At 39.8% G+C, this 72,089-nt stretch overlaps 3 protein-coding genes across 6 annotated transcripts; 1 reads left to right on the forward strand and 2 right to left on the reverse strand.

Annotated features, from left to right (window-relative positions):
- The first annotated feature begins 6,456 nt into the window (after positions 1 to 6,456).
- Positions 6,457 to 23,690, forward strand: LOC131251783 (E3 ubiquitin-protein ligase RSL1-like). Its single transcript, XM_058252735.1, has 4 exons — positions 6,457 to 7,139; positions 10,919 to 10,993; positions 20,937 to 21,106; positions 23,535 to 23,690. Exons 1-4 carry the CDS (start codon positions 7,080 to 7,082, stop codon positions 23,623 to 23,625), a joined length of 396 nt encoding a protein of 131 aa, XP_058108718.1. The 5' UTR covers positions 6,457 to 7,079; the 3' UTR covers positions 23,626 to 23,690.
- Positions 23,691 to 25,656: 1,966 nt separating this feature from the next.
- Positions 25,657 to 34,351, reverse strand: LOC131251784 (E3 ubiquitin-protein ligase AIP2). Its single transcript, XM_058252736.1, has 5 exons — positions 34,131 to 34,351; positions 31,989 to 32,205; positions 29,509 to 29,771; positions 27,381 to 27,590; positions 25,657 to 26,089 (listed from the first exon to the last, which is right to left on the reverse strand). Exons 1-5 carry the CDS (start codon positions 34,281 to 34,283, stop codon positions 25,940 to 25,942), a joined length of 993 nt encoding a protein of 330 aa, XP_058108719.1. The 5' UTR covers positions 34,284 to 34,351; the 3' UTR covers positions 25,657 to 25,939.
- Positions 34,352 to 38,451: 4,100 nt separating this feature from the next.
- On the reverse strand, positions 38,452 to 48,385 carry LOC131251785 (uncharacterized). 4 transcript variants are annotated; one of them, XM_058252737.1, is made up of 8 exons: positions 48,223 to 48,385; positions 43,646 to 44,574; positions 43,455 to 43,553; positions 42,453 to 42,620; positions 42,184 to 42,249; positions 39,840 to 39,905; positions 39,673 to 39,741; positions 38,452 to 39,111 (listed from the first exon to the last, which is right to left on the reverse strand). In XM_058252737.1, the coding sequence occupies exons 2-8, from the start codon at positions 44,276 to 44,278 to the stop codon at positions 38,692 to 38,694; spliced, it is 1,521 nt and encodes a 506-aa protein (XP_058108720.1). In that variant the 5' UTR covers positions 44,279 to 44,574; positions 48,223 to 48,385; the 3' UTR covers positions 38,452 to 38,691. The 4 variants fall into 4 exon arrangements, with proteins under 4 accessions (XP_058108720.1, XP_058108722.1, XP_058108723.1 ...); XM_058252739.1 differs by lacking the exon at positions 48,223 to 48,385 and adding an exon at positions 46,087 to 46,151 and having other exon boundaries at positions 43,646 to 44,578; XM_058252740.1 differs by lacking the exon at positions 48,223 to 48,385 and adding an exon at positions 46,082 to 46,143 and having other exon boundaries at positions 43,646 to 44,578.
- Positions 48,386 to 72,089: the final 23,704 nt, after the last annotated feature.

Genomic DNA, 72,089 nt, shown 5'->3' on the forward strand with positions numbered 1-72,089 from the left:
TGCGCATTTAAACCTGATTAAACGCATTAATGAAAATCAGTTAAGTGACACTCGGGAACTCGGGAGTCGAGTGTATGCACGACCCCCGATTTCCAGGCGTTACATACGATGGGCTTAAAACAATTGAGCCAACCATCGAAAACATAAGAGAGTGTGAAGTACATATATGATCACTTTCATGATTAAATACATAAAATGAGATCGAAAAATGGTTGAATTTGCGGAAGTAAACGATGAAGATGAATGTCATGACACGTTGGAATTCAAACTACGAAATATCAGATTCAACGATAGCTTTTAAAGATGCATTCTCTCACTGTGCGAACTGTAATAGTGCATATCAGTGGTTGCCTTCTGATGATGATTGGACAAAAGTTGAAGTAGTTCACCCTTTTAGTTTTTTTACGACACAACAAAGATCTTTTGAAGAAGCAAGTATCTAATAATAAATATATTTCTGACAAAACTTTGGATAGTAAAAGATGTTTTATACAAAAGCTGTAGTGGATCAAACTTTTTACAAATAATGACTACAGACGGGTATATAGTTAAAGTTTGATAAGTATTGGTCTGAGTGCAGTTTGGTAATGGCTGTTGCAGTCGTTCTTAATCTTTGATATAAGATGTTCATGATTATATTCATTTTTTAAAAAGTTGTATGGTGAGAACTGAGAAGAGTGCCACTAAGGTTGATAAGATTCGTGATGCAATCGAAAGTCTATACAATTTCTATGTAGAAACTTTAGAGACCACAAAAGACAAAACCGCAGGTCAGACTCCTCAAGTAGGTTCTAGTTCTAGTATTGTTGCATAACGAAACAGGATCAACGATTTTTATATCTTTCATGGCACAAGTTGAGACCTAAACGTAGACAACCTAAACAAAACTTGACCACTATCTTAAGGAGGCACTTGTAAAGTACAAAGGCGAAGAATTTATTGTTTTAGATGGGTGAAAGTTATAAGCTCATAAATCATGGTACCATATGCACACATTGATTGCACGAGACATATTATTAATTTCAATTTCAACTGTGATATCAGAATCTGCTTTTAGCATGGGGAGTGAGGTCATGAACAAGTATTAAAACTCACTTATACTGGAATTAGTTGAAGCACTCATTTGTACACAGGATTGACTGCGTCTGATATGAAAAACAGGTAACTATGTTGATGATGAGTTCGTGGAAGATGGTAGTGAGAGTTAGGATGAGACAGTACCTACAACAATTGCATGAACTAGGATGATACGATGCCTTTGATTTCCTTTGCATTTTCTTATGACAATTTGAAAGTTATTATTTGTTAACTTGACTTGTAATATTTGATGGGTGGATGAATATTTTCGATACTATCGTTTCTCATATTCTATATTTTATTGTTTCTTTTTCATATTTTTCATCTTTTTATTTATAATTTTAAATGATTTAATGTTGCTTAAATCTTATATAATTGGTTGCTTGCGTTTGTTTATCTTCATTTCTTAATTATTTATGTTATCTCGGCCAAACTAAATAATCTTTCTTTCAAAATTCACACTTTTTTTTGTTAGCTTGTTAGTACACCCATTGTTAGTTCACACTTTCACTGTCAGCCACCCCCATAGGGTATCGATATCAAGACCTTAGTGTTGAAACAAGGTATCTTTCACTCAGTCTACCACTTAAGCTATGGATTGGGGTGTTTTCAAAATTCAAACTTATAGATATGTCATCGGAAGATGATCCATCAGTAGATATTTGGGATTATGGAGGCCAAATTTACTCCTATGATGGAAAGATAAAGTTGCAATGCAAGTTGTGTGAAAAATAACTTGTAAACAAAACAAATCGATTAAAATTACATTTGACTTGTCGGGGAGGAGACACTACCACATGTAGCAAAGCTCCTTCAGAAGTTCAAGATTTATTTCGAAACATTCTCGACTCAAATACAAAGGCTTTGACCCATTTCCCTACAATCAATACAACCAGTCATAAAAGATATATAAGTAGGGTTATTATAAATAAAGAATGGTTAAACAAAGGAAGAGCCCTCACGCTTAGTAGAGAAGAAGAAGATGGATTATTAAGGGAACAATAATAATGAGATTATAAACTAGGTGATAAATCAAAGCTTGGATTTGGCATATAGGACCAGACAACATCAACCTCACTCGAGAAAATATGATGCCGAAGTAGGCACGAGTACGAATATAAGATATAAGCCAAGCGATAAATCATCAAAGTTTCTTAAAAGTTTCACTGCATTCTATAGCCAGTTGAGAATCCTTTATAAATCATATTATAGAAAGATGTTGAAAAAACTTGTTAAATATATGAATGAAGACGATGGAAAGTCAACTCCATCATTTAATTAAAAAATGATAAATATTTTAGGAATCTCTAACTCGAACTCAGTACAGAGTTCTCCTACAGTTGAAGCCATAAAAAGAGAACCAAATGATAATCCTGACGACAAAGGTGGAAGATGGGTTATATGGACAAGGTTACTCAAGTTATACATTATAAAAGGCATTTATCATATATTAAATGAATGAATGGTTTATTAGTTTGTATATAGAACTCCATTTAAGATTCTAAACATGCTTTTGAGTTTTAACAATGTTTATTTATAACTTTGTTTATTTTGTTTTGTTATTTTTATTTTATTTTTTAAAAATATTTATTTATTTATTTCTTACACATGCACACGCACCCCACACACACACGCCGTGGGATTTCACCACTGGTGGGTACTCGAACCCTTGACCCGGTGTTGAAACTCCTGGGAGTCTACTACCTGGGTAAGAGTAAGGACCTGATTTTTAAATTTTATTTTATAAATTACTTTTGAGTCTTTATCAATATTTATTTTGGACAACTCAACTCAAGTATTAAAAAAAAAAAAAAAAGAAAGAAAAAGAAGAGAGAGAGAGAGAGAGAGAGAGAGAGAGAGAGAGAGAGATCGACTCAACTTAACTCAGTGTTGACTTGATTAGATTCGTCTGAGTTAGTCCAGGGCTACTCAAATCAGGTTAGGCATGCTAAGACACAGTATGAAGTTGGGCTAAGTTAGGTTAGGTATATTTCAAAACCGTATACGGTTAGGTAAACCATAACTTGGTCCTGCTCGACTGGATGTCTAGATAAGAATAGGGGTGCACACGGGTCGGTTTGGTCCAATTCTGGGGTGAAATCAGAACCAAACCGTTCCTAACGGTTCTAGAATATTCGGAAACGGAACTGGACCATTAACACCGTATAACCGAACCAGAACCGGACCGTTAAAACCGGTTCGGTTCCATAGTTTTGGGTTTTTTATAATTCAGCCCAATTGCATGTTTTATTGTATAATCTAGCTCATGTCCATTGGTTTTATGATCCATTTGATGAATGGTTTATATGCTGTATAAGGTATGCAAAAATACATTTATGAAAACAAATCAAATGGTGCATTGTAAATATGGGAACAATCAAAGAGTTTCTAGTTCGGTTTCAGGTTAGGTTTCAGGTTAGGTTCCACGGTTCAGATCCACGGTTAGGTTCTACGGATCAATTCACGGATGTGCACCCCTAGATATGGATGGTTGTTATCTATTCCGGTGCTTCTTACTATACTAATACCGTGCAATGAGAAAAGAAATAATTACACTTAATCAGGTGAATTGCATGTGCCCCGGCCCACAGCAAGTTCCTGTGGTCGGAAGCTATGTGGGCCCACAGCTTCAAGTGAAAAAATCCACTCCGTCCATTAGTTTCCCATCTCACGTGGAAAGGAACTCAAAAATCAGATAGATCCGAAACTCATGTGGCCCACGCGAAAATAAACAGTGAGAATGGAAACGTACACCATTGAAATCTTCCATGATATATATATGCCATTCAAACTGTTCAAAAGGTCATTACAACTGGGATAAACTGCATGCACAGATATCATCCTAATCCAAACCTTCTTTGGCCCCCACAAGGTTCCAACGGTGGTTGTTCAATCTCCACTGTTTCGTGTGGCGTGGTCCACTTGAGTTTTCGATCTATCTGATTTTTGGACTCCTATACTAATTGTAAGCTTGAGAAACTGATGGACGGAGTGAATTTCTTACGAGCATCTGTGTAGGCCCCACATAGCTTCCGAACACGGTAACTTCCTATGGGCGGGTGGCACAGGCAATTCCCGTCCCTCCATTTTCGTGATGGGACTCTTGTCATGTGAGTGGTGATTGGTAACCGTTTCCTTCTCTCAATATACGTGGCCACATCTTTTCACGGTATACCTTCATTTTCAATTCTGACAAGTAACGGCCACATCTAGGGGATCAATACCATTGAGTTTTTAGTCCTACTACTGAAACCTAAGATCCCATATATCAAGAACTTAATGGTACAAATTTAAATATCCTAACGGTCCATCTATATTCTGTAGAAAGGTTAATATTATCTAATGAAGAGAGTTTTCAAGTATTTGTGCATCCACTGTGGGTCACCATAATTTAACGGTCTGGATTATCTAAAATTGGTCTCCTATTCTCAAAATTCAAAATGAGTGTATACTGCAGAGAGTTGCGGGCGACATATCATAAAATATTCCTCCCTAGTGGTTTATCCCAGATCCTTATCCCCTATTTGAGAGGGAAGTTAGAACGGCAATCGAAAGGAGTTTGTTTTTCCTCTGTCGCGACTTAGCGCCAGCATATGTCGCGGCCTACCAGGTCCCACATAATGATAGAACAGATGATCGGAATCGTCCATATTCTGTAATACTTAACATAAGGTCTAATATATGAAATTTAATCTAAATGGATGATCTAGAACATCAGTATCTATTGACGAATTTATAACTAGTAAAGGAAAATTTTATATGGCTCACATTCAATCTAACATTCAAAAGGGTAGGATCATCAGGTAATAGCTTATCTATGATATAAAAGATTACGTGGACCGTACAAATCATTGGAATATTTCATCATGTGGGCCCCAGTGGCTGGCCACACACGTTTCGTAGCATAGGCAAAACGATCTCGCAAAACAAAATCCCCTCCTCCTCGACGCACGAAGGCTCCCCGTGCACCCAAAACTTTTCGCACCGTATTACGATGCGATTAGGGGCACTGGACACGTGGACACCTGAATCATAGATTTGGACCGTCCATATAAATTTAAAACTCTGGGATGTCAAAAAATTTGTAAATAATCCTAAAAATATAATTGTAGCCTTCAGATATTTGGATGTAGAAATAGACGGCTATAACAAGAACATGTTCATCTTAATATTTAATGACCCAGATCAGATGGATAGGATTGTCTAATAGGCGTGAATTTTTGAGATGTAAAACAAACATGATAGGCCCTACTTGTGGACGGACCCGATGTGTACATCATTCTGCCACGTGTAATGTAGAGAGGTAGCTCTACCATGTTCCGGTTCTTCCTGCTCCACCATATCAACTTTCAAAAAAATCCAATGACGTCTCTTGTACAGCTAGTTGGACGATAGTGTTCCTGTCCAACTGTGGGTAAATGTCGATGAATCAAGTACGTACAAGATCCAACCCATCCAAAAGGTTGGAATCACCATGAGTCTACTCACCATTCGGTCCAAATCATAGAAAAAATGTAAAACCGCTGATACAATCCAAAGTAAACTTCCAACCTGCCTGGTGAATGGATTGGCCTGATTTCCACAAAAGCCTATTTTGATGATGGGCCCAAGCTGATGTTCTAGCCCGCCTGGTGAATGGATTGGCCTGATTTCCACAAAAGCCAATTTTGATGATGGGCCCAAGCTGATGGACGGTTGGATGTCATGAACACATGAAACATAGGAAGTTACGCAGTAGTGGGACGATAAAACTTCGGTACAACTACAACCAGCTGCGTTTGTGACCTCTTTAAATACGGAAGCGGATTGGCTGGTGTACCTCACACCAGCTATATAGCTGCTGTATTGACGTCAGCAAGTTCTGTGGGTCCTATCATGAGGTATGTGTTATATCCAAACCGTCCATCCATTTGGTGAGCTCGTCTTAAGGCTGTAGACTAAAAGTAATACAGATCTAACTATCAAGTAGACCACACTAAAAAAAGAAGTGGGAGATTGAACGTCTACAATTGAAACCCTTTTTGGGGTCACAGAAGTTTTGGATCAATATGAATTTTTTTTTCCCTCTTCATTCTGGTCTTTGTGACCTTATGAACAGATTAGATGGAAAATAAACGTTATGGCGGGCCCTATGAATTTTTTAACGGTGAAAATCATCATCTCCCCTGCTATTTGTGGTGTGGTCCATATGATCTTTGGATATGATTCATTTTTTGTATCATACTCTAAAATGATCTCTAACAATAGATGAACGGTATAGATATAATAAATACATCACTGTGGGGACAATATAACTTTGATATCCTTTGAACCGTTCGGACAACTCGGAACTCGAGGGGCGTCAGTGCTCGCCTTCGCACGACACGTACCAACATCAGCTATATAGCTGGTGGGTGGTACATCAGCGAATCCGCTACCAATAAATACACTCCAAAACCCACATCTCCATTTCTCAAGAAAAAAACAATGGGAAACACAGTCCAAAAGCTCTCTTGTTTTGCATCCAAACCAGAAGAGATTTCAAGCTTCACATGTGAGATTTGCATGGATCTCATGGCCCCAAGCCAACGGTTCAAAAACAAGACATGCTCTCACCACTTATGTTGTGATTGCATTTCCAAGTACATTGACTCAAAGATCCATGACCACACATCCAATCTGCTCTGCCCCCACTTGGAGTGCAAAAAGAATCTGGACCCTATATCATGCCGTCCAATCATTCCTGCCCAGACGTTCGATCGATGGTGCGATGTACTCTGCGAGTCTGCAATCGCTGGGGCCTATAAGGCCTACTGCCCATACAAGACCTGCTCGGCGCTGGTGGTGAACGAATGTGGAACGTCGATGGTCACGAAATCCAAGTGTCCAGATTGCAAGAGGCTGTTTTGTTTTACGTGCATGGTGCCATGGCACGCTGGCTACAGGTGCGCTGAGGCTGGCGTGAAACGAGATCGAAATGACGTGCTCTTTGGGCTGCTGATGGAGAATAGAAGGTGGCAGAGATGTCCAAGGTGCAATACATGTGTGGAGCTGACCTCTGGCTGTCGGGCTATTACTTGCAGGTTTTTATCTTCTTGATTATGGATTTAAGGGTAATTAATTTTATGATTTTTTTTTAGTTGTACAAGTGGGGCCCATTATTTTGGTGATCTTGACCGTTGAATTGTGGAGTCACTGTGGATGGACGGTGTTGGACGAATATATGACAGATTAGAACATCCCGGCCTTTCAAGTCTTTATTAAGTGTTGACCAAGTCATTTGGTGAAATCTGATTGAGTTGGTTAATTGAGGCGAGTCAGGCCTATCTTGAATCAGATTGTTGCTGGGTTTTCTTTCCCAACCGTCTATTTGCAAAATAATAATCATAAAAAAAGATCCAGCCGTTCAATGGTTTAGATTTTTAATCAATGGACCCACTTGTATAAACTGGGACTGGAGTGGTCGGTGCTCTATGGGCCCTACCATTTGAATCCTCGGGACGGAAACGGATTGGCTAGTGACCCTGCCACTTGCCATTGGCTAGTGGTCGGTGCTCTGTGGGCCCCACCATGATGTATATGTTTCATCCATGCCGTCCATCCATTTTTTCAGATCATTTTACGGTAGTAGCCCAAAAAAGAGGTAGATCCACTTCCCAAGTGGAGTACACAGTGTTGATTGAATGCCTACCGTTACATACTTCTTGAGGGCCACAAAAGTTTTAGATCAAGCTAACATTTGTCTCCTTTTTTTTCTTTTTTCTTCGTCCAAGTGTTTGTGACCTAATCAATTGGTTGGATGTCAAATAAACATTACAGTAGGCCTCAGGAGGTTTTTAATGGTGGACATTCAATAGCTACTGTTTTCCCGTGGTGTGGTCCACCTTCCTGGGATAAAGCCCTAAAATGATTTGTAAAAATGAATGGACGGTATGAATGAAACACATACATTATGGTGGGGCCCACGGAGCATTGTTATATCCAAGCTGCGTCTAATTTTTTTATTTTTATTTTTATTTTTTTAAAGCTTATCAGTACACCCACTCTTACTTAGAACTAAGCAATCCTAACCCAATTCAGTGGATCCGACCCAATACGACGGCCTGGATCGGTGCAGATCGAGTAGGGCAGCCTAGATTCAAAAACTGTTCAGGTCGAGCTCAAATCCGATCCGATCTCGATTTGGACCGGGTCTAGCTAGCTCGAGTCTAGGGTTTTTGATTTTCGAAAGGGAGCTCTGGCATTATGATGGGTCATGAACCCCGTTGCTTCTCTCTCTCTCTCTCTGCTATGGAAGACCAAAAGATTGTTTTATGGCTGTGATTTTAAAGCTAGCTCTCCAGCCTTTAATTGAAAGTTTTCGTATTTCAAAGCCTTCCATTTTAAGCCGAGATCCAATACAAATGTTTTTAAAATAAGCTTTTAAGTAAAAAAAATCAACGCACTATGAGTTTCTAATGAAATCCAAACCGTCCATCATCGGTGCAACCTTTTTTTCTTCTCGAATCCCAAAAAACAGTCTGACCATGTAAAAGCATGCCTAAATCCTCAACAATCATATTCTGTCGCCCAAATGAATTCTGAAATGGTCTGATCTTTGAGTGTCCATTCATCCTACTTGGATTCATCTTCTCAATGGCTCAGATGGTGTATAAAAGATACGGTGGGCCCCACATATAATCATGAAGATTTACCATGTAGTGTAGCCCAGATGAGTTTTGGATAAGCCAGACTTTTGGCTGTCTAGGATAACATCAAGGACCACATGATGGACGGTTTAGATGTCACTATAACATCACAGTAGGGCCCACACTTTGATTTCTATGTTAAGCTTATGATAGAAACGTTTGCATGGATCCGGCTTTCTCATTTTTTTAAGAGGAAAGGATAAAAATCAAAATCAAAAGGTTCCATGTTAGGAGAAAGGTTAAAATACAGATCAGTTTCTGCTGCGTGACTCTTGGGATTCTTAGTTATGGTTTTTTCATTGAGTTGCGCTCTAGTGGTACCGCGGACTACCGTTGGCTGGACACGGATTGCGTCTAATCCGTCCGGGCAGGGATCTGTGGGGTCCACCGTGATGAAAGTATGTTATCCACACCGTTAATAATTTTTATAAAGTCATTTTAAGATATGATGCAAAAAAATTAATAGTTATCCAGCTCCATTGGACCACATCAAAGGAAGATGCAGTGATAATGAAACCCACCGTTGAAACCTTTCTAATGGCCACCGTGATGTTTTTTTACCATCCAACCTATTAATAAGGTCATGTAGACTGGATGAAGTGAAAACACAAATATCAGCTTGATCTGACACTTCTCTGGCTTCCAAGAAGCTTTTAATGGTGGATGTTCAATCCCCACTTTGTGGTCCACTTAAGCTCTAAAAATACTTCTATTTTTGGATTATACTTAAAATGACCATATAAAAATTATTAACGGTGTGGATAACATACTTACATCATAGTGGGCCCCACAGAGCCCTACCCGAACGGATTACCGTCCGTGCGGGGTAGGACGCAATTCGCGTCCCCGTTGGATACGGTGGTGTAAGTCATATATGGAGCCAACCTGATGCATTAATTATAATCCAAACCGTCCACATGTTTCGGCCCATGTTACGTAGAGGGGCATAAAATCATGATGATCAATGAAACATATATATATATATATATATATATATATATATATATATATATATATATATATAATTAAATTTGGACTAATCCGAATCATGTTCAATTCGATCTGACTCAATTTTCCTGACCGAGTCAGACTTGGATCGGATCCGGCAATACACATTTCGGATTAGTCTGAGTCAGGTGACCCGGACTTGGTCCCAGATCGGATCGAGTTCGGATCAAGCCATTGAGATTTCGAATCGAATTGAGTTGGACCCAATCCGATCCAATCCGGACCGATGCCCAGCTTTGGTCCATCAATTCATACTTCACTGTTAGCCACCCCCAGTAGAGAATCGATACCAAGACCTCAGTGTTAAAAATCTTTCGCTCAGTCTACCACTTGGGCTATAGATACGGTGTTCGGGACTGAGGGGGCTGAACGAATCAAGCATCCTAGCATCTATTTACTGATTTGCTTATCCCAGACGTCACACGTGTCTACATGGCATACCACTTCACATTACCACGTGTGCTGACATGGCACACGCGTGTAATATCTACGACGTCCATGACATGGGTCCGACCATGGAGAAGTTCATTCGCAAGAATCAGACCGATTCAGTCACGAGTTGGGCCGCGTTGCTAGAAACATGTGGATGGTTATAAATTTTCATCCAAGTTCTCATCAGCCGTACATTTTTGTTACAATTTGGCCCACACCTCTAATTAGTAGTTCGACTTGATTCTTGATGGACGGACCGGATCTCGTAAATCCACGCGTGTGAGCTTAGCAAAGGTCTTGTATCTAAACTTGGGTCCTGAATTGTCAAAGGTTTGAAACGGTCCAATTTACGATTTTTCCTCTTTGTTTTTGGGGTATCCTCCATCCACAATGAGTCCCATCGTATCAACGGTTCAGATCATTGAAACATGACCGTAGATTTAATGGCTAACAAGTGTCTTTAAACCGTCCATTCTTTCCTGCAAGGAATGCCTCATGAATCATTGACTCGGATCGGCCAGACACCTGGCATGGATTTTAACGCTGAGCCCGGCCGAGGAATTATATGATACTCGACCGTAGATATAAAAACTATACTCGCAGTTCATTTTCAACAAGTTGGGCCAATATTTCAGTGATCTAGACCGTTGGTATGTTGGGACCCACAATGAATGGTATGTATACGAAATCTTATGTTCCCTTTTTATGTTTTTTGTCGCATGTGATTGTTTCAGATGCAAGCTTGTTTTCTGCTACGACTGTGGAGGGAAGTACACTATCAGCCATGCATTTACTTGCAAATCTCCTCGGTGAGAACACTGTTTTCTGTACTCATCATCATACACGTGTCAACTTGTCTCTCACGCTCGAGATCCAGTCCGTTCATAGTAACGGGACCACTGACTGAAGCCTTATTTCGAAACTCAGTCTGGATTATGGATGAAGTCGAAAATTGTGGGGCCCACATTTTATTTTTATGAAATCCAACCCTTCCAACAGATGAATCTTATCACAATGATTAGATTGATAAAATTCTGGCAGATACAACCAAAAGGTGGGCCACACCATAGAAAATTTATACACAGCTAAAAACTTCGAAATTCCCATGCAACCCATTTGATGATTTTAACGGCCCGATTTTTTGCTCAATGATCATCGTTATGGGATAAATACGTTGAACGGTCTGGATGTTATACAGATACCATGTGGCCTTACAATTCTCAACTTTATCACTTTTTAAAGAAAGAAATACATGAGTAGTCTGTAATTTCGTCCGTTTGACCGCTGGAGGCATTATTTGGCAAAACCAGCATTTCGAAGGAATATTCCTGTAAAAATCTCCATCTTGAGCCGTCGATGGCAGGATGCAACATTCACCGGATGGATGGTTGTGGATTCCACGGTGGGTCATGTGTATTGGTGGGACCCACGTTCTAAATAAGTCCGGCCTCTTCCCCGGATCCACCTACCCGTGGGGCCCACTGGGATGTATGTGCCTTACATCCATGGATTCCATCCATTTTGAAAACTCATTTTAGAGTAGTATCCGTAAAATGAAGTAGATGCAAATCTTAGGTGGACTATCCCAAATGATACAGTAGTGATTGAATCTCTACCATTAAAAACTTTACGTAGGCCATTGGAGTGTTTATTTTCCATCCAACTTAGAGTTATGCATGGACGAGTCGTCTAAACTCATTCAAATATGACTAACTTGAACTGAGTGGGTGAGTCGATCCTATTTGAGTTGACTTCGATCAATTCGAGCTGAAACTGAGTTGTCATTTGCTCGCACCCGACCTGACATCTCTCCCTTTCTCTTACTCCACATCTCCTGAGCTCAACAGCCACCCACCACCACCAAGCCACCCTCCTCTTTCTCTCCGACACTATTGAGCTCGGCTTCTCATTTCGACTGAGTGGCTTCTCCACACCCATCCACCCATCACCGACTCTTGGCAGTCACTCAACTCTTCAAATCAACTAGTTAAGGTAATTTCGTATTAAGAAAGATTTATATTTCATGATTTTCATCTATTCTTATGAAATACATCGTGATAGGGTATTCTAATTTAGGGGTTTTGTGAAATTGGAGTCGAGTAGGGTTGAATGGACAAATTGGAATGGATTGGGTGCTTGCATTTGGTCTGGGTCAACTCTGGTGTGTTTGGATCAACTCGAATGCTTTTGGACTGGCCCAGTTTAAGTCATTTCTAAACCTTAAACCCTAAACCCAAACTCTATACCCTAAACCTATTACCTACACCCTAAACCTAAATCTTAAATTGCTAAATATAAACTCTCATTTCCTAACTTGTTATTGTTTAGCTTATTATTGTGCATTAAACCGTAGCCTAATGCAGTTTATTTTTGTAAGTTAGACAATTAGTAGTTTATTTTTGTGGATTATGAATTACGTTACTTATTGCTTAGCTTATTTTTATGCATTAGACAGTTAACCTAATGCGTTTTATTTTTATGAATTAGATAGTTAATAATTTATGTTTATGAATTATTGATTATATTGTTTATTACTTAGCTTAGTATTGTGCATTAGATAGTTAACCTAATGTGGTTTATTTTTGTGAATTAGACAATTAGTAACCCATTTGAAGATTTCTGTGTGAACAAACATAGATCTATTGTTTTTTTTTTTTTTTTTTTGTGGCATAAAAATTATTTAAATTGTCCTATTTTATATAGTTTAAGGTTAGATAAATAATATGCTTTCATATAATATATTTAAATGCTTATGCCTATTTTAGGCTCATCTTTCTATTTCTCTTTGGACATGTTTCTTCATTTTTATTTCTCATGTCAAATATCTTTACATTGCTTAGATGTTTGTCATGTAAATGAAATGGAAGATCAACTTATCTGGAGAGACATCAAGAGATGTTACCGAAATTTTAACATAGGCGTTTAAATGAGAATATGAAAGTATTATAATATATCAACCTTTAACGAGTGACTAATTTAAGATTTAATGTATACCTTTAATGCATTACAGTGTTACTCTAATTTAGTATCTTTTAATTAGATGACTAGTGATGAGATTCACGATACCCCCGACGGTTTGTCAGTCACTTCACCAATGATATTGGGTGAAGATGTGCACATTGAAATTAGTATCTCCTATAATTCAGTAAAAGAAAAGAAAAGAAAAAATCGGTAGTATGCGCAGATTTTGAATAACTTTAAAGATTTGCTGCATTCTACAGGCGATTGTGAATCCTGTACAAATCAGATCATCAAAAGCCTAGATTTCTTCTTTTGCCACCCAAGGCATAGAAAGAAAACCAAGTGATGCTTCTAGCAACAAACGTGGAGGAGGGGTTACTATTATGGATAATATTATTCAGGTTACATGCCATAAAGGCATTCATCATACAAAAACATTCTTCATACATAGGATATTGAATTAATGAATGGTTTATATGTAAAATTTTATTTAAGATTCTGGACATACTTTTGAGTGTTGTCAATATTTATTTAATTAATTTATTTTTTTCTGCTATAAATTACTTTTAACAATATTTATTTCAAACAACTCAACTCAAGTACACTACTAAATGGGATAATAAAAAGAAAAAAAAAAATTGAAAAACAAAGGTTTGACTCGACTTGGTCCTTGTGACCAGGTCGAACTTGGTTTGGTTTAGTCCAGGCTAAACCCGAACTCAGATCGGGTCAGTTATGTTGGACTCGATACCGAGTTGGGTTGAGTTCACGTCAGGTCTATTTTAAAAGTGGGTCGGGTCGGGTCAGGTCATGTAATGTCCTGGATTTTCATTGTTTTGGATTTTTGAAATTTTTTAAATTTTTTTAATTAACTTATAATATCACTTAATGACCATTAGCACTCAATATTAGTTTATGCAGGGGTGGTACCAGTAAAGAACCATATAAGTCCGATTAATCAGTCGTAGGAAGCCAACGAATCCGCCCGATCACTCGAACATTAGGTGTAGCCTTATGATTTACTCACATAGGACCTAAATCTAACCGACCCATCGCTAACTAATCAAGACAAGCATAACTAAATTAAAGATCTAACCGAAACTGAGTCAGATAAAGCCTAGATCTTAACTAATAGACCAAATCAACCACATTACTCTTTTAGCCTAAAACCGACGGTTTAGAGTAGTCATGACCAAATCTCCATTTTCACTAGTTATAAATAGGCCACACTATGAACATAGTTAATCCAAATCTTAATCAGTGCTCATGAAAAATCTCAATACCTAATTCATTCCAGAAATGCCCTGATTCTCTAAACAAGCTGTAGACCGCTGGTTGGTGGGCCACTAGTTCCAAAACTATATAATAATGTCCATCTTACTGGGCTTGACGCCTATCACGGGAGTTGGACCGGGGTAATGTCCAGAACCGCTCAACTTGAACCGAAGGACGAGTGTATGAGAAGTGCAAATACCCTAAAAGAAGAAGCTGAAACTTAAGTGAATTGAGCCATCTACTCTTATGCAAAGTTGAGAATTTCGGACCGTCGGTTTGCAACCAAACTTCACACATGGAGTAAGGATATTTTTCTGCTCATATCCGTATAGTTGTGGCCCCGATTAACCATCGGTGATTGTTGAATAGACTTCTAATCATATCTGTCGATCGACGCATCTGAATGGCGGACCGATCATATACGTACGTAGATCATCATTAGGGCCAACTATCCAATGGTGTATATCAACTCGTACACCCCATGGTGGGCCCTAGAGGCTAGAAAAACTCTCCCAGAGGGCTAGTATAGTGAAAACCCAACATTTGGGGCCATTTGCACCAAATAAGCATTATAAAAGGGGCTTCTTTTGGGCACCCCTCTCCCTATACGATTTTGCCATAGAGAAGGAAAGAGAGAAGAGAGAAAAAGGAGAAGAGAAAGAGGAGTAAGGAGGAGAAAGAGATGAAGAAGGAAAGAAAGGAGTGTGTGGTAGGAGGTGGGGCCCAAGGAAGCTTGGAACCTTAGAGTAATACCTTCCCTTTTCCCATATCCACAACTACAACCCACTTCCATTCGATTGGGGAGGTAAGCACCTATTTTTTTTGTAACCTTTTGTGTTGAGCTAGGATTTACATCTAACCCTAACATGCAAGTACATTGCTTTAGGATTCTGGCCGATCGACATTGAGTTCGGTGCTTCTAGGTCATTTTCCAAGCCTTCAACGATCTATAGGTGCGGGCTATTTTTCTTAGGTGGCCTAGCACCAATTTTAGTATGAGTTTAATGATTTTGATTGCTTGGATGCTATATTTGAAGAATCTAGAGAAACCCTAGGAATTGTATTGTTGTTGGAATTGTATGGAATTGTATGTTTAGCTCTCATATGATGTTGTTCTTGCCTCTCACATGATTTTGTGTATGGATGATTACATGTTCATGCCTTATTTGATTTTCTCATATGATGTACCCTATAACATGTATGATTCATTGATTTTTGTGCATTTTGGTTCTAAGGGAGGTAGGAAGTGTTTAACTTCCTCACCAACCCACACAATACACACGCATCTTGTTCATGATATTATTCGCTTTACTTGTTAGTAGAAATTTAGAATTGAATGTTAAGAAGTATGAGAACATGATGTTATTTATGCGAAATGATACATTGATAGTTGACATGTTATGAATCACCACCCAAAACCTTGGGTTGGTCAGGAATATGAGGAGAGCGAAAGTGGCCCCGTTCGTAGGACCGCCTTGAAGCTAAACCCATGGATGTAGGTGAGTGCGTGTGGGCGATAGTAGTTAGACTATATGGGTCGTTTACACCTGATACCGTTTCGTCACGTACTTGCCTGGACTCGTGCGGTTTAGTCTACTGTCTGACCAACCCTGTTTGTTAACCCTATTTGCTCACATATGTATGAAACCTGGAACACCCTACAACTGTTGTAGCCCATCAATACCTATATTGAAACTAGTCCACCGCCTTGTAAGCCAGGCATGGTGGAATGGGACACTGTATTCGAGCTGTCGGCCTACGCTGGAGTGTCGCACCTCCCCGTAATGACCGCGAGCGATCCCTTTCTTTCGGCACTCCCCATGTGCTTGAAGTCGGGGATGAGGAACCCGACGGAATCAATGACTGCGGGGTCTCGGCCTCACATGTTAGGGGGCCTTGGCCTCGCAACCAGCTCAGCGCATTAATACGTGGGGTATATCAGTTTCCCCAACCTGCTGGATGAATGGATTTAATTAAGGACTCGGCTAACATTATCATCGCATCGTACTAGCTAGGGTGGCGACTCGACAGTCGATGTCGCTCTGAGGGAGTGTTGGTCATATGCGATCGTTAGATGGAGTTGCTCGAGGGAGTGTTGTGGTGAGGGCATGTATCATATCATCCATCATGCATGTGCATTAATAAGATTAGTTAGGTATTTATGAATGATTGTCTTTCATTAAATTCATAATATAATTGATGTCTATTGCAACTTAAGACTAATAGTATCCACTGAGTTGATCACTCATTCCCACTCTGGGATGGTGTTTTAAAACACCAACCAGACCCTTTTCTAGATGCAGGTGAGATGGAGCTCGATGAGCCGAGCGAGGTAAGCAAGGATAGGGAAGAGGAGCTTCTCTGCTTCCAGACTTTCAATGGATCTGTTTAGTTGAGTTCAAGCTATCGCATAGTATGGACCAGGGCCCTAGTCGCTTTGGGTCGTGTATGGGTGGGACGAGTTCCCTATTTAGATGATTTTGGATTCATTCTCTAGATATTTTTATAATTAGTAGCAATTGATACTGCTTATGACGTACTTCTACTTCATGCCTTACTAAATCCTTCATTGTTTATGAGATCATCCAAATGTAATTAAAATATGAAGCCCATTAAGGCACCCATGACACCTGAAAATTTGGAAGCCGAGTTCTTATACGACCCTTGAAAACCCGAGGTGTTACAGGTTTAGTCCAGGCTAAACCCGGACTCAGATCGGGTCAAGTATGTTGGACTTGGTACCGAGTTGAGTTGAGTTCACGTCAGGTCTATTTTAAAAGTGCGTCGGGTCAGGTCAGGTCAACCCTAACTCTCCTGACTCGACTCAATGCCCAGGCGCTCTAGTATAACTATAAAGACCTATATGACAAGACCATACAAATACCAGCTTGATCCGAAACTTTTATGGCATGAGAAATTTTTAATGGAAAATTACCACAATTAGGCTAAAAATTGGGCGGGTTCAACCCAACCCGTGATCGACCCGACATTGGGTTGGGCTCGGGCAGGATATATCGGGTCTGATCTCAAGCTTGGGCTATATAAACACCAACCCGATAAAACTTGGGTTGGGCTCAAGTTGAGGTCTCGGGTTGTCCGACCCAACCCGAATCCGATGAATATATTAGTTACTTATAAATTATAATTGAGTGTGGATCGTTTGTGTCGAAGGCACACTAGTGATGTTGGGTCTCATTTGTCCACGTCATTTCCAAGTACTCAAGCTAACAAGATATGCCAAATTTCTCTCTCTCAAATAGATTGCATGCTATCCTACATGACTTTTAAAAGAGTAATTGTCCTATATTTTAGCTCGTTTTTTTAAAGAAAAAAAATGAAGATCTTTATGATAAATAATCACATATATAATTAATAAAATCATAGATATAAAAAATAAGTCCTATATTAAAATATAATAAACTAATGTAATAACGAAAATATTAGCATGTATACACCCGACCAACCCAATTAACCCGACCGAGCCCGCTTGGGTTGGGCTTGGGTTGAAAATTCCCAACCCGAGATTGGGTTGGATTGGGTGAAGGTTGAGGTATAGGAACCTTGGGTTGGGTTAGGGGGTTAGGGTTGAGCACCAACCCGACCCAACCCGCCGGATTTTCAGCCCTAACCACTATTTCTTACCCTTTCCTGTATTATGCTCCACCTGAGATTTGGATTAGCTTCATTTTTGAGTCATACTATAAAATGAGTTTTCAGAATGGATGGACGGCATGAATATAAGACATATACATCAAAGTAGGTCCCACGGTCTTGGTGTTCGGTCCCACTGTTTTCTTCAGTGTGGATAACTTGAGTTTTGGATGTCTTATTTTTCGGCTCAAATCCTAAAATGATTTGAAAAAACTGATGGACGGACTCCATTTCACACAGAGATCTAAGTAGGCCCCACGATGCTTTGGGTTACACGGGATTTATATAACAGGGGTTTACACGAAGCTCGCATCCTCCACTCGAAGGAGGTCCTCCACCCGAAGGAGTCGTCATTTAATACCAGTGTCAAAGGTCTGAGAGTCATATACAAGAATGTAACAATTGTACACGCGACACATGTAATTCAATCTAGACCATCCAAATTGTGGGTCCCACAATACATAGATCCTAAGCATAAAAATATGTCGTATTTAAGGTGTCAGACATACGATTAATGGATGTTTGTTTGTTGAATACTGACCGTTGATTTTTTATTTTATTTTATTTTCATTTTTTTCCATTTTATGTTCATTTGTCCACCGTTCGGCTAACTTGGAAATAGTGTTGGGCTTCAAGTGGGACACACGGCCACACGTGTTTTGGATGGCCTGGATTTTGATTGCGTGTGCGTACATATGTATATGCCGGGAGTGCCAGAGTCGTATACTACTCGAATTCAACTTTTTTAAATTGCGGGCATTCAATCACCGCTCTTTCTTGTGGTGTGGTCCATCTGAGATTTGTATCAGTTGCGTTTTTTGGCCCATCGACTAAAATGGGTTGATAAAACTAATGTACGGCGTGGATATATAAGAAATAGATCAAGGTGGGCCCCACGGTCTCGCTCTCACGAAATCCGTGTTTCCTCATCCTCGACGAATCCCCTTTCCGATGACGTGGATTTCTTGGACAGGCTTTCGCAGGAAGTTCCTGCGCAAGGATGCTGGATGGGGCACACTGAAATGTATGTGAGAAATCCATGCCGTCCATTCATTTTTCAAGCTTATTTTAGAACGTTCAACCAAAAATGAGGTTGATACAAAACTCAAATGGGTCACACAAGGGAAAATTGGGAAAAGAAATTCCCACCGTTGAAACCTTCCCGAGCTCCATCTTGATGTTTATATGCTACCCAAACCTTTTAATAGGGTCATTCCCATTAAGTGAAAATACCGAAAAGATAGCCTGATACAAACCTTTTATGGTCATAAGAATGCTTCAACGGTCCTCACTAAATGCCCACTGCTTCTCTCCTATGTCCCACTTAAATATTGGATACAATTCATTTTTGGTCGTACGTCCTAAAATGAGCTCAAAAAAACGGATGTACGGTTTGGATTTCTCAAAAACATCTCGGTGGACCCCACCCAGAATCCTTGCGCACGAACTTCCTGCGTTTGGCAAGGAAATCAGCGTTCCCTTTCCTAATTCAAGTACAACTCATCCTCAAACATCTGGACCGGACTCCTCGACAGCACCTGCTCCATGGGGGCCATCATATTTTTACATGTAAATCCAGTCCGTTCATCAGTTGAGAGCCATTATTTCAACCGTACATGCAAAAGGTCAGACCAATCCAAAGTTCTTTGGCGACACCAATGAGAAAACAATGTAATACCGCCCTTCGTAAGGCGTAGCCAGCCTGATATATGGATCAGGCAGCTTTTTTACATTTTCCTTTCATCACGATAAGTTACATCTGATTAATGGTTTTGATGAAAGATACACACCATACCAGCCCCACATATAAACCTAAGGCTGACACCTACGGTGTGGCCCACCTGGGTTATGGAACTCTCTTAAAACATTACCCAACTGCTCCGATTGATGATAAAACCTGATAGACGGAGTGGATTTCACCCAAGTTCTCCAATTGATGATAAAAACTGATAAACGGAGTGGAACTCTCTTATGTGTTTTTTTAGCTTCACGAAACAGGTATTGCGGAGGCATGCTCACCTGCGCACCTACGCACATGCGCAACTTTTCACACGTGTCATAGGCATCTAATCCCAACGGTCCATGTGATGCGGAATCCCATGAAACCACAAGGAACAAATTTTCACCCTGATATAAACAAATTTTCACCCTGATATAAAATTCTGGTGGGCCATAACAAAGAGAAATGAAATTCAATGGATGAAAATGTTTTTATTTTTCATGGCCCACCAAAATTTTGGATCAAAGTAAAAATTGGACCCAAAAGGGTTTCATAGGTGATGTTTCACGTGGACCGTTCAGATTTTGGAGTCACATCTCAAAAAAGTTGCGTGCACTGTGCGTAGCTGAGGATTCGGCTATATATATCTGTAGAGAGAGAGAGACTCTTTTTAGAAGACGTCCAGTCCAATATCAGAAGAGCCACTCATGGGAAACTCATGGCAAAAGCTCTCGTCTTGTAACATAAGAAGAAAAGATAAAGAAGATGAGATATACAGCTTCACATGCGAGATTTGCATGGAAATCAAGGGTCCATGCCAAAGGTTCAAAAATAAGAGCTGTTCCCACCCCTTGTGCTTGGACTGCATGTCTAAGTACATTGATACAAAGGTCCATGATCACACTTCCAATGTCTTCTGCCCCCACTTGGCTTGTGACCATTATTTGGACCCTCTATGGTGTCGGCCCATTGTCTCCGGTCGAACATTCGATCAATGGTGCGACTTGCTCTGTGAGGCAATGATCGACGGGCAACGTAAGGCCTACTGCCCTAATAAGGACTGCTTGGAGGTGGTGGTGAACGAATGTGGCGGCAATGTCAAGAAAACGATGTGCCCTAATTGCAAGAAGTGGTTCTGTTTTCAGTGCAAGGTGCCATGGCACAGCGGGTACCGGTGCGATGATGAGACAGGCGTGATGAGAGATCGAAACGATGTTTTGTTTGGGAAGCTTGTGGAGAAGAAGCGATGGCAAAAGTGCCCACAGTGTAACCAATGTGTTGAGTTGGTTTCTGGCTGTGCTATCATGACTTGCAGGTTTGCTGTTATTGTTGTTGTTGTTGTTGCTACTGTTGTTATTGTTATGGTTGTTAATTAGGTTGAATTTTCTATCGACTAGTATATAGTTTGAGTCATAAAGATTCATGCCTTAAAAATCAAGACAATTTATGACTAGTAGATAGGTTGAGTCTTAAAAATTCATGGCTTAAAAATCAAGACAATTTATGACTTAGGTGGGCCGCGGCACACAAAATTTCAACTGTATCAGAAACTTTGGTGGGTGGGCACCACTAAGTTGTTTTAGGTGTTTAAGGCACAATTTTACATAGTTTCAGATGATATGACCTACTTCCGAATATGTTATAACTTAGAGGGGAACCATCAAATGCATGGTGTGGATATCTGACATAGATCATGACTGGTGGGCCCACATAGCTCGAACTCATGGAAAATTCTCATGAATACACACGTGTCAACAAATAATAGATTGATGAAGGAACACATCCAATCCTCATAAACACAAGGAACTAAACTCGCTTTCTTTTTAGTAAAAAACTCCCAGTTATGACCTTATGTTAATTAAATTTCAAGACTTCTGTAACTCCATCTCTACAAGGCAGAGAACCATCACTCTTTGATAACTCAAAGAATCGATTGATTATTTAATTGACTTTATATTAATCGTTAAATTTATATTATTTAAAGTATTTAAAATTGTTAAAAGGTAGATACATTAATTAGAATACCTAAAACAACACGCAATTGACATTATCGTATGGGGGAAGCATGCCTTGGCTTTGGTTGATAAGGTTGGGTTGGGTAAGTCAGGCCAGGTGATATCGAGTCGGCCGGCTGACCTGATGAGACTTATCATGACCCAACTGAGTCATGTCAGTCAGCAAGTTTTCATTATACTTAGACATGATTTTGAAGTCGAGTCATGAGTTTTAGAACGATGACAATACTGTTAGGGACAAGGCACACATGATGCATGCACTTGAAAAGAGTAGGAGACAGAGAAAGGAGAGAGATAAAAGGAATGGTCCAAACTAAACCTAGGTGCATAGCATGGGAAGAGAAATAAAGAGAAGAGTACACCTAGGTGTTTTATGCCTGATCTGACCGCACTAGATTAGTAACTCAATCGAATGATGTCATGTGACAACAAGATTTTGATAGGAGATAAACGAATGATCTTTATGATCTTTTAAGTTGCTCCGATGATTGAATTTAATCGGAATTTAAAAATCGTGAGTAAACTAAACTTAGGTGGGGGACAGAGAAAGAGAATGAGGAGCACACCTAGGTGTTTATGTCTAATCTGATCGTGCTAGATTAGCAACTTTATCAAATAATGCCACGTGGTAATGAGATCTCAATAAGAGATGAATGGTCTTTTTGACTACTCTGATGGTCTAATTTAATCAAAATTTAAAAAGTCAGGAGTAGTCCAAAAAAGATAGGTCTAGTTTGCTATTATCATGGGATGCATGTCACGTGGTAAAGTCAACCATTTATAATATTGGCCCCATGACTGAGAATGAGTATCGACCAAAATATGGCTAACCACAATTTCAACTAATGCGGCATGACATTTCACAAAAGAAATCTTTTAAAGCATCACTTACACATCAATAAACGATCGAAATTAAAGCAAACACCAAAAATGGTTTCAATTGTAATAACTCATCCCAACCTTTTCAATTTCATAGCTTACCATAGGTTTAAATCTAATTCTTTGGGGTGTACCTTACACTATCAACAAATACAACAAATATGTGAAGTGAATGTCACATAGAGATGCAACAGAGCCACATGCAAAGATAGAGGTAGTTAGTAACCACCTCTCATTCCATTTTTCATTTCGAATCAAAATCCATCCAACTAATTATAGGGGTAAAATTGGCCAAATAATTTGTGTGCTGAGTTTGCACATCCAGGACCAATGGTTAGTTTATCCAAGCCGTTAATTTGATGGTCCAAAAATATTATGAATGTATCATGCTCCGAAAATCTCTCAAACAAGAAGATCCTACCATGATTTTTTTTTTCTACTCCACTGATTATGGACTGATGGTGCATTTTTTCTTAACCATGGATTCACATGCCAAAAATGCAAATACTATTAATAGACTAAATGAAGAGATTTTTTGGGCATGGTTCATCACTTGATGGGTGGCATCAGATCAATGGCTTGACTAAACTAACAATGGCCCCCACATTTACAGATTAATTTAGAACTTGGAAAGTTTATGTTTGGTACAAATATGAAACTGGGCACTTACTAATGTTGTTGTTGCTGCTGCTATTATACTTTCTGTTGTTGGGTCCATTGATGGTGGGCCATCCAGATGAACGGTCTGAACTTGATGGCTAACTAACAACATCTAGATTTAATACTTCTCAATTAGTTATGGTCCTTTTTAACCCCTTCTTTTCTAACGTGGGAAGTTGATTGTTTCAGATGCAAGACCTTTTTTTGCTATATGTGCGGATCAAGATTCACTCTTTTACATGCTTTCACATGCAAGAAAATAAGGTTTTGGTGTTTCTGAAATAGGAATTACAATTCTAGAAATACTCTTGTGAAAATTTTAAATTTTATTTATTTGATACCACAATGGGTGTACTCGAATGCATGATTTTCTATATTTTTGATGAAAAATTTTATATTTATAAGACAATTTCCTTATACTATGGATGAATGAATGTTTGAAATCTTCTATTTTCTTTTTCATCCAAGCATTTGGGATTTGATGTTTGCAAGAGACTCCTGTGTTAGTTTACCACCATTTTGAGAGGCGGCAGCAACTCTTTAAACCGTACATGTGGCATGATTGCACAGATATCGAAGCTGCCTGAAGGGCTGAACCTACTGTGGATTGATCCTAAACCAAAAATTACAATTAGAAGATAATGTTAGCCATTTGATTTCTACTTTGTAATTTTGGCCACTGACTATACTTTTAATCATGCAATTGATAGCCATCAATTGGATGGTTAGGATTTATTGGTCAGTGTGATTTTTTAGAGATGTTCCATCCAAAATGTGACCCCACAATTTGGATGGTCTGGATAGCTGTACATCATTGCCATCGTGGCCCTTGATACATGCAGTTATCAAATAGTCCAATCTTGCCCTTGAGAAAGTAGAGTTGTAATATTTCTATCTAACCCTTCGCAACCCCAAAAACCAGGCACATCAGATCATCAGGTGGGGTCCACGATAGAAAGCAATTGACAACCGTCCAAAAATCTCCAGATACTTGTGGCCCACCTGAAGGCTGAACCAGTCTTATTTTTGAGGCTTTGCCAGCACAACTGGTTTGCGTCACTGAATTTTTGTGCATCTTCATTGAGGATGGTGCATAAACCAAGCGCTGAGATTCGTTGATTCTTTCCAATCCTACCTGCATCGTGCGTTGCAGATCATTGCAATTTTATCACGAGTTTTCTTACCAATCACAACAATCCATCATTCAAGATGGGCCATCCTTCATGCTAGCAATTCAATGCTAGTATTTTTTTTTTGGACGCCCTTGTTGAGTGATCCAGACCGTTGGTCTGATGGACCGCACTGGCCATAATATTCCAATGGTGGCTCGGATCGACAGGATTCTTTTCCACGTGGCCCATCTACGGCACATTCTTACCAGATGAACAGCTTGGATCACCTCCTTGTTCAGCGCAAGGCGCGAGCAGCAAATGAGGAATCATGCTAACAAAATTCATAGAACAATCTGAACCGTCCAAGGGAACGATTTTGATATTTATTCATCAGGCCTGCTTTCTTTCCAGACATTATCGCCCATTCTCAACCATCTATTTGCAAGCGACTCATGGATTAGGATCTTCCGATCTGTTTGATGTTTGGGTCATTCCTTGTCCACAGAAGGGATGATCAGATAAACGGTATTGATCACTGAACCATGGGCCACACGAGTACAACATCCAATGCATCAGGACCGTTAACTCGTGTTTCTTAACGGAAAACCATCTCCATCAACATGAACATCAGTCGAATTAAAAAAGAATGTGTTTTCATGGAGTTAAAAATTAGGATTCTCCCAGTGTGGGATCATCTACAGTAAGGGTTACGATGTCCTATTTGGACACCGAGACTCGCTTATTTAACGGTTAGGATTCTCCCAATTTGGGTTATTTTTTATACAGAGGCCATAAATGCAAATATTAGAATAAGACAAAATGAAGAATTTTTTTCCTGGGAATGGTAGATAAACCGAGCACTGCTCATCATCGATCATTGCAAATTTAAATTCGCAGCGATCCATCACTCAAGATGGCATCAGGGATTTTTGTCAAGTGATCCAGACTGTTGGTCTGATGGACCCCACCGGGCCAGAAAATTTCAACAGTGGCTCGCAGATACATCTTTATAAAAGATAAAAGAGTACAACAATCCACATTCAACTAACGAAGGATACTTACTGAAGATATAGAATCCTCTAATCTGGGGGATTTTTGGCCTGATCTGAAAAAATGGAAGATGACAGCTTGGATCACTACCTATTGAGGTGAACAAGCAGAAAATGAGGAATCATGCTAGCAAAATTCAAAGAACAATCTGAATCCGAAGGGAACAATTGTGATTTTATTCATCAGGCCTGCTTTCTTTCCAAACCCATTATGGCCCATTCTCAACCATCTATTTGCAAGCTAGTGATTCAAGGATTAGGATCTTCCTGTTTGATATTTAGGTCAGTCCTCATCCACAGCAGGGAGATTCAGATAAACCATGGGCCCACACTAGTGAAGCATCAAACGCATCAGGACCCATTAAACTAGTGTTTCTTAACAAATATTCATAGCCATCAACATGAACATCATTGCCAATAACAAATGATGTTTTTAAACATACATGTATTCTCCACCACGGACAGCATTCGCAGCGCCCTTCCTTTCTTCTTCTGCCTCCTTCTCCCGCTCTTTCCAGCTCTCATATGCATGATCGTCCGTCTGCAGCTCATGCCTGCAGATTGGGCATGAGTTGTGCTCATCCTGCCATACATATTTAGAAGACTTCCAGTCAACCTCCCAAGTGCAGTTAAGATCATACAAGGTCAGAAAATGAGCAATGTTCTAAAATATCAGGCTCGGAACTTGGCTGAGTTGACTCAGTTTGGGCAGGCTCAACTGCCTGCAGACCCATGTGGTCAAAATGGTCCATGATCAGTACAGTCCAGGTGGGACTCACAGTGGAGCAGCCACATTATAAAAGTCCCATGGATTGTACGATCTGCAATACATCATCCACAACCAACAGGTAGATGGAAGAAAAAGGTCAGGAAGGTCTGCGAACTAGGAAATGATACAACTATAACAGGTGGGATCATCCAAACATTGGGATTTAAGGAAGTGCTGCGGCCACAGCAGATCCCACCCGATGAACTGTTTGGATCATGAGCCATTTCCTCCCATGTATCGGAACACCGGAGAAGGAAATCGGCAGGCTGCATTCGGATTCAATTGGAAAATCATATCCAATGTTTGGCCTTCTTTCCAGACAACTGACTTTTCACCATAGCCATTACTATCATCTAAGCCTTGTCCTGGCTATCATTATTATACTTGTTTTCTGAAATATATTTATGGATCATTTATTGAAGGGTTAGGATGGGCATGCTTTATCCACAATGGGGCTTACCTACAATGTAGATCACATGGACCCCAGGCTATGCACCCTACAATTCCTCACAATGTTTTTTTGACTTGGTGACTTGGACCGACTCGTTCAGTCCTGAGTCGAGTCAAGACTTGGCCAAGTCACCTTCATTTCACAATCCCCACTTGTGGTGCCAAACCAGATGGAACTCAACCAAGTCTGAGTCGACACAGACAAGTTGCATCCAACTCAGATGAGTCGTTAATTCCTTGCTCACCTCACCACTCAATCTCTTTTATACCGGAATATAAACAGCATCAAGGCAATGAGGAGACGTCAGCTATGTTTTTGGCTCTGTTTGGATGCAAAAGTGGATTTAATTGCATACATGCAGTTTTAACCAAATAGAAACAGCTAAAACTAGTTATGCTTCCCAGTATTTATAATGTTGAAGAAGCCCTCAGACACTAGTTAGGTTTGTTTCAAGTCCAACTTGAAAGTAACACAACTGCAATTTGGAGCCCAGACACTCAAAATGGATGTAACAAAGGAAATGGTATTTTGGTTATTTCCAGTTTATTGGACCAGCAATTGCAATTCATTCCCATACTGCATCCAAACATACCCTTGTGATTCGCCAAAATTCTATGAGAATGTAAATGCTCAGGCAGTGGAAGTAAGGATTACCAGCCATGGCTTGAGGCAGTCAGGGTGAAATAGATGCTTGCAAGGCAGCTCCTGCATCTTATCATTGATAACCAAGTTCTCCCTGCACACAGCACACTGAGTCTCAATTCCCAGCCTCTCCAAGATTTCATCCGTAACGGTGATGACTGGAAGCTTTGCGACCACTTCTTTGGAGGCTGGGGGTGGTCTCTGTGGTCCGGCTCCTATTTCCTGGATATTGGAAAGACCAATGGATTGGTATAAACCTCAACAAAACATGGTAAAAAATCACCAAGTTAAAACAAAAAACCAACTTACAACTAAGATGAACTGAATCAAGATGTGTATTGGTGGATTTTGTAACCCCACAGACATGCATAAGGCAACCCAGCTACACACCACCCTATATACCAATATGGCACACTGGCACAAGATCACATAGATGCCCTGGCCAAAGAATCAGGTTTGTCCACTGATCATATGGGATACAATTTTACAAACCACTGGACAACTAGAAAAACTTGGCCAAGTTCCTTTTAGCTCCATTCTAAAAAAGTTTCTTCTTAGCCATCCAATTGTTATAAAAAGTGTGGCCCATGACCTGATTACTGGGCAAAGTCATCCACATGGTGGGACCCGCCTGATTGACCACTTGGATCTTACGTCATGTGCCACATCCCCACATGTGGCAGCATGTAGATAGGTTGCCTACTTGCTCTGCTCGTACATGGGTTCAGACACAGACCTTAGACAAACCCAGAAGAACCAACATGCAGACACGTCTGCACTGTTATTCACCTATGAAACTTGGACACAGGTGCATTTAGGAGTTGGGTAGTACAGGATCATGGAAAACCTGTACACCAACAGATCTCATAGAGATATATATTGCAAGTTTTGACATGTAAACCTTACTTTACAAATGCCTAAGATAAACAGAAAAAAATGTACTTGCATCATTGGAAGATCACTAGAACCATGTAAATAGTATCAAGTGCTGCTAAAATACAAAGAGTAAAGGATAATTAGGGTGTGTTACACTGTTTTTGTATGCTCAATTGAACTGAATTTCAACTCCTTGAACTCATTTAATAGAAAGTCAAAAAGGAAAAAGAAAGAAAATGTGGAGGTGAGACCATTTTAAATCACATGTATGACCAAATCCCTAACTGCAATTCCACACATTTCAAGTTGGACTTGGGATGGTGCCAATAGCAAGGTTGCGGCCAGTTTCTCATTATGAATGCAGTGGAGCTTGCCTCACTTTGGCGATTCAATCTTTATTGATTTGATTTTCTGAAGGCCAATTCAATTGAGCACCCAAACATTGCCTTTCATTTTCAAGTTGGACTTGGGATGGTGCCAATAGCAAGTTTGGGGCCAGTTTCTCATTATGAATGCATTGGAGCTTGCCTCACTTTGGCTATTCAATCTTTATTGATTTGATTTTCTGCAGGCCAATTCAATTGAGCACCCAAAAATAGCCTTTCATGCCCCCTCCCTCCCCCCCTCCACACACACACACACACACACACAAGGTGTTGAAATTTATAGTTCATGGAAGTAATAGATAAAGAGACATGTATCTAGATTTCTATAGATGCATTACAATAAGGAGTCTTGCATACAAGGGTCTAAAATGTCCTGGGAACTTCTTTTCAAAGCCTCACTATTAAATATTGTGCATGTACAAACCAATTTACATATCCAAGAGCTCGAGTGCCAACCATGGTTAAAAAGTCTGTGACTCAGATCGACTCATTCGATCCTGAATTAGGACTTATCCAAGACGAGGCTAAATGTGGCCTGGCTCACCCAAATTGTGGGCTACTCCAGAGGGTGACTCCTGGTATTGAACTGGCTTGGGTCCTAGTGAGTCAAAGTCAACTCAGACAAGTTGTGGGTGACTCAAAGAGTGACTCGTGGTATTGAACCAGATCAGGTCTATTGAGTCCAAGTCAACTGATGAGAGTCTCATCAGACACTTCCGAGTCATAAAACCAAGGTGCCAAGAAACATAGAAGGTTTGCATTTTCGATGTCGAGAAAGACAATTTATTAGATCATAGATATTATGTAACTCTCGAAAGCAAAGAAGTTATAGCATGAAATAGAAGAGTGGAAGGTCCCAAGGACATGATTAAAGTTACCTGCAATGAAGCTTCAATCACACTCTCAATATCCTGTAATCCATTGATCTCTTGCATGGTATTCATCAACTCTTCTAGTGCATGGATCCCTCTAGTGCTCTCAGATGTGCTACTATTCTCCCCCTGATCTTGTGAAGACTCAGAGGCAATGTCCCTCTCTTGTGTAGCAGCAAAAGTTGTTAGAAAATTCTGTGCCACAAGCCATGCAGGTGGTGGGGGCTCGGGCCCCACTGTCAGATGCCCTTCAAAAAGAAATCTTGAACCTGGAAAGAGAACAAAAAGGTCCCATAACTTATTTAATTGATATTTTGAAATTCAAATTAGACTATAAAATCATATGAGGGATGGACAGCATCAAGTCATAATTTTACACTTTTTGTTGTTTTTTTTTTTTAAAAAAAAAAAATATGAAAATAAAGGATACATGGAAACCTAAGATTTGATCAATCAAACCATATTCATTTGTTCTCCATTGACTTCTAGTCAAATTTGATCACAAACCATATAGAGCATATAAACAGAGAGAGAGAGAGAGAGAGAGAGAGAGAGAGAGAGAGAGAGAGAGGAACCCATCCTAATTTTTGGGCTGACATCCTAACATGAGCCAACACAACAAATGAAAAAAGTGGATGTCACACAACAATCAGGGTTAAAGATCACAATTTTGTGCACATGAAGTTGAGAATCAAAGCTTAATTGCATGGTAAGTTGAAGAGTGTGGCTATCTTGTCTAGAAAATACAAATCCCAGAAAATGTCCTAAATGAAACGGTACACTGAGATCAGCAGTGCCGGTGATTGTTGCACATTGGATGTTTGCAGATAAAGTCTATCATGTTTCTTGAGAACCATTAACTAATCGTTATTTTCTTCTTCTTTTTTTCCCCATAGTTTTCCATGACATTTGCCAAATTGTGCGCATCTCAAAGATGCAAATCGTAAACATTCATTCTGACATCTTATGAATTAACATAAACATCAAAACCCATAAAATATAGCAAAAGATAGGCTGTTGCTTGGTTTCTAAATAACTGAAATTTCTATCTTTTTGCTTTTCTCAATAAGTTTCAAAATACATAGAAACATATCTAGATGGTAGACACAGAGAAATGCAGTCAACATGAAAATCATAAATCAAGGTTCTATCTTATTTGTCCAAATAAGTCTCTTAGATGACCTTATCCAAAAAAATAAAGGTCCAGCAATTTCATCAGGTGGGTGGTGGGCCAGGCATTTACGAAGAAAGTGGTCAGCATGAAGCTTGTCAGAGGTCCACATTCAAGAAACATGCACAACCTGCCTGATTAGCAGAAAGCTGTAATCTTTGGACCAGGTCACCTTCACAGCAAAAACTTAATTAACGGCCCAGATGTCCCACACACATGAAAGGGCGACAGATGTTGCTGCATGTAGGGGTGACTGCTGACCTAGCAAACCTCTTAAACAGGAGAGCCATCAAAGGTTACTCATAAAAGTAGCCATCCTAATCCTACTCTCACCACGAGCCATTGATGGTCTATCATATTCAACAGAATCATATCAACATCTCCATCTAAAACATGAAAACAGTATTCTTTAGATGATAGGTCGTGCTTACCATAATGACAGAGGTTCAAAATCACTTTAGGTAGCAATATTGATAGGCCAAAGAACAGATATGTATCAGTGCACATCAGCCGTATCGGTGACTGTTATCAGCTGAATTTGTGTGAATGGTTTAAGCTAAAAAATCTTTGAAAAATCAGATAAATCAGAAATAATGGCAATGCCGATCTTTATGTTGATTTCATAATGTTTTCAGCATTTTTTAAGCATGTAATGGTCCAGTTTGTAGGATGGCCCATCACAAAGAGTGTTTGTGAAAGTGATAGAGAGTTGAAAGTATAAGCATGTAAAGGTCCAGTTTGTAGGATGGCCCATCACAAAGAGTGTCTGTGAAAGTGATACAGAGTTAAAAGTATAAGCATGTAATGGTCCAGTTTATAGGATGGCCCATCAAAAAGAGTGTCTGTGAAAGTGATAGAGAATTAAAAGTACAACTATGAACTTGTAATTGTGTGTGGGTGTGCGCACACAATTAAGCAAGCAAGCAAGCATGCATGCATGCACTCACTAGTCCCACAAGTATTGATGTTGCATATCAGCCTGTATGCACGGTATTGGCCACCCACCCACAAAAACACACGTCCTAGTCCCACACGTATTGATGTCGCATATCAGCCTCTATGCTCCATGTTGGCCAATACAACGTGATTTTTTGTCATGGCCAATTCACATATAAATTCCATATCAGTAGGTATCGATAAGCAATACATAGTCCTACCGATATATATTTAAAAAAAAAAAAAAAAGACATGAAAGGCTGTCAACCGCTATTTTGAACCACGATCAGAAAAACCAATAGCATTCGATCAGCTAGAGTAATCAATGATTCCAAGCTACCGCAACCCAAACCAGAAAACAATAGGCAGTTCAAAATACCTGCACGCATATTATTCTGAGGAACCTCGGGCTTATTCTCCTCCTCATGCAAATGCTCACGAGCTCTAGCAATGCATGTTTTCAAATGTGCCTTCTCTGAAGGTTCAGTAACCAAGCATTCTGCTTCTTCAAAGAGCCGTAAACCCGCCAACCAAAAGCCAGGTGCAGTATATCTTGTCTGTAAAACAGTTGCGACTCGACAAACCACGGAATATATCTGCAACAGGAAATACATGGTTGATGAAACTCCCACATGCTATGGGACAATGATGATGAAGAATTTGTCATCATTGAGAGAGAGAGAGAGAGAGAGAGAGAGAGAGAGAGAGAGAGAGTTTACAAAGCTCACCAATATTGTAGAAAAAGTGCTGCTAATGCATTGGAAATGTGATTCTCAAAAATAAAGAAGGAAAAGCAAATCACTCATCCTGAAGTGCTTCTCCACTCCGCCTCCACAAGATAGAACCTCTAGGGATTGGAGGCATAAGAGGGTGGAAATGTTGAAATGCAATTTATGGAAACTCCGTGTAAAAGTGTTTCTTAGTTCTCTATGGAGGGCCTTGGTTTTTAGAGATCCGAGTGGGTGAAAAGAATTACTGAATCCTCTTTCTAACAATGACTTGGGAGCCATTTCACAAAGAAGATTCAAAGGCGTCTGAAATCCTCAAAATCCTTTTCTCCTTCACAAGGTAAAGTCTTTAGGAGGATGGGTTTCCTGGAGTTTCTATAAAAGTAAGGGACAAGGGAGGAAGAAAGAGGGAACTAGAAAGGGAGGGTGAGAATTTGATAATCCAAAGGTGTCTTTTCTTAGAGGCAAAGGATCTCATTTATAGAGTTGAGAGAGGATCTGTGGTAAATTTAGGGCACTTTGAGTGTAACGGTGCATAGAGACATGTGACACAACCCCATATGATCTTTGGTGCATAGGGACACATGGCACACATGACACGATAGGACCTAAGGATGGTTGGTTGGAAATTTTGAGAATTCTTGAGGGTAAGGATGGATAGGGGAATACATGACATTTTCCTATAAAACTTAGAAATGGAAGAACAAGACACCACCTGTAAACATGTTATAGGAAAATATTGAAATCCAACGTACCTATTTGTAAAGTGATTGCATGTATAAACCCTTTACAACTAAGGATTTTACAGGCATCCAAATGACCCCTAATTGCAATGAAATTTATTATTATCATTTCATCATTTAACGATATGTGTAGGAACTATCAATGACAATGAGAAATGATGATTAAAGGGGCTATTGTCTTTCTTTTAAGTGAGAACTGGTGCTACCATACAAGAGATTATTTCTCTCCGATGAAAAATCTATGTTATTCTTTAATGAAAATGAGAATTTTATTAATCTTTTTTCTTATTTATTAATTAAAATGAGAATTTTTATTCTTAAATGATGACTAAAGAGAGTAATGTGGAGGAACCCCAAATTGTGGCCTGCAGCCCTCTCCATCAGGTCGTGCCCATCTTCTTGATGATTGGAACCATTCATGGGTTGGCCCTGCCAAGTCAAGTGATGGACCACAACCAAATGAGCCTACCAGTCCAATCAGTTGGTTGCCCGCAAATGGACTACAACCATCCCCTATGTGTAGACAACACCCACCCCTAGTGATCAAAGCCATTCATCAGGTTGAACCTACCAAAGACGGGCCACCACTGCAGCGATCCCTCGGTGAGCTGCAAACCGTGAGCTGGACTATCTCCAGCATAAACAGTGCCTGCCCTTATCCATAGGAACCGTCCTCATGTCAGAACAAACGGCCAAACCATCCGATCAACCATATCACAATCCTCATTCAACATGAAAGAAAACCCATCAACGGGAACGGCGAATATTTTCCGATGAGCACGACTACGTAATTGTATCCTGTCAACCAACGCGCCCCATGCATAGCATGCACATAGCAATATTGGCACCGGAAATTCAATCTAAAAACACAAAAAATGCAATAAAAGAATGCAAATTTATGAAAGAAACTATATAGAAATATCCCTTAAAAAAACCCCAATTTCATCTGACATAAGAATTAGAAATTCGAAATGAGAGAGAGAGAGAGAGAGAGAGAGAGAGAGAGAGAGAGAGAGAGAGAGAGAGAGAGAGAGAGAGAGAGAGAGAGACCGATTTGCGAAGAGAAGGAGAGGAAGAAGGGTAGTGTTCGAGGAGAAGAGCTCGGATTGAAGAGACGGATTCTTCGAACATGTTCTTCTTTCCCAGCATTTTCTGCAGATCTTGCAATCTCTTCTCCACCTCTAATTTCTCTTCAGATCCCATCTTTTCTCGAAATCTCTCTTTTCGTTTTCTTTTCTTCTTCAAATCTCAATACAACGCAAATGGATTGGAATGATTTTTCTCTGTTTTTAAAACGTTTCATTTCTTGCCGGAGGGGAAAGCTAACGTGCGCCGGGGAGGGTCTACGCGGATTTTTATGAGAACAGCGATACGTACCGACTGGGGTTAGTTTCACAAACCTAGAGCCATCTGAGTGGAACTTTCATGTGATCTACACTGTCCATCCGGTAAGGTAACTAATTATAACCGTTAAATTTAAACATTAAGCTCTATTTAGGCTAATACATAGGAAAATATTTTGGACGGAACGCTCACCATTATTTTTTGCATGGCCCAATGTTGTATTCATTTCCCATCTAATCCATTCATCTGATGTGAATCATCAAGATGAAAGAATAATCCAAAAATAACAGTATTCCAAGAATCAGGTGGGCTATAAAAAGTAGTTTTAGCAGTTTCAAGTATAATTTTTTTGGATAGCCCACCTGATCTTTTAATAAACCTGATTTTTTGCATGATAGTAAATAAGTTGTTTTTACCCTTGATGGACGGATAGATTTTATTCATATTGATTCCTTTCTCTGGAATTAGAGAATACATTTTCATTGATATCTAGCGCGAGGTACGCAAGCGTTTTTCTTCTGTATACCGACCTTCGTTTTTCTAGAAAGATTTTGATGCTCGACTACGATGGATGATATGCAGGCACTTAAAAATTGTATAAAGTGGCAAATAACTCAGAAAAATTAAACTGTCAATATTATTTTTCCTTGCTTATATTATCATGAACTAAAAATTGCAGTTAAATTGTTATCTGAATATTGGATTGTTGGACATTTATTGGACAGTTAAAACTGAAAAATCCAACGGTCCTATTTTAACAAACAGGTGTCCATGAATCAGAGGTTAGGATTTTTTAAATTGTCTGATTTTGGGACTGTGACTTAAATGAGAATAGTCCGAATTTTTAGTCGGTTTAATTTTAGTAAATACATGCCACATGTATAGTTCTGATTTGTCTGAGTACAATAAAAGCAAAACCAACAGTTGTTTGCACGAGGATGATACGAGAATTTCGTGCAGCTAACTAGCTACGCTTGGGATGCGGCTTCGGTGGATCCCTGACTGCGGCCACAAACCAGGCCATGGGAGGGAAACGGATTGGCTACTCCCCCTGCCACCAGCTCGGTGGCTGGTGGTCGGTTTTTTGTGGGCCCACCATGATGTATGTGTTTCATCAATTCCGTTCATCCATTTTTACAGAACATTTTAGGGCTTGATCCAAAATATGAGATGGATATAAGTCTCAGGTGGACCACACCACTGGAAAACAATAGTGATTAGATATCCAACATTAAAATCCTCCTAAGGCCAACCGTACTATTTATTTGACATCCAATCTATTGATTAGGTCATACAGACCCAGGTGAAGGTTAAAAACAAAGATCATCATGATCCAAAAGTTTTTAATGGTTGACATTCATTCAACACTATTTCCTGTAATGTGGTCGACTTGAGATTGGGATATACCTCATTTTTTGTCTCAAATCATAAAACGATCTAAAACAATAGATGGACAGCATGGATGAAACACATACATCATGGTGGGGCCCACAGAGCACCGACCACCAGCCATTGGATGGTGGCAGGGGGAGTAGCAATCTGTTTCCCATGGGAGGGGCACACGGGGCATGCGAGGCTATTTGTGGCCACACGCGGCCACACGAAGCCATGGGTAGCCACATGCATTGCCATGCGTGGCCACGCGATGCCATCCAACTTGTTAATTAGGCCAAAAAAAAATACAACCTAGATGAAGAACCACACAAATATCAGCTTGATCCAAAACTTCCTTTGCCTATAAAAAGTTTATAGTGTTCAATCACCACGGTAGTTCACCTGAGATTTGGATTTGCTGCATTTTTTGTTCGTGTCCTTAGAATGAGCTGATAAAACAGATGAATGGCGTGGATACGAGATAAATATGATAAAGGTAGGCCCCACAGTTAAGTATCAACGGACCACATCGGCCATGAACTTTTGAATGGTGGCCATTTAATCCCTACCGTGTGGTCACTTGAGATTTGGATCTGCTTCATTTATAGGACAATTACCGTAATTAGCTAGAAAAACGGATGGACGTAGTGCATATTCAACACATAAATAAGGTGGGCCCCACACATCGCCTCGCCCACCAAACCGTTACCCCGGCCTCACCTAATCCGCTCCCCATCGCGTGGGCCCCACCTAAACGCAGATTGGGTGAGGCTGGTGCCTGACCTTGATGCATGTGTTATATATCCACGCTGTCCATCTGCTTTGCCAGCTCATTTTAGTATACAGAATCCCAAGTAGACCCCACCACATGAAGCAGTGTTGATTGAATGGCCATTGTTACAAGTTTTGGATCAACCTGATATTTGTGTTTTCCTTTCATCCGGGTCTATGTGACCTTATCAACAGGTCGGATGGAAAATAAGCATTACCTTGGGCCTTAGGAAGTTTTTAATGGTGGGCATTCAATCAGACACACCTTCAGGTCAGCACGTGTGCTGCGCGTGCAAGTACTTGCCGAGACCGCGCGCGTGGAGTTCCCAGACCTATGATTATTAATGGGAGAGGATTAGCTGTTACCCGGGTAAGGCCTTAGTGGGTGTTACCCTGACCGTGTAGGGCCACATTGATAATATTTTTGTCTATCCATGCCGTCCATACGTTTTTCCAGATGATATTAGGACGTGAATCCAAAACTTAAGCATATAAATATCTTATGAGGACCACACCACTGGAAATAGCGGTGAATGACCAAAAATAATATTCCTAACCGTTCACAAGGTCATTCCCACTGGAATTAACTGAAAACACGAAAATAATAGCCTGGTCCAAAAAATTCTATTGGCCCCACAGAAGTTTCAACGGTGGACGTCCAATCCCACTATTTACTATCATATGGCCCACTTGCCTCATCTCTCAGGCAAAATGGATGGATTTCTCACATACACCAAGATTAGAGGTGGGCATCGGACTGCTCGATCCGGCTAACTCAACTCAGTCTGACTCGCTTAGATCCGACTCAATCCGAACTGAACGGGCGAGTCAGTCCGAACCGAGTAAGCTTAGTCCAATCCGAACTCAAACTGAGTTGAGTTCGAATTACCTAGTAACTCGACCTGAAACTCCATCTGGTTAGACCCGACTCGATCCGAAATCCAACTCTCGAACCCCACCTGCCGCACCCTACTCCGATCACAAAATCTCTCTCTCCCTCCCTCGTCCTCCCCATCTTCGAAGCTTGGCCTCTTTCTCTCCCTCCCACGTCTCTCAATCTGACACGGTGCCAACTCAGCTCGACTAGGTACTTCTAACTGGATCGGACTCGGTCCAAATCAGTTTAGGCCAGACCGGAATCGGATCAAGTCAAGCATGTTGGACTTGGTGTCGAGTCGGATCGAGTTCGGGTCAGGCGTATTTCAAAACCAGATCAGGTCAAGTCGTCCCTAACGCGGTCCGACTCGACTCCCAGCTCTAATCAGGATGGCCGCACCGAGCTTCCAGGGCCGCAGGGTTGGCAATCCGCGTCCGAGATTCTTGTGCCTTCATAGTGGGTCCGGCCTGATAAACAATCTCGGTTCTCACACGAGTCCCCACCCTCGCACGTGCACACATACATCCCTCACATCTATACAACAGCCTCTGAACTCCCGAACTTTCAGTACTCAAAATCCATCTCAGATGTATGCCTTGAGGGCTGTTGACCGTCCATTTTTCTCACACATGCTTAACCCATCCAACTTACACGTGTGGCACACATGACAATCAATCGGCCAGGGTCTCTTTACCGTGGGGCCCACCTGATAAATGGTTAAGATCTGCCACGTGCATGACAAAAGAGCACAAGATCAACACAACAGCTACTGGAATTCCAACGTACACAAAATCAACCCAAATCAAATCATTTATTTCTCATGCAAATACACATACACGCCTACAGTTTTGAGTCTGCGTATGTACGTACATGTCTATGCAACGTATATATACACCGACGACCTGCCAATTCTCAAAAATCCAATTCACCACCACCCAACTCAAATCTCAAAAAGAAAAATGGAGATCAGTCCATCCATTGCCATGGGCCACAAATCACATAAAATCAAGCCAACCAAATTACTTATTTACTTCTCTTATAATAATACACACGTACATCTACATATACATGTCCAAACCAGTATATGTACGTATGTACGCATGTATACTTCAACGTATATACAATGCTATCAGTACTATGATTTCAACTGAAACTCACCCAACTCAAATCTCAAAGAATTTAAACAAAAAACAAAAAAAACAAAAAAACAAAAAGCGGAAAAAGATGTGGAAATCAGTTAAAAACTTATGGGTTTGATGGCTTGGATTCTCTTACGTCGGACACGGACTTCGGCAGTTCTTCCTGTTTAACAACAGACCCGTTACAGCTGTTGATCGAGGCTGCATCCTCCCTTGCTGTGTTCTCATTGGTGGATGACAGTGGCTGGGACGCAGCACTGGGTGGGCCACCATTTGTCGAAACTGGGATGTGGGTTGTGGTGAGATTCTTCCTATCGGCATTCGAAGACGCTTTTCCGCCGGAGATGGCAGCCGCAAGAGCGATCGGCATGAGGCAGAGGCCTTTGGTTTGGAGATACTGCATGGCGGTTGTCACATTGGATTCCATCAGTTTCACTATTTCCTGCTCGAAGGCAATGTTGTCTGGCGAATCGGATAGATCGGCTCCTTGCCCGACTGATGCTGATAAGATCAGACCGCTGGAGCCCTGTAAAATACAAATCAACACAAGAATCTGAGGACTGTTGATCTGGTGGGCCAACTTATGGATTGGCTACTAAATTGTAGTGAGCTTTACTGGTTGATGTGGATAGCTGCTCTGACCATTCCTTTTCTGGGAAAATTATCAGATGGATGGCTACTGACCATCCAATTTCCTTTCTTCTTGGGCTATGGCCCACCTATGTGGTGGCCTATTACAATAACCATTGGGATCACCAGACCAGTTTGACACATTTACCATAGGGAGATTGAATGGAACTTTAGATAAAAACTACGCAACGGGTGCTCCAACGGGACTATGCTAAACTTGGATCGAAGATTCGGTGACTCAGACCAACTCGTTTGATCCTGAGTCAAGTTGGGAATCGACCGAGTCAGGCATATTTTCATTGCTAACTTGGGATTGGAATTGACCGAGTGACAAGCCATCAATCAATGATCCTAACAACAATAATCATGGCCCAAAAATAGACGGTTGAGAAAATATGTACAATATAGAATACATATAATCCTAGCAGAGAATGGAAATGGATGGAGATTCTATTACCTCGGATTGAACATCTGTGATGAGGGGAACGACAGCTCCTGCAGCACCGAGTCTGCTCATGCTTAGAACCTGCAATTCAGATATCAAAGATCCAATCATGCATTGAGAGTGGAAAGCTTGAAGCAGTGTTTGTGATGAGTTCCAAACTGATAGTCTGTTATGCTGACCTTGACTTGAAGCTGAAGGAATTTGACATATTCAATGATCTCATCAAGCATTGATGCCTTGTCCGTCTGCCGTTTAACAAAAAAAAAAAAGGTGGAATATTTAGAGGGTGTTTGAATGTTACTGCATTCACATTGAACTCAAACGCGATTGGCTGAGATGGCCTAGCAAATTCAGCTGCCAGCTGAATTTTGCCCTCTTGAGAGAATTGCGGGTTTGACAGGCTTCTGCAATGAGCAGGCTTCAAATGGAGCTTCCTTGCTTTCCCAAATGGAAAACTATTTTGTAAAGCTGAAGCTGGTGTACTGGCAAATAGCAGTGGCTATGGGTTGGGTTTGGGCCTGGCTAGGCTAGCCACAGCCCCAACCCAACACTTAAGACATAAGGCCATGGACCTCGCACAACAGGCCCAAGACCAAGCGCGAATAATTGGTTGGGCCTGAGCCTGGACCCAATGAAACCTGGCCTAGCCTGGTGCAAAAATTGATAAAATCCATATTTCCAACTTGACTGTTCATAATCCATCTGTTGATCAAGTGGGCCACATATGCACAAAGAAATAAACATTTTAGAGGAATGAAACCAACAATCTAAATTAAAGACCAACAATTGGAATGGCAAATTTGTAGGGATATAACACCGTAGGGCTGAAAGTCGGGTGGGTTCAACACAACCTACCCATGACCAACCTGACATTGGGTTGGGCTCAGGCAGAATGTTTCAGGTTCGGTGTCAGGCTTGGGCTATACAAACACCAACCCGATAAAACTTGGGTCGGGCTCAGGTTGCCCAACCCAACCCAAACCCAAACCCGATCGATATATAAGTTACTTATAAATTATAACTGAGTGCGGAACGTCTGTGTTGAAGGCACAGGAAATTCCAATGCTATAGGGTCTCATTGGTCCATGTCATTTCCGATGACTCAAGCTAACAAGATACGCTGGATTTCTCTCTCCCAAATAGATTGTGTGCTACGCAACATGACTTTTAAAGGAGTTGTCCTATATTTTAGCTTGCTTGTTTAGAAAAAATGAAGTTCTTTACGATAAACAACTACATATATAATAAATAAAATCATAGGTACAAAAAATATAGGTAATAAAAAAGAAAAAAAGAAGAAAAAAAAGAAAAAATAATAAATAATAAAATATCATCTTAGGTACAAAAAATAAGATGTGTATTGAAATATAATAGACTAATGTAATAACGAAAATATTAGCATGTATCCACCCGACCAAGCCCGCTTGGGTTGGGCTTGGGTTGAGAATTCTGAACCCAAGGTTGGGTTGGGTTGGCGTTGAGGTATAGGAACCTTGGGTTAGGCTAGGGTTGAGCACCAACCTGCTTGACTTTCAGCCCTAATAACAGGTCCATATAAAGTCGGGCTGGGCTGGTCCGGGCTAAAATGACTTGAGCCCAACCCTGACTCAAAAATTGATTGGGCCATGCATTCAAGGCCCCAACCCAGCCCACAGGCCTAGCAAGTAGGGTCCAAGCCTGGCCCAAAGCCAGGTTGGACTCATTGGGTCAGGCGGGCTACCCAGCCCATTGGGGTCACATCCACTGTGATGGTAGCACAAATGCCCTTCCATACGATGGGTGGGGATTTGGATGTGCTTCCAGATTTTGGGCTCCAAAGTTTGTTTGGCCTACAACAGAATCTCAAATCCCACTGGGCCCTGTTTCCTTGCTCCTGAAGTTTTTGATTTGGGAACCCATTAAAAAAATATCCCACAATGTATGTTCATTATATCCTTCATGACTCATTTCAGGAATAAACAATTCATGGGGTGGTTGGAGTATCACATGAGGAACTATAACGGATCTGGGCATTTAGAGTGACAAAGGTGTGGCCGGGGCACAACTTGTGCTTCTTATCAGCTGGCATTGGGTGTATTTGGAGCTAGAAATATTATGTGATGAACGAACGGGAAAACCCTCTTCAGATTTGCCTAAGATCTTTCAAATTCATTTATTTCTCTCAGGGGTGGCTTTGTTTGGGTTTGGCGTATTTCATGTAACAAGCCTGTATGATCCTAGAATATGGTTGTCCAATCCTTCAGGCCAGAATGTAGCATTTAAAATCTGTAAATCCAGAGTGGGGCTGTTGGAGATAACTCTCGTAATTCCTCCTGATTAAACTGATAATTCGAAAATCAATTCACTTATGCATCTGAACAAAGCCTAAATGCAACAGCTGAAGTACCATAGACACCCAGTATCAAGGCAGATTGCGGTCTCAAGCACCAAACTCCGAAAAGGAAAATCCTCAACATTTCATGAGGAAATTAACGGTAAAAAATACTTATTCTTCACAATAAAATGAGTGATGTGGGACGGTACCTTATTAGAATTCGGGACAAGTTCTTGCAAATTCTTCATCCTTTCTGCAATTTTCTCCCTCCGAAGCTGCGTGTTTATATCACACATTTCAAAAATAAAAATTCCCAATTTTCAAAAAGAAATAATAATAATAAAATCAGAAACTACATCAGCAACGTAGAATTAAGCTAAATTCCATCAATGGACAGCAACATTCACAAGAAGGGAGCACTGTACAATCAGTCCAGTGACTATTCCTCTCTTGAATGGAAATGAAATTGTCTACTAACCCGTTCGGCAATACTGTGTGGATCAGTGGCTTGACCCCTGCGCGCTCTCACGCGTGGCTTTACCGCTCCGTTACAACTGCCCCCAGCAACTTGCCCAGGTTGTAATTGAGAAGCGCAGGATTGGTTTGTATAATGCTGGGTGGAATTTGCTTCAGAGGATTGTGACAACTGGATATTCAAGAGGGCAGAAAACACTTATAACAAGTAACCATAAAAGGGATCAAAGATCATTTCACTAGGCCCACATGCACATGCCAAACTAGTAAGTGTGAGGGGGCATCCGAGCCGTGCATCAGGTAGGGCCATCTGTGTAGATCACCTGGCCGGAAATTCAGTCTGGCCAACTCATCAGGCACATTTACGTTGAATGTGGACCGCTTGCCAACTTTTTAAACTGTTAACTGTTTTTTAACATGTGCAGCCCAGGGTGATGAGTTTGGCACGCCCTGATTCCTGGGGCAGGGCATCTGAACAGTGAGATCAACCCAGAAGCATGTGCCATGTTGGTACATTTGGCTGGATGTAGAGGTGCACTTGGGCTTAGCAAAGCTCAATAACACGTAAAAGGATAGCACGAGCCTTGATAAGCTGACACGCATGTGTGATAAAGCTCTTGCACACGCCACACATCGACATTATGGCAAGGTAGGTACAAGATCCAACCAATCGATTGGAACTGCACCACTATATTGATGCCTAGCCCAAGAATCACAAGATCCACTGGTCAGGTGGGCCACAGTTTGCAAAACAAGTGTAAAGCTGTAACAAACTTGACTGAAGTTTTCTGACCCATCCATCTGTTTCCAATGTTGGGGCTCACATGCTCAGAGGACAAGATTTCCGACACATACAAGGTCGGACCAACCTGATGGATGGATTGGATCTTGCACCTATGTGCCATGCTGGCATATGCGTGGTGTGTACATGAACTTTATTGCACATGAACACATGTTTGTGTGCTTAGCAAAGCTGGGGATTGAATAACTGAAATATACATGGCACCTGCTGATGCGGCTGCAATCCAGTAGCAGCTCTTGTCAATGTCATAGGCATCCCAGACCCAAAAGATGGGAAACGAGGGCTGTGTAGCTCATCTTGCTCCTACAATGTTATAGAAGAACAAAATGTCAGATGGATTCCTGACCTAACTCTGAGAACGCAGCTTAAAGAACAGGCCACATGAGATTTTATACATTTGATGTGGGCAATTTGTCCAGCTGTGGGAGTTTTTCATCCCCAAAGAATCTTCTTCCCAATATATCAGCGCCGCCTTTCACAAACTCTCCTTGCAGGCCAAAACCTTGTAGTTTGCCTTGCTCCATAACTGGAGGCAGAGAAGAAACACCTGAGAATGATGGAAGCCATAGTGATGGAGCAGAACTTCCAACTACAGGACGGAGTTGGGGTGAACTCTGAGGGAGTGGGACTGAGGATCGAGATTTTGGGCTGGTATCGATCACTCCATGCAACAAGATCTTGCTTTCTTGGGACCCATTATCAAGACGGGGCGATAGCATAGATAAACGGTCCAGATCCAGCGGTTGGGCTTCTTCACGGAATAACCCCTTGTTGAGGCCGTAGTTTGAATTCCCACCAATCAGAATAGAAGTATCATCCTGCGGCATGTGCCCAATGACAGAGCCTGAGGAAGTAATATCCAATGGTGATGATGAGTTCTTTTCATCACCTTCATATATTCCCATCGGATCGGCAAGCAAACCATTTGTTTCAGTTGAAGTGCTGCCAACCCAAGACGGCTGGCCCGTTCCATTCACATCATCTGGCCATGAGGAAGACGAAAGTATGTGATCGAGAAAATCCTCCATAATGGAAAGGAAGATGTTGTCCCAGGAACTTCAATTTCACGCAGATTCTTCAAATGGAGCACGGCAGGATTGCTTCGAGAATATCATCATAACCCAATTTAGAAATTAGTCGAACAAATACGAATCATCAGCTTAATCATTTCATGGTGCATCATGCTGCAAGGATTGTTTCTTGTGTCCGAGATTCTAAAGAATAACGAAAAACAATGTTGATTGATTGATATGTAGATCGCTGAAGAAGTCCGGGAAGCAGAAATCTGTAATTAGCAGTTGCCTCTCTTCATCTCTCTTGGCTCCTAACTAAAAAAAATAAAATTGAATGATTTTAGCTTCTCATTATAACCCGATTAGCTACAGATTGAAAAATGGATGTTTCACAAGATAACCTTAACTATAAGGTAGTACTCCAATGTAGCACCAAATAGTGGTCTGCAGGACTTTCGACCCAAGAAGGTTCTATTTGTGTTTAAGCAATGGAACCAACATTAATTGGGATTCCATTTCCTGCTAACCTTTTCTGCCCCAAATCATGAGTGGGATATGTACTGGAAATACAGGTGCATCTCGAGCAGGTTGTATCGGGTTGATGATGACCACAAGATGACCCAACCCGCAACCCGAACCGAATTCCTCTATACTTGACCCTAAACCGACCCGACCCTACCCAACCTGGCACAGACCTAACCTGGCCTGAATTTGCTCTAGCCGAACCTTACTTGATTCCAAATTGGGTTAGTTTTCCAACCTGAGGACCTTCACAACCCAAACCAAACTTGAGTTGGGTCGACCAGGTTAGGATTGACCTGAGCCCAAGTTGCATTCCTAACTGGAAGGTTCTGAACATATTTCACTTGCATGCACAAGCAAATAGTGTTGACCTTTGGGAACCCTGAGGAACCAATAACAGAGAGGGATGCAAGACCCCCACTTTTGCTAGGCAATCCACAATCTAATAAAATAATAGATATCTCTCATTTAATATATATATATATATATAAAGGAAAGAAAGAAGGTAAAACAATAGAGTTTGCATTATGCGAGATCAGTTTAAAAACAAGTTGCATCACCCAAACCATGACAATTTAAAATAGTTAAGACTAAGGGCCTGTTCGGGTCCACTTAAAAATGAGGTAGTATCATTTTAGTCAGCAGTAATTATGTATTAGTGACTTTTGTGGATTAAAAATAATCTTGATAACCAAACATTCATGTAAACTATAATCTCTAATGCAAAATTGCTGTTAACTAAAATGAGGAGAACTCATTTTTAAGTGGCACCCAAACAGGACCTAAAGGAATTCTACAATCATGCAACTAGGAAAATGCTGTCAGATGACTCCACAATGGATACTACTATTCCTGTACAGCAGTTATCCTAAATTCCATGAGATGGAGCATTCTCCTCTTGCATCTATCTAGCGAGCAGAGATTCCTTCTCCATATGGAGCCCCAAGAGTGGTTCCTTTGGGCTGGAAATCAATGGTCCACTTGCAACATGAAATACAGTGGGAACAGGGGGGATATCCAGTGGGTGGAAATATTATTTCCACCAGCCAGTGGTCTCCATCTGGCTGGCAGAAATAATATCACTGCCATCCAGGGATCTCAATCATTAGTTGGAGCGGGTCCCTGATTGGCAGAAATCTACCATTCAGGGGATTTGTATAAACCCATTAGCCCGTAACAGTAATTAGATTTTTTAAATCTGAAATTACAGAAATTGCCAGAGGTTTTGAGAGAGGATTTCTCTGTCCTTGAGTTTGTGAGGGTTCTTTGGGTGGAAATTGCCCCAAATCCCCTTACCTTACCGGAATTTCCTTCTTCTCTCTTCTCTTGGATTGTGCTTGGGTTTTGAAGAGTTTTCGCTGATTCGAAGAGATCGGAATCACATCAAACTTCTAATGATTTAGTGGATAAATCAGCAAATTTTGGAGAGACAGCTCTGCTAATAACATGGCTGCATCTGCAAGGTTGGTTTCTCACTCAAAACTTTTCTTGTAATGTTTTTATTTATGCTGCAATGGGCTGCTTAATTGAATTGCATTTCAATGATTCAGAAAGTGGAAGTGAAGAAAGTGTGGCTAACACCACTCAATTCTTAATGAGCAACTAGACCCAAAATTCACAACATGGTCATTTCTAGTCCAACTTGAAATGCATGGAATTGAAATGGGTGGATTGGTCCACTCAACGAACTGACATGGTGCCACCTTGATTTTCCTTCTTTTTTCCATGTTCAATTGGATTATTACAAATAAGATCAAATGGGCATCCAATTGCAGTCATTACAAAGTTAATTTCGCCCGTTAAAAAATGAAAAGAGCCGATAGATCAGATCAAATCAGATTGTATAAAACAGACAAATCCGAATCAGCATAACAAAGTTCGCCAAAAAAACCAACAACGAAAATCATCTATCACAGTAGTGCATTGTTATGGTGGACCCCACAGAAGCCCTATCACCAATGTACATGTAACAACGAAACATATCAATGGGCACCATCCATTCCATCCAGTGGGGCTTATCATGGATGGGTCACTATACCACAATCACACCAATCAAACAAACCTGGCCATCACTTTCTGCATTTCTATCCTGCAATATTGGCACAATTTTATTTTTTTTATCCTCGCTTTGAAGGACACTGATTTGATGATTACAATCATCTGTGGTTTTTGAAAAGTTCACAATCCACAGCAGGGGCACTCGGTGGCTAGTCCTTAATTCCACTTCTGCGGGCTCTACCATTTCATCTCCCCACAGAAACAGCAATAGTAAGATGTTAAGCAAAAAAAAAAAAAGTGACGAAAATAGGCCTTTGAGAAGCCATGAACTGAAACTAATAACCAAAAACGCTAAATCTCCATAACCATACCCAAATTCCAGTAAGGATCCACCAAATGATGCTCAAAAACCCCTCTAAAACCGCAATTCAACAATGTAACCATAGAATCTACCATTTCAATTAGAAAAGCCACTTCTATCTACAAAAGAAGTACAATTAACTGAATGTTCTTAAAATACATAAATAAAAAGATTTTTTTTTTTTTTAAAAAAAAAAAGCCCCTCAAAAAATCTATGACCAGGAATTATTCTATACATCAAGAAGCAATGGAAGAAATGCAAGGGAATTAATTAAAAAAATGCCATTATAAAATCACTAACAAATCCTCTAAAACCCAAAAATTCGAATTAAAATCACAAAAACCCACATAAAAAAACTCATCCACCATCAAATTAAACCATCACTTCTTTCTCTCTTACTCATGCAAATACTTTCAGTTACACTGGAAAGAAAAAGGGAAAGAAAAAGAAATCCGGACAAGCAATTTAAGAAAAAAAAATCCAAGAAATTGCAAAAAATTCAAAACACATTATCTAAAAGCCTAATACCAAAAACAAAAACCCCACAAAAAAGTATCAAATTTTGATCATCAATTTTTTTTTAAAAAAAAAAACAGCTAAAATCTTTTCCTTTTTTGGAAGGTAAGATGGATAATTTTATAACCAACAAAAATAAGAAAAAACCAAATTCTCACTTCCTCAACCCCATTCATCCCAACTCTCAAATCCAGCAAAAAATATTATAAAAACAAAAAAACCATTAAAATATATTCCCCATTAACAAAATTATCAGATTAAAGCAACAGATAATTCAAAAAAAATAAAAAATCACGTCAGCCCTCTCTAAAAGAACAAAAGAAATAAACCACTGAGTAACAGCTAAAAATTGAAAAAAAAAAAAAAGAATAAAAGAAAAAGGAAGTCCAAAAATCATTACTTCAATTCCTCATGTACATGCTCTCAAATTACAAAAAAGAAAAAAGAAAAAAGAACAGTAATTCTCCAAGCGATACAGAAACAACCCAAGTCAAAGAACTGCAAATTCAAACACTTGAACTCATCCAATTCAAATATTTCTCAATTTCAATGAGAGAGAGACTTACAAAGAGAAAGCCAAAGAGGGTAAGCTTCTGAGCATAGAAAAACTGAAGAATGAAATCCCAAACAAACACTTCATCACTTCATCCTTTTTCTTTTCTTTTCTTTTCTTTTTTTTATCTCTCCCGACGAAACTGATCAGTTATTTTTTCATTACCCCGCATGTCTACCTGAAACTGTATTCCACTTGGGCTGAAAGGGTCCATGACCCACCTTTGTCATCAGAGCCGTTCGTTGTATCCGAGATGCTGTGAGTTATATCCACACGTCAAGATTGAGCAGATTACGCAATCTGTAGACCTTTCAGTTCCAGCCGTTCGTTTGATGGTCATGACAGGGCCCACCCAATTGGGCTTTTTCTCTTTGGGCCAATCACAGATTAGTCTCATGGAATGAATGATTGTGATGAAACGGGCTTGGGCTGAGACTACAAGCATATGGGCTGATATTGGCCCAATAACTAGGTACTGTCGGGCCTGGCCATGTATGGTATGATTTTCTTAGCTCTGGTCAAGCCCAGGACATGCTTTTAGATTGCATGCCCAGCCAGAAATCAACGGCTGAGACATAGCGATTGGAATGGCCCACTTAGATTGGGCTACTTCATATGCCAGGCCTTGAATTCAGCAACAGCCATGGCCCATTATTGCAATAAACAAGCACTACCTATGTTTGACCAATCATGGTACAAAACGGTCCCGTTTGTAATCTCAGCCGTTGATGGCAGCAGATCTAGTGTTTGGGCCCATTCCTTGCATGCATAGAATCTGGACCAAGGGACAGTAATGGACTGGGCCATGGTTGGCCCTAATCCCCTAAGTTGTGACTCTGGTCAAATCAACGGATAAGATTTAAATGATCAAAGGCTTGAAAAACTAATTAAAAAATTGGGCTATTTTATCTACAGTAAATCCCATCATATAAACGGTTCAGATCATTGAAACATGACCCAAATCCAATGAGTGCTACTTTTATATAATGAAGGCCCACTGGGCCATTTATCATTGGCTCAGGCCTATATTTCATACACCAGCCCAGGCCAGAGCCCTCGGGCCGATTTTAGTGGGCCAAGACCTCGCCCTGTAGTTTTGGGCGGGCCGGGCTACATGGCCCATTACTAGCCCAGACTCTCACACATCCCGCGGACTACAATTTTTGGTCGTCCTGCGAGTTACATTGTCACCTTTTCCTCCCCTATTTCCGGCAAATGATATCGTGACACGTGGCAGAATCTGGTTCGTCCTTTCGGTCAGGTCTCGGTACTTCTTCCGGTCCGATGGACTGTTGCGATACTAAATCGCTTTTAAATTGTCGTCACGCGTCAAAAAGGTTCTTCCCTTTCCCATCAGCGTCAATGTCGAACATGCCCTCGATTTTCATGCCTATGTTGACCAACATAGCCTTGTCATTGGTGGGTATTATCGTCATTTCTGATGGGTGGTTTTGGTTTATCCGGATAATCCGGAGAGGTTTTGGTGATTAGCATTGAAGTGTGATTATTGCCGATAATGACGAAAATGCCCTCGAGAAGTGGGGGGTGTTGATTTGCTTCAATGACGAAAATAACCTCCCTAAAAGTGAAACTTGCTTTGCCATGTGGCTTGTTAAGTGGGCGTATTCTCGTAATTTGGCAGAGAGGTTTTTGGTCAGCTGGGCCTGATTACGCGGGGGTGGTTGTTTTGTTGATTTGCGGAACGGTAGACGCAGGAGAATCGGAATATCGTAGACCCGTATCTCTCTCGTCCACGTGGCAGGTACGGGGCATCAATCTGGACCGTCCATCTGGTGGAACTATCATGGACGGCATACGTTTAAAAACAAAATTGTTTACAATCATAGCCGTCACACATTTTTGCACTTTTCCGAATAGACATCTACACTCAGACTATTTTTGTTGGACGCGTATTGGGTACTACACTCGAGCTCATAACAGGCTGGTGCTCTGAGGGGCCCACAATGATCTATGGGTTTATCCATGCTGTCCATCCTTTTTTTCATGTCATTTTAAAATATAAGGCCAAAAATGAGATGGATCCAAGGTTTAAGTGGACCACACAGTGGGGATTAACCGCTTACCATTAAAAACTTATTAGAAGCCGTAGAAATTTTTAATCAAGCTGATATTTTTTCTGCCTTCATCCAATGTTGGATGGCAAATAAATATCACCGTGACATATGAAGGTTTCAGCAGTGGGCATCATTATTACTGTTGCTTCCTGTGGTGTGGTCTACTTGAGCATTGGACATGCCTATATTTTGGGCTTACTACCTAAAATGATAAGGAAAAATGTATTAACGGTGTGGATATATCCATACATCACGTTGGTCCCATCAAGTCACAGTGTGTTCCATGAGCTCGCGAGCTCTGAGGAAAAGTGTCCACATCTATTTTTGTTCTCTGCCCTGGGAGATCAGTGTTTTTTTTTTTTTTTTCATTTCCGTAGAAATAGGACGGATAGATGGTCCGATTAGGGGTGCAGGTTAGGTTGGTTTAGGTTGCACCCAAGCACAAGACGAATTGACGTAACGGATAACCCAGGAGTTAACTTATACTCGATCGAACATATCAATTTTAATGATTTGATTAAAAAATGATGATAACGTATCGACAATAAAAAAACTTCTCATGTTTCTAGCAGCACCAAACAACTTACACAAAGTTATCGAATCTTAAAATTATGGACCCAATTAAAGCTCAACATTATATATTGAGTTCTCAACTCTAACATAATTTGGGGTTGGGTTAGGTAGTTCTATTTGGATTAGGTGACCAATAAACTAACATATAAATTTAAATATTAACCATCAATGCAATTTTCCCATTGTGGCCAGCATAGCATACAGTCCGCAATATGGACTGTCATGTTTTTGAGACTACTCATCATCTGTCCTTAGTTTGGTTCCAATAATAAATCTTATCATTTATGCACAAGCAATTCATGAAATATAGTTTACTATACAAGTTATATTTATATATTTATATCGTGTATCTTAGTCATAATTCATATTTATATCATGTATGTTAGCCATAATTCTAAGTTCAAACCAATTCAATTAAAAATTAAGATTACGCCCAACTCAATTTCACTCATATTATAATTTCACTCATATTATTGCAGAGTGAGGCTTGGCTCACTCACCCTAACCAATTTACTAGACGGTCCAAGAAATCTAAGTCAGCCAATTGATTTATTAAATGGACCAAGAATTCAAATGCTAGCCCGAGTGACAATCCATGGACCACAAGCTTCTCGATTGAGACTGACAGTGGCCAAGTCATTGAACTGGACAGCCCATTAGGTTCACCGAACTTTTATGGGCCACCAAGAAAAAATCACACCAGCTAGAGAAACTTTTAAATGTGATAAGTGATTAACATAAGGGGACGGTTTTGATCCGTCGCATTAGAGGATAACAGCTTCACAAATTAATCAACGATTACAAAAAAGAGAGGCTCATAATTTAAGGGATAACATCTTCAAATCGATATGATTTTCCCAAGGTAGCCCATGAAAAGTGGGCCAACCTAATATACTATACAGATAGACAATTTGATCAACCGCATGTCTAAAAGGGAAGCATCAGCATATTCCAAGCTTTTCTTTTATTTAACCAGGCAATACAAGGCACGTGTCACAAGGGATAGAGAGATAAAAGGAGGGAAGAAATTTCAAGAGGATAGAAAAGAACCTAGAGATAGGTCGAGGGAGACTAGAGTCCTCTACAACGGGAGCGGATTAGGTGAAACCTCGGCCTTACACAAGACGGTGCGGCTCTTACCATGGGCCCGCCTTACGTATGTATTCTATATCTACAGTGTCAATCTATTTTTGCAGATTATTTTATGGTATTATTCCAAAATTGAAGCAGATCCATTCATTAGGTGGACCATACCATAAGAAATAATGGTGATTGACCATTAATGGGCCACAAATGTTTTGGATCAAGCTGATATTTGATTTTCCTTTATCCAGGCTTATTTTTCCTTATCAACAAATTGTATAGAGAATAAGCACCATGAAAACATTAAGGTGTGTCCTAAGAAGTTTTTAATGATAGGGTGTTCGAACACCACTGTTTCTTAGACTGTCGTTCACTTTAGATTTGTATCTTTTTCATTTTTGGAATAATACCTTAAAATAATCTGAAAATGGATGGAAGGAATGGATACAAAATGTATAATCAAGGTGGGCCCCACAGTAAGGGCTGCACCGTATTACCTGAGGCCGGGGTCTCATCTAATCCACTCCCCTTAGGACATGTACGCAATGCATAAAACACTCAAGTCCGTTGGGCCTACTACGTTTTAAGTGTAAAATCTATTACACTCATCAAAATTTATACTTTATATTAGGTCTCGAGGTATAAAAATAAAAATAAAAATAAGAGCTAGATCTAAAATACAGATGGGCCACAGCATATGGAACAGTGTGAATGAGATGTTGGCAATAAATTTGTGTGGGCCACCATGTTAATGAGGTTTAACTCACTGGGATACAAATATCAGCTTGTTAAAAGCTCATGTTGGGGAGCAATTTTACATTGTTCCCATGGTTGTGATCCATATGGGTAGTCTATTAGGCTAATATTTTGTATGTATGGTTCAAACAACGATTTTCATCAAATGGATGAAGTGGATTTTACACGTATGATATGTGCATTTTAGGCATGGAGAAGAGGAAAAGTTATGGGCCACCCATGTTAAAGAAAAAGAAAAGGAAAAAGAAGCGGGTTTGAATCTAAACCATTAAGTATATTTGCAATTGAAATTTTAACTGCCCATTATTAAGCATGCACATTTTCAAACTCTTAAATGCCATATGATTTGATTTAAATTATCTTTTCATGTCCCTTAAACACAAAGTAATTCGCCCTTAAAATTGCACAAGAGAGTGAAAGGATTTAAGTAACATGGTATGGACACCCCACCTTGAGCCAATAAGCTAATTGTAGTGGACTATTTTGATGGCTAATCAAACCCCAATCTGACCCCTAATCCAAATTCTAAACCCTAGTCCTAACCTTAACCCTAGACTCTTAAGCCCTAAGAATCTTGAAACCCAACTCATTGAGTCAACTCATTGGGTCATGCCAAGCCAACTTGCTGTGCTGAACCCGATCAATTCACCTAGTTAAACCAAATCCTCAACCAACTTCAAAACCAATACCAAGCCCAAACCCATATGCCCACCAGAGTTCCAAAGCAACTCTAGTAAATGAACCACAGATAAGTCAGAGCTCCCACACGCTTATGGGAGACTACCTGCCAAAGCAGGAGGCGGGTTGTGGCCTGGGCGGTGAGTTACCCATCGCCCATTACGTGGCACACCTCTTGGCTTGGCAGGAGGCCTCCAACACATGCGAAAACTCTCTTCTTTGTCTAGTAAGTATATGGGGGTCATGAAAAGTCCTCTGTATGCCTTATTGAGCTCAAAATTATCATTTTACCAGCCAATCCAACCGTCTAGATCACGTCATATGGCAATCTGTAATCCCGGCCATCAAACCGCATTCTAACATTGAACTTTCAAGAATTACCAAAAAATCAAACCTGTGGGCTATAAAGAGATCCCCTCCCCTTTTCATTTCTATCATCCAATGATCTTAGAAAACCCAAATTATCTAGTGAAGCCAATCATCCATACACCAAGGAAAGTAAAAGTATAAGAAAGAGAGTCTAACCCAAGTCTGATCTAGTCTAGCTAGAGTCTCAGCCTCTCGAGCCATCCAAGCTCCAATTTAAGCCACTTGATCTAAGCCTTGCGACATAAACGTCCATCAAACTGTCCAAATTTTAAGCACCTTCGTCTAATCCCCAGCATTAGCATCATGCAACACATATTCCCTTCTTAACCCCCTACTCATCTCATCTATTAGTATTGCATCGCGTATCATTTCGTACATAATCGACTTAAGTATATGCTCTGTGATTTGCTGATATAATCGGATCCTGCCTATTAAAAAATATTGTTGACTAGTTTATGCTTCGGTAAGTAGAGAAGTCAAGACGGATTTATCTAGCCTAAACCAATGCTTGTCATAATTGTTGCATTTGATACAATACTACACACACTATTGTATCTACATTATACAAGCATTAATCTCAACCCTAAAAAATTAGTCAGATCATGCAAAGTATAGACTATACGTTTAGGTGCTTAATACATCCCCTCTTTGTAACCATGGACCCTTACCCCAAATCTTTAATCGTATATCAAGGAGTCACGTTGGGACTGAAAATCTGCGTATCCTCTCTCCTAGCATCTCTACATGGTCTAGCTGACTATGAATATGGAATAATTGGCTAGTGGCAACTACTTTCAAATATAATACCCTTATGCATATAATGCAATTGCGCAAAGCCCTTGAGAAAGATAACCCATAGAAAAAGTGTGATCTGCCCGCGATCTAGCATTCACACATGGACCACTCACTAAGTGGGACACATAAGAATGGTCCACCATGCATAAATTCAACTGTAAGTTCCTCTTTGGCCCATCAGCTCAAGACATCTCCTGTGGTCCACTGCATTCACTGACTTATCCATGCAGAAAATTTATATGAACATTGCTAAAATGAGAACGTCTAACAAAAATAAAAAAGATGGTGGTTGGATCTTTTTCCGAATATTCCACAGTGAAACTGTTTAAGTTCTCAAAATGGGGATTTGTTAGGTAGCATTTCAACTGTCATCAATGCAGATATACCTAATGTTCTGCAATTTGCAATAGTCATAAACCTATCTCTACAGTGTTAGATATGATAACTGACCAACTATATTCCATGACACTTGCAACTTAGCGCCGCACTGTCTTTCCCTACAACATTCCACTTGTGTAGAACAACCGTACCATCTAAATGCTGGGCCCTACCATGGAGATCACCCTTCTAAAAAATCAGAATGATCAACTCACTAGGTGGGCCACACCTGCTAAGCTTAATAAGACCTTTGGTTGTCCATTGGTTCCAATGGTGTGGCCCATCTGACCGAATGAATTATATGGACCATATAAATTGATTAATGAGCTAAAATAAATTTGGGTTTTTAATTTTAACAAGTGAGGTTCATGATTTGGTAATCTAGACCATTGATCCGTTGCATCACATATGTTGATGCAAAATCTGGTTAGTCCCTTTCTAGACCTATTTACCTGCACAAGGAACGAACAGAGAAGACCTTGGTTAGAGTATGAGACCCTCCGAAGCATAAGTCAAGAAAAAGATCTAGGTCTAGTTGAGTATTGAAGGTTTAGGGCTAAAGATAGTGTGTATTAAAGGTGAATGTAGATTCCGGATTAGTAGGAGGATCTTCCAAGATTTTTGGTGAAGATCTCGAGGGTCTGAGTGTGTCGTAGATGTCCTCTGAAATTCTTATAAAAGACCTTGAACGGACTTCTCTTGAGCGAGATCTGATTATCTAAGATCATTGGAGACATGCAATGGAAGGCCAAGGTGGCCTTGGCCGACCTGACCTGCGAGCGGCGTGCCGTTTCAAGCTATGCCGACTTGGGCCACATCGACTTGGGCTGTGATGACCTAGGTTTTACCGATCTAGATTATGCCGACTTGTTTCCTTAGTTGAGCAGCGGGACGGGATGTCCCTGACAAACTCTAGGGATCTTGGAATCAACGGAGGTAATGTTCTTTCAGGAGTTTGGGCAGGTTAGTAGGTATTCCGATTTGGAGACGAGATACCGGGCTCGATCTTACTTCTTACTCGGATTTTGAGTATACGATCGAACCTGCCGTCGTGTCTGACCTGGGGGAATGCAAGCTTCCGACCTGACCTTTCATCATTGGTTGGCCTATTTTTCCTACAACACTATCTTCCATGGCCATACCTTAGAAAGCACCAGATTGGAAGATCACAACCACCAATAATATAAATCCTTTCAATTAAATGTGAATTGGTGCTGTATTTTTCTTGTTAACCATTAATATGGGTAATCTTGAGTTTTTAGTTCTAACAAATGGGGCTCATGGTTTATTAATCTAGATCATCAATCCATTGCATTTCATCTGGGTCGTGCCCAAAAAGTAAGAGATTTAAAAATCATAATAGTAGGACTTTCTTAGTTGAACGTGGATTGTCGTGGTATTTCTCTTCCTAACCATTCATTCGCAGGCAATAAATTGAAAATCTACGATTATACGGTTGAAAAGATTTTTGAGAAATGTCGATGGTCTGGATCACAAAACTATGGCTGCATTTGTCATAATTAAGATGGTAATTACAGCTATCAACAGCTATCAAAACCAACATGAACTGAAAAGGCAAAGGTCTGAGTATCATGTAATTCTTCTCCAGAGTATTGGGTTCTCTTAGTAATTAGCTCATGACATGATTGAAACAAAGGGCAATGATCACATGCGTTGGAGCTGTGTGGGGCCCATGTATGAGTGTCATCCAACCTGTCCATTAGATACTTTTTCCTTTGTAGGCCTAGGTCCCAAAATATAGCCTGATCCATTAATCACATCAGCCAAGGTAAAGAGAGAAAATTGGGGAGGACGACGACAACCGTTGCAACTCCTAGATAGAATGTGGGGTCCACCGTGCTGTTCATATGTCATCAAAGCCATTCATCACCTGATCCAATAGATCAAAGGAAAAAACAGAAAATCAAACCACTTCAAAACTCATGTGGGCCACAACAAGTGAATGTATAGGTTTTAGGCATGACTGTATGATTCTCCCCCTGGTGTGTCCCACCTAAGCAGTGGATTCTGATGATTTTTTGTATTTATCATAAACATGAGAAGATTCACCAGATTCACGGTTTGGATTACAAATTCTCCTCATGGGTGGGCCCCAAAATCTCCAATGTATATGATCATTGCCCTAAAACTGAAGTTAGGGATGGGAAAGTCCCACTTTCATTTTTCAAACAAGGATGCTGTGATGGACAATGGAAGCCATCAAATCACATCCGTCCATCACAATGGCCAAAAGGGTCATTTTCAAGCCAACCATTTTCAGTGGGGTGGTTTTTGACTTGTGAGTACGTACATAAGATATTTTAATATGTGTTTGGACATGTCAGGAATTCAATAATTGAAGATCATGAAGACAAAACAACATGTTGTAATCATAGAAAAAGTGAAGAGAGTGAGGTGAGAAGTCATTAATCTTCTATGAATGAATTAGCATGAATACTTTTTGCTAATTTAGCACGTGTGAGAAATCTGAGCCATGCATTAGGTCCACTCATCAGACAGGGCGCGTGTATGTAGATTGTCTTGTCTATATCATCCATGGGTTTCGTCCAAAGTGGGCGGCTAGATTGTTCACACCATCTCGACCGTCGGATCCACCTCATACACGGGCTGGATTTCCAAACATGCATGCAAAGCTGGCACGTGTGCCACATCTACAGTTGAACTTCGAACAAGGATTGTGTGGTGAGTAATTGAGTAAACTCTGTGGGCCCCTGTGATGTATGTGTCATCATCCGTACCGTCAATCTGTTTTTTTTTTTTTCAGATCATTTTATGGCATGAGCCCAAAATTGAAGCATATTCAAAGTTTAAGTGGACCACACCACAGAAAACAGTGGGGATAGTGATATCCACCGTTGAAATGTTTCGAGGCAACCGTAAGCATTTAATTTCCACTGTTTCTTGTGGTGTGGTCCACTTGAGTTTTGGATATGCTTTAATTTTTGATACACATCATAAAATGATCAGGAAAAACCAATGGACGGCATGGATGAAATATATAAATTACAGTGGGCCCCATAGAGTTTCCTCTTGGCTCCTGGAAGTTCTATTAGGAGAGCACTAGCATATTTCCCCAATTGAGGCATGGAGTTAGTTTGTGTGGGACAAATGGTTATGAAGCCATTGTTTAGATGGCCCACATCATAAATAGATCAGCACCCCAAAACTTCCAAATTGGAAGATCCTAACCGTCCAATCTTTACCTCTTTTTTTCTATTACTTGTGGATCGTTGGTTTTTTTCTTTTTAACCATCCATTTGGGTGTATAATAATTGAAAGGTTATTGTTACCATTCACAGAAGTTATTTGGTCATGATCCTGTCCATCCATCATATGAGCCAAGCTCAATGATCCTTAAAACCAAATCATGAGGCCCACCAAGAGAAAAAAAGAAAGATAGAAAAGCACCACCATGGGACCGTTGTAAAATTCCCCTAAAACCTTTTAAATTCACTCCATGTGGCCCACTTGGAGTTTTGGGTAACTATGATTGTCAGATTTTCCCTTCATTCAGGTGAGACTCACCTACAAAGTAAATAGGATAGGATATAAATACTACAGTATGCCTAATTGTTGGGAGAAAGAACCATTCTCAATTGCATTGAAACTAATATTATAATTAAAAAAATAGAAAAATGAAAAGCAAACTACAAATTAAATATTTATATAATTTTCTTTTGGTACATTTAGGGCTTGTTTGGGAGCGTGGATTTGGAACCCCTGGGTTTGAAATCCTCTTGGTGTGTTTGGACACTAGAATGTGAATCAACTTTATTCCAAAAGTAGTTATGCATGGTATATTTACAAGGATTTGAATTTAATTACTAAATCAACTTTAATATCTCTAATTAGTGAGATATATAATTTTTAACACAATGGTATAAGCTTGTCTCAGATGGGCCACAAGCACAAGATCATGTTTGAATGACTGACCAATGTTTTTTAATTGTTGATTTACATGGACAATGTTTGGACGGTGTTAATCATCATTAACGGGCCATGTGGCCAATAGAATGATAGTACAGTGACACGCATGTTACACCTGCACCTATTGAAATGATTTTAGGTGTAATACAGGCTCTCACTGTGAATTTCAAACCCCCTCTTTTAGAGGATTTAAAACCCCCATTACTTTATGCTACTAAATAATTAAGGGATTTGAAACCCCCTCAAATCCCTTGAATCCATGGTGCCAAGCGACCCCTAAATCCTAATAGATGTATGCCAGTCCACCCTACTTAAAAGTAAAAACATGAAGAAGCAATTCTTGATATAATTATAATTCTCTCTTTTACAATAAAGTATATATTATCCCAAGGAAATAAGATTTACTATTTTAAGTGAAATTATGAAAAATGACAGTTAAATAATCAATACACCTTTTATGGTCAGGCTATGCAGATCTTAACACTAAATGCAAACCTATGGTTGGCAATTACTTGTGATGTGGGCCGTGGAATAGGCTTCGTGTTGTGTTTTGTTTTGTTTTGTTTTTTTTTTTTTTCAATTAAAGAGCTGATGAAAAGAGAGCATTTGATGGACAGACCCAAATCGTGGGGGATTTGATGGGCCACCTGCTACTGCCAGCTACTAAAGATTAATTAAGCCAAATCTATGAAGCGGCACATGGCCCAATCAAATCCCATCACGTGGACAAGAACATCTATGGTTGTTGTCAGCATCCGATCTGAATCAATCTTTTAGAGAGAGAGCAAAGGAGTGGACATGAATTGTGTGGCAATCCTAATATCACCACTGTCTATGGTAACCCCATGTGCTGGGATTTAATTAGGCCATGTACCACTGTAAGAAGTGGACCGTTTGACTACTACTATGCCAACTTTCAAAGATGCTTTGTGTGGGCCCCATCTTTAACAATGACAATTGGCCCAATCAAATCTCGCCATTTCCCCGCAATCGATGTCGGAGGCTGAGAGCGACCCCTACTTTGACTCAAGACCAACCCATTAGAACACCTGGTTCAAAACAACGAAACTTTATACCGTCCATCGAGTTGTATTTGCCAAATCAAATCACTTCCAAATGGTGAGATTCATTATCTTCGCCCTACATACATAATATCAATTAAAAACTCATATATATGGGCCACAAACTGCTAAGTTCACATGGTGTGGCCCACCTAACTTTTATTTTTGTAATTTACACTTAACAGGTTTGATGAAAGATACCCAACATGGTGGCCCCACGTCTTATCTCCATTGTTTCATGTGGTGTGGCTCATCTAATTGTTGCTCATGTAGCAGATTTTTAATCTTGTTGCCTAACATGGATGATTGAATCTGATAGATGGAATGGATTTTACATATACAAGATGGTGGGCCCCATAGAGTTGGGTATTTTCTGCACTGCGCAACAAGTGGACCCCACCACGAAGATCGCCTGGCCCCCAAAAATCAGGATAGTGATCCAGACATCAGGCAAGGCACACCATGTTGGTATCACGTGCACAAGACATCTGATCCGTGCAAAAGGTGGACCCCACCTTGAAGATCACCTGATGGCAAAATCAATCCAGTCCACTCATCAGGTGTCCACCCCTGTAGTTTTTATCAGACCGATGGCTGTCCATTATTTTCTACCGTGTGGGGTCCACCGAACGAATCGAGACTTCATTTTATGCCACAGTGTTCTTAGACGTGGGTCCCACCCCTTGGACGAGTTAGATGTTATATTCGAAGGCATAATTCGGGTATTATCAACCCGATAATGAAAAGCCCATGAGGGCCGATATGGGCCTTGTAACTGGGCCTGACTCTAATTTACAACCTTCAGCTAAATGAACCCAGTCCACTAATAAATGTTTTAACCCCTAAAATGGACTACAACATGGTCTATTTATAATGGGTGCATTTGAAAGTATGATAAAAAAACCACATGCGGCCCAATTTTGAGGCCATCAACGATCGAGAGGCGGGCCGCCACTCGGGAGCTTGGAAACAATGCCCATGGGAAATATGGGAGATGGATGGGCTCATCTTCGTCGTTGATGAGTGCACTAGATTGAGAATCTACATGGTGGGCCCACCTAATGATCTGGTGACCATAGGTGAGAATCTGGCTTTTGAGGTATAGATCACCGGATTTGTGGGACCCACATCATCATCTTAGTCCAGGGTGCTACATTGGCACATATGGCCACAAATGCAGCTCCTCTCAAAAGCTTCAATTTTACCAAGGGAATGCGTAACTTTTGGGCCTTAAATCTAGATATAGGCCCAGCCCACATGCTTGAAATTCAGGCCTAGGTTCAGCCCATGAAAGTCGTAAGCATGATGGGACATGAGGTGGGCCACACCTCCGAATAAAATCTATAGGAAATTAGATCAAGACGATCCATTTTCTAGTGGGAGCTTTGGGCATAGGCCCAGCCCATGTAGTTCTAAGCCCAGTGGGCCTTCAGGACAACCTGGCCCATATCAGCCGTCCATGTTGATACTAATGGAACTGATTATGTTGTTTGATGGAGGAATGCTAATTCCAGATGCCCCATCACCAAACACAAATACACTACCCACGGAAGATCCGGAACGTCCATTAGGTGGGCCCCACAGTGACTGTGTCCATAGTCGAAAAAAATTATCCACCCTACTAATCAAGTTGGCCTATGGGTCTGAGAAGATATGGACGGTTAGAAAAATGGTTACCAATGGTCTACATTCATTGTGCATGTGTTGTTCACCTGATGAATGGGGTCCACCTTGATTTTTAGATAAGACGTACCGATTATTTTCAAGTCTTCGGCCTTGCTTGTATTAATTAATTATTATTTAATTTTGGGTGGCTTGGAAATGTAGTGATTACTCAAAGATAGTATTATATATAGAGGTTTGATACAATGCATCCTCACCTATTGCTATAAATACAATCGAGACTTTTATCCCTTGGATCCTGGGGTGATTTCTTGATGATCCCAACCGTATATTTGATGGGCCTAATCTTAGATGGGGAATAACAAGAAAATCATTTCAAGGCCAACTTAACTATTTTCCAATGCATAAGGAAGTTTTTATTAACCATTAAATAATTAAAGAGTTGAGGTATTCTAATCTATCCCTTCTTTTTTCATCCCATCCATGTTGAAAGCGCCATCAACCATAGGGTTATTAAAAAAAGATCCAATCCAAAGGCTAAAGGGAAGTATTCTAGCTAACCTCTTATGAGTAGCTTGCAATGGAGATGTTTTGGCTGAGGTTTATCTTCTCCTCCACTCTCCTCACTTTAGAAATGCTTACCCACAATTAGTTAGAGGCCCGCCGTGGTGTTTACAAAATATTATGTTTACACTCGTTTTAGGCAAACCCTCATGGATCAATCGGATACTATGTACCATACATGCTTAATAATGGTTGAAATCTTACTTGCGTACTGGGTGTTTACACTTGACCTAGTGTGGCTAGATCAAACAATCTAAGAGACCACATGTCAATCAAGCCGTAGGTGGTGTACATGAGCTTGAAATATAAGAGTAGAGACGTACACATGTGAGAGTATTAAATTCTAGAGTTTTATGAAAAGCGACTTTCACTGGCATCAAACAAACTTCTCTAGAAGCATTAATCCCATCAAAGCAAATGTTTGTTTGTTAAGCATTTAATGTCGAATTTCTACCAAAAGTGACTCTTTTCATATGCTAAAGCCAAGTAACTTGAAAACCCCGACAACTTTTCTATACAGGAGTTAGTGATGTCAGGACTATAAATGACGCATGATCTAATAAGCGAGAATATATCTCTTATACACGTGGCCAAACACAATATGTTACGTTTATGCGGAGAATCAATGAGATTTGTACAGTCGATTGTTCAAGTCTTTCACGATGCCGAAGACTACATGATGCTACCATCTCCTAAAAACCTATATAAATAGTACTTCACGAAAAGCTCATGGACAGATCAACAGACATCAATACAATCAAACCCAACTCTACATTGCTTGTCCATCATGGATAGTTTTCTTTTTTTCTTTTTCTTTTTCTTTTTTTTCTTTATTATTATTATTTAGTTTATTCCATCATTGTTGCTCATAGCATGGGGCGTAGTTTTTAGTCCTTAGTTTACTTTTTTACCTTTCATCTATGACATCCCACTGAATCACAAAGAATATCGCTTAGTTTTGAACGAAATACTATATGACTTTCCTTGTACGTGCTACGTGATTCCGTTTACCATCTTACCATGAAATTTAGTCAACATCAGATGATGAATATATAGTTGATTCATGACCATCTCATCATGTGCTCGGTTCCCATTGAGACCATGAACAAATTATCACCCCACTAGTCATCTTGCTATGAAGCCCGGTTCCGACTGGGTGATGAACAAATTATCGAACGTCCACCCTTCATTGGTCATCTCTTCAAGATGTCCGATTTTCGATCAAGCAATAAATAGACGACTATACTATACATCACAACCGTCCCACTTTGAAGCTCAATTTGCGATTGAGCGATGAATGAGTCATCATCCCTTAAGCCAATCGTGTTTATTAATTATAAAAATCATTTATAAAATATTTTTGACTTCGATCTTCTTTTTTTATTGTTTTTATTGTTAAACTATATTAGCAATCACACCGAAAGAAAAGTCCTGAACACAAAATAAAATGAATTCATTCAAAATGACTAACCCTTACCGTTCTATAAATCACCTAATCGTTGTAACCATCGATGTTTGAGAGGCTGGGCGAGTCTTTGAATTCAGTCTTAATCAGTCCATTTCAACGCAGGAGCACCAACGTTCAATCAAACTTAAGTCGAATATAACTCCAGCATGCCTGCATTGTCTTAATCGTAGACGTTAACCAAATACAAGCCCTTACTAACATTTATGGCCTCGTGTTTAATTGAATCATGCAAAAAAATTCAACCGTTCTAGTAAAGTAGTCCCATCATAAAAATAGGATGCCCAAAAGTTGGTTCAATTCAATTATCAAGTGGGCCACACCATTGAAACAAATAAACAACCACCCAAAAGCCTTCACGTTCATATGGGTCCTATCTAGGTATCAACATGATTTTTGGGATATCTAATTTTCATTTCATGGTACCATGGTAGTATTGAGAGAAAAGATCTCTTCTAAACCACACACACCAATATTAAAATCAAAAGAAAACAAAGTAAAAAAATACAAAATATAACATCAAGATTTACCTGATTTCCTTTCAATCACGTCGATCCATTATACCTAGAGGCAAAAACAAAATAGCAACTTTTGACGTAGTAATATCTTTCTCACATCACAATGTATATTACCCCAAAACCAAGTAAACTGGATCCATTATACCCAAAGGCAAAAACAAAATAGCAACTTTCAATATAATAATATCTTTCTTACATCAGAATGTATATCACCCCAGAACAACTTTCAATATAATAATATCTTTCTTACATCATAATGTATATCACCCCAAAACCAAGTAAAGTTTAGCTAGAACACTATGATATTGTGAAAAACCTTCCGGGCATGGTGAAGCCTCCACACCCAAGTAAGGGAGCATTGCCGGTGTGACTTGCTATTGTAAATGGTACATCTCTAATGATCAGGCTCCATAAATTTTAATAATTTAAAGGCAAGATAGCATATAAACACCATCATTAAATCCCATTCGCATTTCTCCTCTTTTAAGATTGTAAGATTGAATTAATGGACTAAAAATTCAGACAGATTTATTCTTTGGGTGAGTGAATGATTGCAAAATTATTATTTTCTTCTAATTCATTTGTTTAGATATTCTGTGGCCCACTTTAGATCTAACAGCGTGTATGCTCCCACGGACGTGTGGAATTAAATGTTCCATAATTTTAGAAATGGTGGTGACTCTTCAAAGGTAAATATGGCATAGCTGCATGAAATTTTAGACCGTCCAAATCATTGACCTAAGCATGTATGGAGGTTCGCCAAAATGTTGAGCGGAGAATATAATATTAGCCATTTGAATTTCAATCCTTCCTATCTTAGTTTTAAGTATCCATTTGGTAGTTATTAATTGAATGGCTAGGATTGTTTGATTAATGTGCTTCATCCACAATGGGCCCACGATTTGTATGGTTGGATAAAGGGACGTGGCTTGGGGGGTAGTTGACTGTGGGGCCTACCGTAATGTACGTAACTTTCTGGGTCCACGTCATCTATCCATGATCATGCCCAAAATGAGCTGTCAAAACAGATGAACGGCGTGGATGTCAGGCAAATGCATCACGGTGGGCCCCACAGTCAGGGATCGACGGCCTCAGTGGATCCCGGGGTCCACTGGAGCCCCGTCCTGGATAAATGTGGACTGGACTCCTGTGATAGTTTGCCACCATTTTAAAAGTGGCAGTGACACTTCAACTCTTCAACTATACGCATGGCATGGTTTCACAGCAATCCAGACCGTCCAAATAGCTAACCGTATGTGGATGAGCATAACCCATAAATTACACTGAAAAATATGTAATCACCAAATTTTACTCATTTTGAATCTGGACCATTCATTACTTTGCTTTTCACTGTTCTTTTATGGACATCAATTGGATGGTTAAGATTGCTTGATGACGCAGCGGAGGACGTGAGGTCGAGCACCATCTTCCTCAATAAGATAACTATTCCGAATCCACGGAACTTTTTTGGACTCCTCACAGAGACTTCTCGAATCCACGAGAAAAGAAAGCAGAAAACAGAAATAAATTCTAATAAATTCGAAATTGATTGATGAATGCTTAAAAAGGAATTTACAACCCTTTAAATAAGGGTACCAAGCAATGGGAAAGAAATTAGAATCAAACTACAACTCAAACTCCTAAAATCCACGACTTACTATAAATAGTAAACTTACTATTTATAGACGGTCATGATGTCTACTAGTGTGCAAGGTTTTCGGCCAAAAATAGTAAGTGTCCTATTTGGCTTCACCAAACCGTGCTCCTAATTATTCTAAGCTCTTTTCATGTTGGGCGCAACTCCTAAAGCTCAACGGATGAAGAGTTATAATCAAACTAAAACTTACTATTTATAGTAAAAACGAAATTAAAACAAGAAAACAACAATCGATTAAGGGGTTTTTTGCAATTCCGGGCTGCGCAACCCGGCGTAGCGGGGTTGGTTGGCTAAAGTAGCTCGTTCTACTTCAAAATCATATATTTTACATCAGATAACTCATCCCGAATTGCAAAATATGCCCGATCTAAGGTCCGATGGTCCGGATCACTTCTGTCGTCGACCGGGCCTTTTCTGATCCATCTTGGCCATGAAACTGTCCGCGACCCGCTCTACATCACTTGATCAGTATAATTTTATAGATATGCTCCATCCGTGATGTGTCTCACAATTTAGATGGTCCGGATAGCCATACGCAGTTGCCCCATATGAGGAAAGATAAGTAACTACCATTTTGAACTATCACGAGAGGCTAGCTCCTTCAGCCAGGTTAATGGTGGATGTGACTCTTCAACCGTCAACGGTGTGCATGGCATAGTTGGACAATAATCCAGACCGTTCCAGACCGTTCAGATAACTGACCAAATCGTGGATGACCATAATCCAAAATTTACACCAGAAAAGATGTTATTAAGCATCCAATTTTACTCTTTAAATTTGGTCCATTCACCTTCAACCCTTCATTTTATAGTTATCAATTGGATGGTTAAGATTGGTTTGATAATCCAAATAGCCATACAAAATTGCCAGATGTGAGGAGGATAAGTCACCACCATTTTTAACATGCTCGATGAACAATCAAAGGACACGTCCCTTTACCCATTTTAGAAGGGGGCCAGACTCTTGAATCCTTCAACCGTATGCATGGCATAGTTGAACAGCAATCTAGACCGTCCAAATAGCTGGCCTACTGTGGATGAGCATAACCCATTAATTTTACAGCCATCAATTAAATGGTTATAATTTCTAATTGCTTGATCTAATTTTCTCATGTGTTGTAGTAAAACCTTCTTACTAATCATCTAAGCTCTCCAAAATCTTAGTATTGTCTTTTGAGAACTGATCACCACCATGCAATGGTAACATGCCATCTTTCCCACCAACATGTAACCTGAGAAGGAAATAAGCACCATCTAAAAGATAGGCCCACCCTCCTTGAATATCAGGTTGATCCAATCAGTATGTTAGTTTCACTTATATATCAAGTCAGACTATTGGTTGTCCATTGATTGCAATATTTTTGTTGCCTATTTGATGAATGGAGATGAATTGTATGCTGTTGCCAGCTGACCTTCATGGTGGGCCAAACTATTCTGATGGCATTCATATCTTACACAAGTGACATGTTGGTGTATGTCAAAAAATAAATTAGATCCAAAACTCGGTGTTTGTGAGAAATTTACCATGTCCGTCTTTTTTTTCCAGATCATTTTATAATGATAGACCAAAAATGAAGTAGATTCAAAACTCAAAAAAGCCACACGTAAAAAATAAATAAAATAAAATAAAATAAAGCCTATGGAGATTGAACGACCACCATTGAAACATCCATACGACTACAAAGGTTTTGTCTTAAGCCAAGTTGTTTTTGTTTTCAGCTCATCCCAATAGAAATAACCTTATAAATGGTTTGTGTGACATATAAACATTAAAGTGGACCCAAAAAGGTTTCAGTGGTGGCATTTTTTTACCCAATTTTTCTTCCGGTGTGAGCCACTCGGGTTTTCGTTCCTCCTCAATATTTTGACCTCATGTCATAAAATGAACTAGCTAGGAAGATGGATGAGGTGTATTTTTAACAAACATCACCAAGGGACCCACTTAGCTTTTTTTTTTTTTTTTGTGCGAAAGCTTTAACCACTGGTGAGGCTAGGGTTTAAGGTTTAAATACAATGTATTCACATTCTTGGATCAAAACCTTGTTGTCAGTCAACCACATTTGTGTCTTGATTCTCCGACGACGATGACGATAATATGATAAGAGATTTGGTAATTCCACACGGCTATGGGACCCGTTCAAGTTGACAATAAGCTCATGCGTCGCACAATGTGACTCTCGTGGTATTTGGGCTTTTCATTCCATGAGTTAGATTGTTTATAAGTCAAATTGTATGGTGACAACCTGTATGGTGCAGGACTCTACGGAGGCCTACCATGACTATTCCCAAAAATCTATCCACCTTAGTAATTTTTAGGTTGCCTTGAACTTTCGAAGATATGGATGGTAAGAAAAATGGTAGCCATTGTTCACCTGATGAATGGGGCCCACTTTGATTTTTAGGATAAGATATGCACTGATTAGTTTCAAGTCTTAGGCCTTGCTTGTATTAATTAATTGTTATTTAAATTTGGGTGGTTTGAAAATGTGTTGATTACTACTAGATAGTATTATATCTTGAGGCTTGATAGAATGCATCCTCACCTATTGTTATAAATACAATTAGGGCTTTATCCGTTGGATCTAGGGTAATTTCTTGATGATCCAAACGGCTTATATAATGGGGAACAACATAAAAATTAGTTCAATGCCTGCTTGATTATTTTTCTTGGATGAGGATGGTCTAGCTAACTTTTAAATAATCAAAGAGTTGAGATATTCTTATATGAACTTGAAAAAAATCTAAAAAAGGTGAACATATTTGAGAAGATGACTTATTATTTATTTATTTATTTTTAAAATTCAGTATGGTGGCATATAAATACAAATGAGTCTGGCTTAACATATATGGTTTAGGGTTTAGGATATAGGGTTTAAAGTACACCATAAGTAGAAAAGTAAATTCATTGCATTCACCTTCTCGGTGTTCAACGTTTTTCTATGGTGAGAGAAGTTGAACCGACCCTTGTCAGTCAACAACACTTATGTGAGATTTGATAATTCAACACGATATAGGATCTGTACATGTCTGACAATGAGCTCATGTGTGGCACGATGTGACACGTGATAAGATGGACGGTGACGATATCTACGGACTACGGTGGCAGGACTCTACGGGGATTCTACCATGACTACTCCCTTGCCCAAAAATTCTATCCATACACCCTAGTAATTTTTAAGTGGGCCATGAACATAAGAAGATATGGATGGTTAGAAAGATAAATGGTAACCAATGGTCTAGATTCATTGTGCATGTGTTGCTTGCCTGATGAATGGGGTCCACCTTGATTTTTAGGATAAGATATACACTGATTAGTTTCAAGTCTTAGGCTTTGATTGTATTAATTAATTGTTATTTAATTATGGGTGGTTTGAAAATGTGGTGATTACCTCAAGATAGAGTATGTCTTGATGATGTCTTGATGTTTGATAGATTAATGCATCCTCTCCAATTGCTGTATATACAATCAGGACTTTTTCCCTTAGATCAGCAGTAATTTTTCATGTTCCAAACCGCTCATTTGATAGGCTTATCTTAAATGAGGTATAATAAGAAAATTATTTCAATGCCCATACTTGATTAGTTTTTAATGTATAAGGATAGTCTTATTAACCTTTAAATAATCACAGAGTTGAAAATTTTTCATCTGAACTAGAAAAATTTTAAGAAAGTCGAGTGAATTTGAGAAGATGACTAATTATTTTTCTTATATATTTTCTATTCAATATGGTGGTGTATAAATATAGATGGAATAATACAAAATGAATAAAAAATAAAATATGAAGAAAAACAATGAGATTACATTAAATCTCAGCAAACATGGAAAGAGATTAGCAGTAATTAAATCATTTCTACTACATTCCCAATAGAATTTTCTTAGAAAAAGACCGAATCCAAGGGCTAAAGTTGCTACATAACCTATTGCAATATGTTGGGAAGTATTCTAGCAAGCCTCATGCATGCAAGAGGATTTTTAAATTATGCTTGAAAGGGAGATGTTTTGGTTGAGTTTATCTCTTCCTCCTTGAGAAATGCTCACATATAGCAAGTTGTGTGTGAGGCCCATCATGGTGTTCTGTATAACATTCAACCGCTCTGGCAAGATAGTCCCACCATGTAAATGTGATGCCCTAATAGTCAAGTTGATCCATCCATCAAGTGGGCTACGCTAACAACAAACAACCATTCAAAAATCTCCACATTCATATGGGTCCCATCTAATGGTTGAATTAACCTATTGTGAGGGCATCCCATTTTCATTGTAGATAATATGGTAGAAGGTGAGATTTGAGATCTTCGTAAGGTTGGAGGTAATGATTGAATCACTGGCCTAAAAATCATACAATTTTATTCTTCAGGTGGGCGCAATGGTTATAAATTTTTTTTCTAATAATTTATTTGTTTTGATAAGCTGTGGCCCACTAGAGATAAGCAATATCACTACTTTTTATGTTAAAAGATCTAACAGTGACTCGGCCATTGGAAAGCTCAGAACATAGGATCAAACAAGTGGACATTAAGCAATTTTTTAAGCTCGTGTAACTTTTGCATCATTTTAGAAATGGTGGTGACTCTTTGACGCAGGGATGAATATGATGAAGTCGATCACCGTCTTCCTTATGGCTGAAAGTCAGGCAAGTTCAACTGACTCATGACCGACCTGACAGTGGGTTGGGATCGGGTGGGATGTATCAGGTTAGGTCTCCAACTTGGGTTATATAAACACCAACCCAATAAAGGTTGGGTCGGGCTTGGGTTGAGGTCTCGGGTTGCCCAACCCAACCCGAACCTGATGGACATATAAGTTATAAATTATAATTGAGTGTGGATTGTCCGTATTGAAGGCATAGAAAATTCTAATGCCGTTCGATCTCATTGGTCCATGCCATTTCATATGACTCAAGCTAACAAGATACACTGGATTTCTCTCTCCCAAATATATATTCTAGCTTGTTTGTTTAGAAAAATTGAAGTTCTTTACAAAAGATAACTACATATATAATTAATAAAATTATAGGTACAAAAAATAAGGCATGTATTGAAATATAATAAACTAATGAAATAATGAAAGTATTAGCATGTATCCACCTAACCAACCCGACCGAGCCTACTTGGGTTGGGCTTGGGTTGGGCTTGGGTTGAGAATTCCCAACCCGAGGTTGGGTTAGATTGGGTTAAGGTTGAGGTATAGGAACCTTGGGTTGGGCCAAGGTTGAGCACCAACCCAACTCAACCCGCCCGACTTTCAGCCATAGTCTTCCTCAGGGATCAGTACTCCGAGTCCACGGAGCTTCTCTAGACTCCTCACAGATACTTCTCAAATCCACGATGAAAAGAAATATAAATAATTTTAAAATATATGAAAGAAACTTGTTAATTGATTTATAAACAAACTTACAATCTTATAAATAGGAATACCAAGACTTAAAAAAAGTTTAAGAATTAAACTATAACTAAAACTCCTTAAAATTCGTAATTTATTATAAATAGTAAAATTTCTATTTATAGTAAGTGTCCTATGTGGCTTAACTACGTTATTCTCCTAATTATTTTAAACACATTTTTATATTGGCACAACTCTTAAATACCAACAGATGAAGAATTATAATCAAACTGAAACTTATTATTTATAATAAAAATGGAATTAAACATGGAATTCGGCTGTGATATGATGGACTCTCGCAAATTCGACATGGGTAACCTGGCATATCCAAGTTAGTTGGCTAAAGTAGTTCATCCTACCCCAAAATCATATATGACACGTCGAGTAACTCATTCTAGCTTGCAAGATATGCCTGTTTTAAGGTTCTGACAATCTTGATAACTTCTGCATCTAATCAAGCCTTCACTAATCCATCCTGTACATGAGTGTCTGCAACGTGCTCTACATCACTCTTGAGATCTAAATATGGCATAGCTGCATGGAAATTTAGGCTGTCCATATCATTAATCCGACTACGAGTGGAGGTTCACTAAAAAGTTAAATGGAGAATATCATACTAGCCACTCGATCGAAATTCGAGACCCCCTATCTTAATTACTTTTAATTAAGCATCCATGTGTAGCTACTAATTGGATGGTTAGGATTGATTGATCAATGTAATTGTAGAGATATGCTGTATCTACGATGGACCCACATTTTGGATAGTGGGATAAATGTGGAGATGGACTCTCGTGCTAGTTTGCCACCATTTTAAAAATGGCAGGTGACTTTTCATCTCTTCAACAGCATGATTGGGGCAGTTTCACGACAATCCAGACCATCCAAATAGCAGACCATATGTGGATGAGCATAACCCATAAATTACACCGAAAAATTTGCAATCACCTAGTT

This window comes from Magnolia sinica, chromosome 7 (genome assembly GCF_029962835.1).
Source record: "Magnolia sinica isolate HGM2019 chromosome 7, MsV1, whole genome shotgun sequence".
Lineage (NCBI taxonomy): Eukaryota > Viridiplantae > Streptophyta > Magnoliopsida > Magnoliales > Magnoliaceae > Magnolia > Magnolia sinica.

Excerpts from the sequence above, each read along its gene's own strand:
- LOC131251785 (XM_058252737.1), bottom strand. The coding sequence starts at position 44,278 with ATGGAGGATTTTCTCGATCACATACTTTCGTCTTCCTCATGGCCAGAT. Across the intron at positions 42,621-43,454 it reads GATTGCAGCCGCATCAGCAG|TTGTCACAATCCTCTGAAGC; the intron begins GTGCCATGTATA and ends TTGAATATCCAG. Across the intron at positions 42,250-42,452 it reads CACACAGTATTGCCGAACGG|CTTCGGAGGGAGAAAATTGC; the intron begins GTTAGTAGACAA and ends ATAAACACGCAG.
- LOC131251784 (XM_058252736.1), bottom strand. The coding sequence starts at position 34,283 with ATGGGATCTGAAGAGAAATTAGAGGTGGAGAAGAGATTGCAAGATCTG. Across the intron at positions 32,206-34,130 it reads CTCCTTCTCTTCGCAAATCG|ATATATTCCGTGGTTTGTCG; the intron begins GTCTCTCTCTCT and ends TTCCTGTTGCAG. Across the intron at positions 27,591-29,508 it reads TGATTGAAGCTTCATTGCAG|GAAATAGGAGCCGGACCACA; the intron begins GTAACTTTAATC and ends TCCAATATCCAG.
- LOC131251783 (XM_058252735.1), top strand. The coding sequence starts at position 7,080 with ATGTCCAAGGTGCAATACATGTGTGGAGCTGACCTCTGGCTGTCGGGC. Across the intron at positions 7,140-10,918 it reads TGTCGGGCTATTACTTGCAG|ATGCAAGCTTGTTTTCTGCT; the intron begins GTTTTTATCTTC and ends TGATTGTTTCAG. Across the intron at positions 10,994-20,936 it reads TTTACTTGCAAATCTCCTCG|TGCAAGGTGCCATGGCACAG; the intron begins GTGAGAACACTG and ends TTCTGTTTTCAG.